Genomic DNA, 71,824 nt, shown 5'->3' with positions numbered 1-71,824 from the left:
ATCGCAAAAAGCTTGACAAAAAAACAAAAAAGAAAAAAAAGAAAAAAAAGTATACCCACTGGGGTTCGAACCCGGAAGTTCTGCGTGAGAAGCGGACACTCTACCACTGAGCTCCTGCCGGCTCGGCTATTTCTACTCTTACAATTCGTGTTATACACCAACTCATGTTTACAAACAAACCGGAGCGCCCCTAGCGGACGTCACCGGCGCCGCGCATGCGCCGTGGATGGTGGGCAAGAAGCCCGCCGTCGCCCATAAACAAACCATTGAATTGCGTTGTTGTCGGCGTCGGTGGGAGTCCCCGTGCTCTTTTTCGCGTTGGAATTGTTGATTCTACGTCCTCCTAACAACGTCTGACTACTTGAGCGGCTTCAGCAAAACTATCGAGGCAAAACTTTGCGTGAATAATGTGACTTGCGGCGATTCATTTCACGTGAACGCCGCAGAATGGGCGCTAAAGCCTGACTCCCACGTCGAGATTCTGCTTGCTATTTTCAGTCGCGACGTCGCTCGGACTGCAAAAGCGTGGACCGTAGCTGAGATGGTGGACATCGATACTGAAAACCTCAAGTAGAATCGGGCATTACAAGTCAGTGATGGCCACTGGTAACAATGATCAACAACTTCTTGTATCTGTTTACACTTAGCCGACTTACCCCAACCAACCTTCAAAAGTGTTTTGAGGCCTGCACTTAGTTCTTATAGCAATTACCGGGTCAATGTTTGGTTTACGAGTCGCTGTCGTTTGAACGAACTGACGACAAAAAGCAGCCAAGTTTCAAAGAGCAGACGACAGTTGGAACGCACGCGCAATGGAGTACGGGCAAGAAGCACCGCGTCCCGCATCAACAAACCATTCGAATGTCACGTTGTCGGCGTCTGTGCGAGTCTGCATACTCTTTTTCGCGTTGGAGTTGTCGATTCTACGTGCTCATCGCAATGTCTTACCACTTTAATCGCCTGAGCGAAATCATCAAGGCTCGTTACGCTGCTAAACTTTGCATAAATAATTTGACGTGCGGTGATGTATTTGCTTGACCGCCGCAGAGTGGACGTACAAAACCCTGATGAGACTCTTTTAGCTATTTTCGGTCGCGACGACCCTCGTGCTGCAAAAGTGTAGAAGGTAGCAGCGATGATCGACGTCGATACTGAAAATCGGAAGCGGGAACAGACAAAGCGTAACAAGTAGGTGATGGCCACCGGTACCAATGATCAACATCTTGTATCTACTGCTTACACCGAGCCTACTTAAGTCTTTTGAGGCCTGCAATTACTTCTTATTGCAATCACCGGGTCAAAGTTTGGTCTACGGGCCGCTTTTGTTTGAACGAGCAGACGACAAAAAGCAGACAACTTTGAAAGAGCAGACGAAAGTTCGAACGATCAGGCGGCCGTGTGAATTTGAAGACGCACTGAATCCGTGGGTGGTCCGGACAACTTGGGGGTTTTCTCTCGGTCATGTTGGAACAAAGCAAATACATCTGGCGACTACATATTGTGGCCCGCACACGCAATCGTAGTTCGACAGCGTCAGGTTGGCCCTTTTCACGGCTGCTATCGACGTTCTCGGACGAACGGAGAGTACAAAAACACATGAAAACTGATCTTCAAACCTTCCCAGACTCTCTTTGTAAAGCCCCCATCGCAGCATTTTGACGAGAAGGCAGGTTTTTTGTCTCGTTTCTTCCAAAGGAACACAGGAATGCATGTCTGGCACGGCGACTTCTGCCCACCGCCCCAGACCGGAAGTGCGTCCGGCGCGCCACCACCGCGGCGTGACGTAGGAGAGTTGAGTTGGTGTATACGAGAAACAACATGCCAGTTCGGCGTTCGCGACAATTTTTCTTCGTAGGTTTGTCATGACGGTTGCCGGCAAAATACCCACTTCCCATTAACAATCATACAATCAGCAGAATCTAAAAAGTGCACAAGAGCCGCTAACATGCCGCTGACATGCCGCTGACATGCCGCCGACCGCCTGATTTTGCAATGACAAGCCAGTGGCCCGAGCTTCCCCGACCTTGCGAACCAAGGGGGCTGCGACGACAGCGTCATCACGCTCGCACGAACGGACGGGGCCGCCTTTCCGAAGCACCGCTAACGCAGAGCTTGTCAACTGAGCCGTTACTACTAACCCTATGCCCATTGTGTTCCAATCACTTTGCAAAACAAAACACCGAGTAGAAAATGGACTTACTCCTTGATCAGCGTATTCATGGCCTCTTGTCTCTGGACGCCGCCGCGTCCTATCTTGGGTGGCTTGAAATGTGCACAAACCGATAACAAAGCTTCTAAAATCGTCGAACCTTGAACGCCTTGAACCGCTTGAAGTTGAACTAGGCCTGATGAGTCCACCATCAGCCAGCTGCACCGGCCATTGCACCGGCATCAGCGCGAAACGATCGAGTGGATGGGTGAATAATAAAATTATAAGTTATCTTTTTGCAATGGGAGGTCGTTCGCGCCACCTGGCGGACAACTATCACCGCGCAGGGAATCTAGTCAGATTTTCGGGGATTAGGACGAACATTAATATATTTTAATTAAAGCACCCGTCACTTCTCTTTTATGCAAGAGAGTCGCCAGTTTTCGTGTTCACCCTACGCAGTCGGTGTACAGGGTCGTGGGCATAGGTCGTGGGTATGCATAAACAAGTAATGGCGGAACTGGCGGAACTTGCTGGGACGAGATCACTTCCGGTTCACCTGCTTCATCTGTATGTTTGCTCCACTGATCAGTGGTTTGCTCGGAGAACAGGCTAGAGCAGCGCGCTTTTTTATTTATTTTTTTTTTTTTTTTAGTTTTTCTTCTTGGAAAATCGGAAAAGGTATGTCGAAGACCAGACAATTGACCTTGGACCGGACCTAAGATAGATCGGTCTATGTTTCTGGACCTTACGGAGCCAAGAAGAAGCACCGCATCTCGTTTTATGTGGCCTCCGTAGCCAAAGTTACGTAACCCTATGTGACGGGTCAGTGGAAATCTGTGCACACGTGAGACATTCAACGAAGTTAGACGGCCACAAATTAACCGAGGCATCGGCATGTGATTGTTTTGTGTTTTTCGTGCACGGGAGAGCGTGTGTGAGAACCGCATCGCATCGTCAACTGCGCGGCGTCGCGGTGAGTGTTCGAGCTGGGCAAAGCGAGACTACGCTACGACTGTCGGACGTAGTTGAAGGAAGGTGCGCAGGATTGTGCAACTGGTGCTCGATCGTGCCGTGGAAGAAGAAGCGGTGCGTTTTCGACGACGTGTAGAGATATCGTGATTGGGACGAAGCCGTCGCACTGTGTATAGTACGATTGTGCCGTTCGTTCCCCTCAAAAAGCTAGCGGCGTGTTTTCGACGACGAGTGGAGGTCTCGTGTGATTGTGACAACGTCGGCCTACCACGGCGGGAAGTGTGATTCGTTCGATAAAGTTCTTTCGTTGTCTCGAAGAGTCGGATATGTGTTTTCCTCCATTTTTTCACCCAATATTTTTAACCATGGCTTAGTTAGGAGAGCTTTTTTTTGTTTGTTTGTTTGTTTTTTTGCTCTGCACGCGCTGCCATTAGCCCAATGTGCTTCTTTTGTAGCTATTTGACGACATCCTTACTGCTACCAGTCACCTTGAGGTTTCCTCAGGTGGAGAGAGACCCGACTTCTGACCGTGATTTCACCCAATATTTTGTGACTGTAGCTTATATAATTTGGTTTTTAAGTGATAGAACTTTTCTGTTATATTTGATATAGCAATACTGCCAGCCAGGTTTTGGTTATGAAATACATGCGCTTATTGTGTGTTTGTTTTCAGGTTTTCTGGTTTTATCTTGGCCAGAAATCTGTGGCTAAAGAAAAGCTGTTGTTATGAAGAATTTTGTAATTGGCAAAAGAATACCAGAGAAAGCTTTTTTTTCATATTCTGGTTCATTTTTGTTGTGTACAACAAGTCCAGAATTCACTGCTCCGTTAAAGGCACAGTCATTTTTTAATGTTTTCGCATTTTGTACATATAATTTGTGTTCAAATAATAAAATATAATTTTTATCCAAATGAAGTTTTCTGAGCCAATTTTATAGTATGGAACGTGCCACGGCCTGGATTCCTCAAGTGTTAATCCCTTCTCCCAGTCGTACCTGGCCTGGGCAAACATGTAGCCACCTACATGTGACCAGACTTAATATTTGCAGAACAAGCGGAAGTCATTGCTTACCAAGCCTGTGGCTTGTATACTGTATTGTAATGGGCAATGTAATGCCAGAGAGGATTGGTGGTCCTGAATAAAAGCAGCACTCCGCATACCCATGTTCTATGGGACACTTTTTTTCTTTTGTTGACCAATTTGAAACAAGCCAAATAGGGTGACCATCTTTCGGATTGGTGGCCTGGGATAAAAGGAGCGGTCAGTACCCAGTCTTCTACCAGACAGTTTTTTTTCATCATTGAATAAGTTGCCGCCAGTCAACACTGGTCGGACATGTGCTGAGGTTGTTTTTAGGACTTGTGGCCGGGGATAAAAAGTGTGGTCAGTAGCCAGGCTTCTACTGAACACTTTTTTGTCTACGTTGACCAAGTTGCTGCCGGTCAACATTGGCCGGAAAGGTGCTGAGGACATTTTTAGGACTGGTGGCCGGGGATGAAAAGAGTAGTGAGTCCCAGGCCTCTACCGGACACTTTTTTGTCTTCGTTGACCAGGTTGCTGCCAGTCAACATTGATCAGACAGATGCTGAGGATGTTTTTAGGACTGGTGGCCGGGGATGAAAAGAGTAGTGAGTCCCAGGCTTCTACCGGACACTTTTTTGTCTTCGTTGACCAGGTTGCTGCCAGTCAACATTGACCGAACAGGTGCTGAGGATGTTTTTAGGACTGGTTGCCGGGGATGAAAAGAGTAGTGAGTCCCAGGCTTCTACCGGACACTTTTTTGTCTTCGTTGACCAGGTTGCTGCCAGTCAACATTGACCGGACAGGTGCTGAGGATATTTTTAGGACTGGTGGCCGAGGATGAAAAGAGTAGTGAGTCCCAGGCTTCTACCGGACACTTTTTTGTCTTCGTTGACCAGGTTGCTGCCAGTCAACATTGACCGGACAGGTGCTGGGGATATTTTTAGGACTGGTGGCCGGGGATGAAAAGAGTGATCAGTACTCTGCCTTCTACCGGGCACTTTTTTGTCTTCATTGACCAAGTTCATGCCGGTGAACATTGGCCGGATGAGTGCTGGTCACCTTTTTGAGGCGGGTGACCAGGGAGGAAACAAAGACTTGGTGGCCAAGCCCTTCCCGAACATAATTTGGTGATTGGTTGCCAATGGAAAAACTAAGACTCTGTGGCCGGGGACTTAATAGTGATCTTTTGGGGACCTTTGGCCAGCTGCTTTCCAGTGGCCGGGCTGGCCAGGCAGGTGCCGAGCAAAAATCAGGCATTGGCCAGTGTCGGGCCAAAATTTTGTGCTGCCTGGGCAGGCGCAAAACATCCCCGACGAAACTGGTGATTGTCTCGTTTGGTCAGTGTGTCCTCATTCGAAGAAGATCCTCGGCCTTCTCTCGTTGATATTGGTTGGCGCATGTCCGTCTCAGTGCATCGTTGCAGGCGTTTCACGAGATCAAGGAAGTCTCGCGGTTCTCGAACCAGTGCCTGGCCGTCCCTTCGAGCGCAAAGTAAAGACTCTGCAGGCGCTGTTCGTCCGTCCATCGGTTGTACTGGGCCACTCGCTCGTACTGGTGTAGCCAGTCCTAGATGTCTTCATAAGGCCCACCGTGGAATGACGCGGGCGAACGGGCAGCGACAGGAAGGGCAACAACGGGTAGAGTCGTTATCGTCGCGGTCTTCTTCTTTGGTTTCTGCGGCAGGGGTCCGAGTTCCGGGGCTAGGCCTTGGTTGCGTCGACTTGACCGGGCCTTGGTCTGGTCTTCTGCGAAGGGTAGCCTCCCGGGGCTGAGCACGTCACTTAGCCGGCGTGTTTTCGGAGGGGTACGGTCCACGGGCATAGAATTCAAATACCCCGCACCTCCACCCAAACGTCACGAATGACAAGTGATGAGGCGATAATAACTGGGAAAACTAAACGTTTAGTGGGGCGAAGTTGTGCCCAAAAATAAAGAAAAAAGAACAGAATAAAGCAGAGGGTCTCGAGCGTCGAAGTCGGCGTGACAGCAGAATCGAAAGCTGGGGCCAAACTGACTCCGCTCGCCATGCGGAGTCTCTTATGTAACCTCGTGGATTTCTGGATCATGCGGCGTAGAACGTTCGGTGCGTAGAACTTTCGGAACTCGGTTAGACGAGAATGTTAGACGAGAATGTTTATTTATTTTTATTTACATAAACATATTTATTCATATACCCTTAAAGGCCCTCGTGAGAGCATTGCATAAAGGGGGGGGGGGGGGCGCTGCATGGATAAGTTTATACGATAATTACACAAACAAGGTAAAATAAATATACAAACATTAACACGAGTTCACATAAACGCCCACACACAAAAAAAAACATTAGGTACAATAAACACATTTCAAGATTAAACCTTGCTGTTTAATGAAATAATCTCGATAATTCCGTTTTGACTGCGTGAGAGTTTTCAATTGTTACGATGGCATCAGGCAGGTTGTTCCAGTCGACAATTGTCTGGGGAAAGAAAGAGTGGATGAATGCGTTCGTGCTACCAGATATGCGGGCGATTGTCCTAGAATTTGCTTGTCGGGTCGATGATCGGAGGGGAGAACGCAGTAGGGCGTCGCGAAGCGTAAGATGATAATAGTAAATTTTGTGAAGGGATGAAGGCGTGCAATTTTACGGCGGACTTGTAATGGTGGGAGGTTCAGTTGAGTTTTTAGAGCAGATACGCTGGTGGTGCGGTCATAGTCCGAGAAGATAAATCTTGCTGCCCGGTTCTGAACTGATTCCAGATTGTTAATGAGGTAGATCTGACGAGGGTTTCAAACCGATGCCGCATATTCTAGTTGTGACCTTATGTATGTGTTATATGCCATTTCCTTTATATGAGATGGAGAGGCTTTCAGGTTGCGTCTAATGTAACCCAGAGTCCGGATGCTTTAGCTGTAATGTTTTCAATGTGGTCAGACCAGGTAAGGTTAGCTGTCATTGTTCACCGAGGTATGTATAGGAATCTACAGCCTTAATCGGATCTATTGAGTATGAAAATATTGATCATGATTTCTTACGAGTGAAGCGAATTAATTTACATTTTGATTTATTCAATGGCATAAGCCAGTTACTACACCATGTGCTAGCTTTGTTTAAATCGCTTTGTAGCACATAGTGGTCATTCTTATTAACAATTGTATGGTAAAGTACACAGTCGTCGGCAAAAAGCCGAATGGTGGAAACGACAGATACAGGGAGATCATTAATAAAAATTAAGAAAAGTAAAGGTCCAAGCACTGATCCCTGGGGAACTCCTGATGTCAGTGGTTTCGTGTTAGACTCATGATTGTTAACGGATGTAAATTGCGAGCGTGAAGAAAGGAATTCTCGAATCCAAGACAGAACCAGTGGGTCAATATTAAGGCATGAGAGTTTGGCGATGAGGCGATTGTGAGGGAAACTATCAAATGCTTTTGCAAAATCCAGAAATACGGCGATACAGCAATAGGCTCTAAATCCAAATTACTTAAAAGGGGAAAGTTGTTTTCTGTTTCAACAGTAAAAACAGACGAAAAATACTCATTCAGTGTACTCGAAACATCAGCTTCAGAGACAGGACTTCCATTTTCATCCATCAGGTGGACAGACCGATCATTGTTTTGGGGGGATATGATTTTCCAGAACTTTTTGGGGTTATCTCGTAACATCGATAGAAGGTCTTCAAAGAAAAACTTTTTTTTTATGAACGAAGAGCACTTTTATATGTTTTCAGACAAACATTATAGGCATCCCATGCAGAATCTGTGTTTTTCCGCTTTGCGTTATATATAGCACCCGACAATATGTATATATATATATATAGCACCCGACAAATTGCTCGAGGCTCGGGAAAAAGCGTAAGCTTTGTATGGAAGTTGCTGAAGGAGCACAACTTCTATCCCTACCATGTGTCCCTTCATCAAGACCTCGCGGATTTCGACTGTCACAAGCGGCTGGACTTCTGCAACTGGGCCTTAATCCAGACAGAAGAGGACGAGGACTTCCTTCACAAGGTAATCTGGACCGATGAGGCGAAGTTCTGCCGGGACGGTAACACCAACTTGCACATTGCCCATTACTGGTCGGACGAGAACCCCCATTGGTTAAGGCAGCATAATCACCAGGTCAAGTGGTTCGTCAACGTGTGGTGTGGCATTTTGGGTAACAGACTGATCGAACCCAAATTTCTTTGATGGAAACCTCAACATAAACGACTGCAGACAAATATCTTAGACGCAGCCTTGGACAACTTTGCCTGCGACCTGCCGCTCGCCGTCCTTCAGCAAACATGGTTTCATCATGACGGCGCACCTCCACACTTTTTGGCTCGCGTTAGAACGTGGCTTGACGAGAGCTTTCGAGGTCGGTGGATTGGACGCTCGGGACCTATGCTCTGGCCTCCGAGATCCCCCGACTTACCACCACTGGACTTCCTTCTCTGAGGGTACGTTAAAGACAGGTTTACTCCACAGAACCCATTAATCTGGCTGACCTTAAGCGAAGGATAGTCTTCGCATGTGCCAGCATTCCACCAAATACAAGTCGCAGCGCTGTGAGCTCTGTTAAAAAGAGGATCATGCTGTGCATCGTATTTTATTTCAATGTTGCTTTCCGTCCAGTTATGTTCAGGGCATTTACTAATTGTATCGATTATCGTGCCTGGCTGACGCATTAATCAGTCTCACGATACGATACGATGTGAGTTTATTTTTCCCCACAGATACATATGGTGAATGGGAGGCCGGAGAAAAAAGCTGCAGAAATGCAGCTTGACTAAGCACCGGTCCCCCCATTCAGCAGCTACGACAGAGCACAGGGAGATCTATTTACAAAGTGTGTGAGTATGACATACAATGGACAACATGCAAGGCCAGATTAACAGTTCAAGGATAGTGCTTTCGGACATATGTACAACATCAATATCTCTATCAAAGTAGCTACTCAATAAAACGGGCAAAGTGTAACTTATTCTATGTTTACCATAACTGGTCCTACACTTCGGAATCTGCCAAGGCTGGTGATGTCTATATGAATAAAAGCCTGATTTTTCTTTTAAATCAGAAAGTTTAAGAACAATATCTGAGCGCCCAAATGCCGCATACTTATACGCCATGGTTAATCGATAATCACAGACCTGTTGTATATTTGAGTTTTGTATGATTTAAACAATGACTGTGTTGGATGTATGTAGGGGACATTTGCAATTTTTCTAATCACTTTTTCTGCAGTAAATGTAGTGTGTTTAAATTCGAGAAAAATGTGTTTCCCCAGACTAGATTACAATAACACAGATGAGAGACAAATAATGAATTATATAGAACCCTCTTTACAGTTGTTGGAAAAATATGTCTGTGTTTATTAATAATTCTCACGATTTTTCCCAGTTTAGCGCAGAGATATTTAACATGATTAGACCAAAGCATGTTTTCCGAAAAAAACAATTCCAAGCGTTTTAATACTGCTTAAAAATTCAATATTTAAAGAACCAAAATTAAGAGGATCGTAAAGTTCATTAATCGGACCTCGAGGGCGGAACATCACGGCTTTTGTTTTGGAAACATTAATATGCAAACAGTTTATTTCTGCCCAAGTTTTTAACTTTAAAAGAAACGCATTAGCTTTATCCCTCAGGCCCGCTTCGCATATGTCTGAAAAAACTGTACTTGTATCATCCGCATAGATGATACAAAGAGCGCATCTCGACCCCGGCGCGGTGCCGCCGGGGCCGAGAACGTTACTGCTGAACGTTACTGCCATTCCCTGAACGTTACTGCCATCCCATTCCCATTCCATTCCGGGGTCGCGAAAATGCGGAATGATTCCGGGAATCATTTCAACTCCAGAGTGGCAACTTCGCAACACTGCTGCCCACCACGACCAACTTTATTACTTCCGACCACTCCACCCGCGAAGGCCACAGCGCGCGCCTTCGCTACATTCTATTTCGCGCATCCGCCGAGAGATGGCGATCCGTCTCAGCTGTTCTTGGTGCGCCTCGGAGCATTGTTCGGAGCCTCGAGAAGGGTTCGTTCTTGCTTCTTTCCGAGCTTGTTACACGTGGTTTGTCTCGTTCTTTGTTTCGGGCTAAGTTATTTTCTACGCTTGCTGCAGATGAATTCGCGTGTCGGTGGTCAGATATTGAAGAATGTAAGACGGGCTCACAGGAGAAGAGTTAGAATGTTCTACTGCAGGGTGTTTCAGATTAGATCGAAGAACCACGTCCGTTGACCATTTTTAATTTCGGTGAAAAAATATATATATTGCTGGCTCTAGGCCCAGAAAAATAAAACCAATCCTTGTTTTCGGCAAAAAATGTTTTGCCTTTGAGAAAACAATTTGTAAGCGCCCTCTCAGTCACGTTCCGTTTTGCGTATCGCGCGATGTTGACATTTCGGGCGGCTTCCCCCAAAGAACTGTTCTGGCTACGGGTCTAGAAATATTCACTGACAAATTAGGCATAGGAAGGATTGACAAAAAGTATTAATCACCGAATATTGGGGTGTTTGTTTCGAAAAAACGAATCGCAAACACGGCACATTGCGAGATAACGCTCTGGGTTAAAGATTTTTTTTCTTCCGTATCTATAAAAGCTAAGCTCTTCAATCTTTGCCAGTGTATTGCCCTGTATATAGTTCATCTTTGCATGAAATATTGTTATCCTGGTTAGCGGGAGCAATTTACGAGAATTGCTCACACAGAACTAAAAATGCCTTATTTTGAAAATCATTTTAAAAAAATGAAAGCCGCTTACAACTCCCTGTAACGCCGAATTAGAGCGCAGCTCTTGAGGAGGAGGAGGGAAGGGCACGGGGGGGGGGGGGTAAACTAACCAGGGGGGGGGGTCACGTGACCTTGGGGGTCACGTGACCCCCAATGCCGATGATGTCATCACTGACGTCACTGATGACGTCATCCGTGACGATGACGATGCGGGTACCGATGACGTCATTAGTGACGTCACTGATGGCTTCACCAGTGATGATGACGATGACGATGCGAATGTCGGTGACGTCATCAGTGACGTCGCTGATGACGTCATCAGTGATGATGACGATGACGATGCGGATGCCGGTGACGACATCAGTGACGTCACTGATGACGTCATCAGTGATGATGACGATGACGATGCGGATGCCGGTGACGTCGTCAGTGATGATGACGATGACGATGTGGATGCCGGTGACGTCATCAGTGATGATGACGATGACAATGTGGATGCCGGTGACGTCATCAGTGATGATGACGATGACGATGTGGATGCCGGTGACATCAGTGATGATGACGATGACGATGGGGATGCCGGTGACGTCATCAGTGATGATGACGATGACGATGCGGATGCCGGTGACGTCATCAGTGATGATGACGATGACGATGTGGATGCCGGTGACGTCATCAGTGATGATGACGATGACGATGTGGATGCTGGTGACGTCATCAGTGATGATGACGATGACGATGTGGATGCCGGTGACGTCATCAGTGACGATGACGTCATCGGGGGGTCACGCGACATCGGCGGGGGTCACGTGACCTCGGGGGGTCACGTGACCTCGAGGAGGGGGTCACGTGACCTTGAGGAGGGGGTCACGTGACCTCAGGGAAGTCACGTGACCTCGGGGGGGTCACGTGACCCCCCACGAGGTCACGTGACCCCGGTGGGGGGGCTCGCGCGGTGCATTATGGGACATTTCCCATGATGCACCGCGCGGTTACGCCGACGGCGACGCCGACGGCGACGGCGACGGCGACGCCGCTCAAGCCGGAAACGGGCCCCTAAGAGCTGCGCTCTAAAAAGTGAAAGCCGCTTACAACTCCCTGTGACGCCGAATTAGAGCGCAGCTCTTGAGGAGGAGGAGGGAAGGGCGCTGGGGGGGGGGGGTTAGACTAACCAGGGGGGGGGGTCACGTGACCTTGGGGGTCACGTGACCCCCAATGCCGATGATGTCATCACTGACGTCACTGATGATGTCATCAGTGACGATGACGATGCGGGTACCGATGACGTCATTAGTGACGTCACTGATGACTTCACCAGTGATGATGACGATGACGATTCGAATGTCGGTGACGTCATCAGTGACGTCGCTGACGACGTCATCAGTGATGATGACGATGACAATGCGGATGCCGGTGACGACATCAGTGACGTCACTGATGACGTCATCAGTGATGATGACGATGACGATGCGGATGCCGGTGACGTCGTCAGTGATGATGACGATGACGATGTGGATGCCGGTGACGTCATCAGTGATGATGACGATGACAATGTGGATGCCGGTGACGTCATCAGTGATGATGACGATGACGATGCGGATGTCGGTAACGTCACCGGCATCCACATCGTCATCGTCATCATCACTGATGACGTCACCGGCATCCACATCGTCGTCGTCATCATCACTGATGACGTCACCGGCATCCACATCGTCATCGTCATCATCACTGATGACGTCACCGGCATCCGCATCGTCATCGTCATCATCACTGATGACGTCACCGGCATCCACATCGTCATCGTCATCATCACTGATGACGTCACCGGCATCCACATCGTCATCGTCACTGATGACGTCATCATCACTGATGACGTCACCGGCATCCACATCGTCATCGTCATCATCACTGATGACGTCACCGGCATCCACATCGTCATCGTCATCATCACTGATGACGTCATCAGTGATGATGACGATGACGATGCAAATGCCGGTGACGTCATCAGTGTCGATGACGTCATCGGGGGGTCACGCGACATCGGCGGGGGTCACGTGACCTCGGAGGGGGTCACGTGCCCCCCCACGAAGTCACGTGACCCCAGGCGGGGCTCGCGCGGTGCATTATGGGACATTTCCCATGATGCACCGCGCGGTTACGCCGACGCCGACGCCGACGGCGACGGCGACGCCAACGGCGACGGCGACGCCGACGGCGACGCCGACGCCGCTCAAGCCGGAAACGGGCCCCTAAGAGCTGCGCTCTAAAAAAGGCCATCATTAATATTCTTTAAACTCCATGAAATTAACATTTATAATATGTACTAACAGAGTCTGCAAAAACATGATGCAATATTCGTGCGGCTTTTAAGTTATAAAGGGAGAAACATGGCCAACTTCACGCTAGCGCGGTTGCCATAAATGTGACGTGCCCATACCCGTTCTTCACAATTCTATTATTATGAAAAAAGTGTATAAATGCTACGGAGTGGTCAGGAAAAGATAAATTCACAGCAAAGAGGTGAACGGTAGTCTTGAAGAGAAAATTCGTAATATATTTTCATAGAACCGACCCGAAAATGCCCATGGGCCGGAGCGATCGAGGTGCGCCACCCTGTAACATGCTTCACTGTGCCTGCTTCAACAGCCGGCGTATAGCGTCTCCGTCTACGCGACGTAAATGAAGCAACCGGAGCGAATTTGCAAACAGATCAGCCTACAACCTTGGCAGTAACATGATATACGAGGTAGGGCGCGGCACAACCTGAGCCTGTGAGGCGCCAATAGACTACTTCCATAAATCCCTGCATGAAACACGGCGCGCATTGCACTCTGGGAACTAGTTGGTCAGAGAGAAGCGTGGCATGGTCTTGGTTTCGATGGACACGTCGACAAGAGGTTATACACAGAGCGTGGATTATAAACAGCGGTGATCTCTTGTTTTCTGGTCCCGAGAGCGTCATTTGTGGTCTCTACACTGACATAAATGGCCAGACCTTGAAGGTTTTGCACAAGCCCGAAACGTATAGCTTGTCTTAAAGCATGCTTGTTGTATTTGTGTACTCGAGCCTTCTGTTAGCGTTTCGAGGTATGTCGACCAGCCAGTGCTGGGAATCTCGACGCTGCGAAGCTCGGGGATCTTGCTTGTGTACGAATGAAAAAGCTGTACACACCAGTAAGTGTGCATACATTCAGCTCGCGTCTTTACATTAGTGTTGTTGATCAAAAAGTTTTTTTTTTCGTGCGTCCAAAGAAGAAATATAACTTTTTGCAATTACTGTTTTTTTCTAATACGCCTGAGTACGCGAGGTAAAACTCGGAGTCGCCATTGAAAAGCTCCGTTTGTACACACTTCTCATCTCTTATCTGTACTGCCCCGCAGCGCTGCACAAAGTGAAGTTCCCACCCGCTTGCTTTCCAGTAATATTCAACATCCCGTATGCGCATAAAGTTCTCCTGCAATCATATTGGCACATTCGCACATACAAACCGTTTTAAGAAAGCAAAAGTCGATCACTTTTGTGAAGAATGTCGCACCGTTCGCCGGAAGTGCGCCAGATGGGCATGAACCCCTATGCGGTGCGCCAAACGAACGAAATTATTCAAAGCGCATTTGACGGTTGTGCATGCGCTGTCAAACTTTCATGACCCTGACGACACCATTGAAGTGTCACGCAAGCTTGCTAATGGATCGGTGGTGGGCGTGAGCTGCCCTAGTGCCATTCCCGACTACAACGCGTCGATGGGCGGCGTGGAAAGACTTCACCAGCGACGCACCAGCTGCCAGGCTGACCGACGTTCAAAGAAGTGGTGGCTTCGGATATTTTATTTCTTGTTGAATGCAGCTGTAGTGAACGCATTCCTACCGTTAACAGCTTTCCGGGACACTAAGGACATGTGGTTTCGTTTGGTTCTGGGGCGTGAACTCAACAAAGGAAACATATTCAGACAACGGCAAGACGTCGGAGCATTCCGAAACAACCAGAGAGGGAAACCGGGTGGTCAAAAGATGGCGGGAGTCCCAAAAGAAGTGCGGTTCCTGGGTAATGACCATTACCCACAGCGAAGCTCATCAGGAAAAAGATGCCGCTTGTGTTCTTCAAGCAAGAAGGAAGCACGCGCAAACAACGAGCTTGAAAAAATGTCGCGTGCCTCTCTGAATGGAGTGTTTTGCTCCCTTCCACAAGCAGAAGTAATGGAAGTGAAGTAATGAGCTCTCAGATGTTCGGGAAATGAGGCGAAATCAATATTCCCCCAATAAATAATTTTCACATTCAACTGAAAATTGTCGTGGGTCATTTTGATCCCACATTTTCAAAGCAGTCAAAAATCAATGGGACATATTTGACCCACATTTTTTAGGGCCCCTGGTCACGTTACGTAGTTTGCTTTGTCCAAGAAATATTCTTAAATTCTCCCTGTTTCATAGGTTTCACTTGTATCAAAATTTCAGGGAAAAGTTGTTGCGCCTTACAAAGGGTTAAATAATTGTCGTAGAATAGCTTGTGTGCAGATCCCATCTAGAACCTCCCTCGCAGGTGTCATCACAACGCTGGAGCTCGCTCTACAGTAATCTCCGAATCCGAATTCTCGATTGGGATGCTTGTGTTGTCCTTGAAGTGGAGGTTGCCTTTGATCTCCTCAATGCGCTTAAGAATCATTACTGAAGACACGTTCGGAATGTTAAACTCCTTTGTCTAATAATACCTAGATCCAGGCGGTTGCGCGATCGACATGTGGAAAAGTATGCCAATAAATTGGTCCCACTCTTCCTCTGACAAACCCAAAGGACTGTCCAGTGATTTTTGGCCACTAGAGATTTTATTGTTCTTGGATCAACTCAGTGAGGAAACTTGTGCAGTTGAAGTTGAAGAACTCGTACGGTGTGTCCATGTTCACTATGCTGTGCGTTAAGTCCTCCTATTACTTTAAGTCCACAGATGTTGTCGAATACTCAAAGTTTTCCAAACTACAGCCCCTTCGTTCAACTCTCTCGCCTCCCAAAGGCGCTGAAACACCTTGTATTGCCTTCATAGATGACGTTGATACGAATGAAGGACAGTAGTGTTATATGTACACGATTGATCCGGAAGTAAGTAAGATACACGAGTGAGCCGGAAGTTGTTGTTTTTTATTTTTTGTTTTTTTTTGTTATTGTGTTTTGTTTTTAAGACGCGCGCAGACACGTTTCAACCCGTTGTTGGAGGTAGTTCTCTGGACATTTTCCAATTCCTTTGAAACCCGCAGGTAGCTCCCAACACCTTTGAAACCCGCGGGCTAGCTAAGCCTGTCGTGTGTGTTGAAGCAGTCGAAAGTAAGACTGCAGCTAATTTGAGAACTACCCCCCAAAACAGGTTGAAACGTGTCTGCGCCCGTCTCAAAAACAAAACACGATGCAAAAATAAAAAAAAAATGTTGCGAGAGGCGCGCGGTCTATCTCGAGAGAGTGACCTTGAAGCGGTTTGACTGGTTTTTGCTGCTTTCCAGCCACTGTCTCGTTTTAGTTGCTTAATGGCAGTGTCGTCGTCGGACGTGCGCATCCTCTCAATAATTGGTTAGAGGAAAATCTGCGTTAAACATCGCGACTTCACCGTTTACTGCGCTTGCAAGGCATATGACTCCCCGGGCGTACTCAAGCTTTGTGACTCTATAAAAATGCTTCGCACTCGAACTGCCCGACTCACGCATCATTTTTTTTTCTTTCCTGATCTTCGCGCTACAAGGTGAACAGTCTAAAAGCCTCGCGTTATCATTGCTAATAGACATTTTGTTTCAGCATTTGGTCATCGAGAGGGAGAAAAATCACCTCGGTCCGCCACCACACCCTTCTTGCACAGCAAGGTGAGCAGTCTAAAAGCCTAGCGTTCTCATCGCTAATTGGATTTTTTGTTTGTTTCTGTATGTCTGAAAAGGTCACCGATACCTAGACGACCCGGATCATCTAGCCCCCTCGGCACCCAATCGTCGGATATCTACGAATATTGTCTGGCCATCTCATCCCCATCATAATCTCTTGTCACCTATGCTCTCCCGACGACCGACATCAGTATTCCAGTGCAGACTCGCTACAAGTTTACTTAGCCTTGGTTCACAATGTGACTCCCTCGCCATGCATTCCCTTTTATGAAAGAGTGTGCGCTTTTCGCAATTATGCGGCTCAGTACGAGTTACACTTACACGAAAGAGACACAGAGGCGTACGACGTGGCCACTTTTTTCAGGCATCGTGCAAAGCACATGTCAAACCTGCTCAGACATTTTGGTCTGCGTCTGCGTTTCTTGAAACACTCACTGTCGAGCTTGGGCGTCTCCTTCCTGAGGACGACATTGATGTAACTGTGCTCTTTTTTCATAGTCAGGTCCAAACAGCATTTGTGGACGATAATATCAGTAGTTCGATTCAGCGAGTTTGCACTGAAATAGCTTTCCGGTTGGAGCATTATCAGGAACAAGGCTCGGGATTCTTTCTTGTCGGGATCAAGGTTTGTACATTTAGTTTGGGCCGATTCCTTCCCCCGACCGTTGGTTGCGGACATTTCTCTCTGCCGAAGGAACTTGCCTCAAAGCAATGCCTCGTCAGTGTCACTGAGCGACTTCACGAACCTGAACGGGACATGTGCTTTGCGTTTGCGGCGCTCGCCGTTTTTCGTCCTGTAAACGGGTTTTACAGAGGAGGAGCATCCTCGTATCGTGAACATATGTGCAAATGGGTTTGGATTTGGGCTAGTTGGTTGAACATGTTTAGGGGTTAAAAGCGCTAAAAGCGACGGACGAGTAGAAGAGGCACACACCACAAGCGCTCTGTGGTGTGTGTCTCTTGTACTCGTCCGTCGTTTTTAGCGCTTTTAACCCCTAAATATGTGAAAATATGTGTTTCCGAAAACCTTCCCTGCAACCTTCCCCCAAGACGTGGGGGTCTTTGAGAGAAGCAATTGTGCCTCAGTGAACGCGTTCGGTTATGAAAGCGAGAAAAACTTTGTTTACCCATTGAAGGTAGTTGATGACGAGTTGGAGCAGCATGTCGATCTTCTTGTTGAGAACCATTTTGTGGCCGTTACAAACTTTGCGAGACTTTTTTTGAATACCAAAAGTCTACGCTTTCGTTTTAAGAGGTGTCTGACCGGTTTTCAGAGGCGAGAAACCCTGTCTGACCATCTCTCAATGTGCAGGGACAAGAAGTCGGGTAAAACCGCCTTCCCAAACAACGGTGACGAACTGTACTTTCGGAGCACGCATGTCATGGAAGAGTTCCCCTTTTATTGTGTTTACGACTTTGAAGCAATTCTGGAACCGACTCAGTCGACGGGCAATGTTTACGACAATCACGTCCCCAGCTCTTTTTGTCTTCTCGTCATCCACTCGAAGGATTCGTCCACTGTTGAAGAATGCCTCTATCGTGGACCCGATTGTGTAGTAAAATTCATTTTGATTCTCAACTTTCTAGCGAAGGAAATACCCCAGTTGATTAGGTCGAGTGAAGTGCCTCTTGAAATGACTCAAGAAAACGAGGCTTCCCACGCGGACTCTTCCCGCTGTGGCATTTGCAACGAAAGCTTTAGCAAAAAAAATGAAGACTCGCGATCACGACCACATGACGGGAAAGTATAGGCGGACGCTTTGCTCCTAGTGTTACCTAAATCATCGAATCAACAAACATACCGTTCCACTCATAGCGCATAACCATTCCTACGACCTCAGCTTCTGTTTAGGCAAGCTTAATTTGTTCGAGTCCAAGGATATTAACGTACTCGGAAGCTCGTGCCAGAATTTCAAATTGTTAGAGATAGGCACCTTCGCTTTATTGACAGCCTCGCATTTCTTAATGCAATCCTGGAGACGCTCGTACAAAATCTCCACTCTAAGGGAACAGAGCATTTTGTTGCCTTCGTCAGTCTTTTCCCGAGCACGTCGACCTCCTTCACCGCCAAGGAGTGTTTTGTTATAATTTTATTACAAGCTGTGAGAGTTACGAGGGGCAGAGCCTCCCGACACAAGAGGCCTTTTTTAACAATTGACTGGGAGCGGGGTGTATGAAGGAGACTACGAACATGCACAGGTCGTTTCCGGTACCTTTGGTTTGAAGAACCTTGGAGAATACAGCGACCTTTACCTAATGACTTACTACCTCCTACTTGCCGATGTTTTTCAAAACTTTAGACGATGGACGCTGGAGACGTACGAAATTGAGGCTCTACATTTCGTATCGTTACCGTCCCTAAGCTTGTCGTGTGCGTTGAAGCAGTCGAAAGTAAGAGTGCAGCTAATTGACGATCCTGACACATATCTCATCATAGAACAGGGTATTCGCGGAGGGATTACCCAATGCACGACCCGCCATGCTGTCGCAAATGTTCCGGGAACGGATACGTCTAAACCGAAGCACGAACCGTCTCAGATTTTGGACTTGGACGTTAACGGTTTGTATGAAGCGACAATGAGAGAAGCCCTGCCAGCTCGGACTTTGAGTGGATGACGAAAGACGAGATTGCCTGCCTGAACATTGATGACGTTCCAGATGACGCTCCGACGGGCAACATTCTGGAGGTAGACCTCAGATATCCTCATGACTTGCACGATACTCACTCTGACTTTCCCTTGGCCCCAGTGAAACAAAGCTTTCCTTACGAGTGGTTATCCGACTATCAAAAACGTCTGATTGACAAGTTTGAAATGCCCAAAGAGGAATCCACTAAGAAGCTGTTGCTCACACTTCACGACAAAACGAAATACGTTTTGCACTACCGGATTTTAAAACTGTAGACCCAGTTAGGACTACAGGTCACCAAAATTCACCGAGTCCTCAAATTCTCACAGCGAGCGTTCTTGACGGAGTGTATTGATTTTAACCACCAGCTGAGAAAGCAAGCAACCAACTCCTTCCAGAAGAATCTTTCCAAACTGTTCATGAACAGTATATATGGCAAAACAATCAAGAATGCACGTAAACATGGACACATTAAACTCTGCGTTAAAGAGGACGACATACTGAAAATGCTTCAGAAGCCAAACCTGACGCAGTTTGGAGCACTTAGCTCGCAGGTCGTAATTTTCCAGTTTGCTGCGAGAGTGATCAAACTCAAGCAACCACTCTAAGCAAGGTTCTCAATTCTTGAGATATCAAAATAGTGATGTCCGATTTCTTTTATAATCAACTTCGTCATGCGATCCCCTCAGCGAGGGCTCTTTACTGCGACACGAATTCCTTCTTCCTACACCTTCACGGATCAGATGTATACGACAAACTGCCCCAACTCCGAGACGCATGCTTGGATACATCTGGATATCCAGAGAGTCACAAGCTCTTCTCAGCCGAAAACAAAATGAGGCTCGGTGTGTTACAAAATAAATATCCGACTACCCACTTACTGGCTTTTTGTTGCTTAAAACCAAAGCTATACAGCTTCAACACAAGCAGCAACATGTGTTGAGTAAGAGCCAAGGGAGTAAAGAAATGTGCGTCCCGCAAGTTGACCTACGAGCTGTAAAAGCACGCTCTAGAGACGAAAACTATGCACAGAGTGACGCACCACTTGATTGCTCGAAAACTTAACGAGAACAAAAGCATCTCGGTCGAAAAGATTGCTCTGAGTCCGTTTGACAACAAGCGATACATTTGCAGCGACGGGATTACGACGTTTCCTTTTGGCCATAAGAGCGTTTTCGGAAGCGAGCGATCTGTCTCCTTATCCAAGTCCTGAACTTGTAAATGTTTTGGACTGTAGCGCAATTGCTCGTGTGCTCACCGGTGTGTCTTGAAACTTCTTGTGTACATTTTTGTATAATCCGCTAGTGTACGGAAGCGATCCAATCTGTATTTTTATCTCACGCCCTGACCTTGTTAATATTTCTGAAATGTATCGCGCACGTTGCTCTGGTATTCCACAACTTTTTTTTTTGCCTCACTGCTTGTGTTGTACATTTTTGTGTAAACTGTTTGCAGTGGTTTCTTTGTTGCGTAGAGTGAAAAAAAATATTCAACGCCGTATCTGTATTTGTATATGTGCGTATTTTTAGAGCGAATAAAAAAAAATCAAACACCATATCTGTCTCGTCTTTAGCGCGTATGGATGCGACCACGCTCCGGTCCATTTTCCACAATGCTCCGTTCAGCAGACAGCTGAAATTACCTAGAGATGACGTGAGCGCGAGAGTTGTCGACATCTACGAAGCTGACGCTGACATTATCGAGAGATGTCGCGCGATAGTGCTAAAAGTTCACGCCAGCTAAGGGATTAAGGTGCGCGCCATCTACAAACGTAATCGACAACTCATGCATTGCGTGCACGCAAAAATAGGGATGAGCACACCTTAGGAACACGCGCAACTTACCTTACCAGCAACAGAAGCCCCAAGGTCACACCCACGCCGCAAGATGTCGCTCATGCCCTAACAACAAAGACGCTTAGCAAAAAAGACGCGCGCCATCTGTGAACCGAGGTGTCAACTCATGCGCCTAAAGTCCGGATTCAAACTGTGCACGCGCGAAATCAAGAATATGAAATGCGATCTTCACTTAGCATGCAGAACTCGTGCTTCAATCCCGACTCTCTGAGTTCGAAGCCAGCTCGGAGGAAGAATATTTTGGTAAGACATTACCGCGCAGCGATTCAAATATCACGTGACGCTGATCACATGCTCCACAGGGAAAAGATATCCCTAGCAAAAATAACGGTTTGAAATCAGTCCGGAAAGTGAAATCCGGACTAAGATCAAACCGGAGTCACACCGGAGAGGTGGCTTCCGGTTCGCACAAACCATGAATTTTCATATCCGGTTCAAAGTCAAATTGGAGGAATTCCGGAGAGGCGAATTCCGGTTCGCTCATACCGTGATTTTCCTAATCCGGTTCAAAGTCAAAGTGGAGGAATTCCGGACACGCAAATTCCGGTTCGCTCTAACCGTGAATTTCCTAATCCGGTTCAAAGTCAAATTGGAGGAATTCCGGACAGACAGATTCCAGTTCGCACAAACCGTGATTTTCCCAATCCGCTTCAAAGTTAAATTGAAGGAATTCCAGACAGTCAAATTCCGGTTCACACAAACCGTGATTTTCCTAAATGGTTCGATCAGACCGTGATTTTTGGAGTCCGGTTCAAATTACAATTGAAGGAATTCCAGACACACAATATGCGGTTCGAACAAACCATTTTTTGTCAAATTCGGTTAAAAAACAAATTGGACAAAAGTCTAGCCCGAAAATATCCGCTTTGCACAAACCATACTTTGCCATATCTTGTTCCAGAGAAAATCGGATCAGCCGCCTGATGCCGAAGACTTTCAAGCGTATGGTTGAAATATCAAGTTGCAAACAATCCATCCCGATACCGTACGTACGGGCTGCTGCGTCGATCAAAGCTCAGACCGCAGAAGACAGCCGGCTGATATGCGGTGCCAAAAAGGAGACATCACGGCGATTTTTGTGCCAGTCATTGCCATCTGATTCCATCTAGCATTTTTATGTATTCTGCAATACTTGTTCATTATTATGCTTGAACTACGTTTTGTTATTTATTATTTTTTAAGTAATTGCTTGATAACTGTCAAATAACCTTTTTTATATAATTTTCTCTACATAAAAACAAACAAAAACAAGAACTAATTCGATGCCACAGCTAGATGTACACACAATCGGGAAGTGTCATTTCAGTATCTTTGACAGCTTTTCTGCGGTCTCCTTGTTTATGCCTGCATGCTGAACATTCTATTATGGTGCACATGCAGGCAATTTTATGGGCTTTTATCAATTTAGGTACGCAAAGCAGGGATTTAAACCGTAACCGAAACCGAAAACCATTTAGGAACGAAAATTTTCAGTAACCGTAACAGAAACAAAATTGTTATTTGAAATTAAAAAAAAAAAACACGTAGCCGTAAGCGTAACCGTAAAGTATTTACCGGTAACTGGTTTTAACCAATATTAGCCGAAAAATAAAAAATAAAAACAATTTCTCATGTATGACTTGGAGGACGGATCTTGAAATATTGTGGCAATTTGACAGAGTTACTTTCAGCGAGTGGTGCATCTGGTAATACGATTTCCGTTCAATCTAACTTTAGGATTAAGGATACTTGGTTGGAATCATTAGTCGTGCTTATAATAAAAAAAGTCTATCTCTAAATTTATGACGCTCCTACATCGCTACATGTATCAGTACGTGTCGCCTTCAGTGTAATAACTAATAAGTTAGAATTCTCAGATGTCCATCCAATTCGGTTCTATCAAAACCACCAATGTTCCTGACATGCAGTAGCCAATATGAAGAAACGAGGTAAATTGACTGTCATGCAGAGCTGGCGGAAAAGAAAACATAGTATTCATTTAGTCTGAAACGTCGCTAGTAACGATTTTGAGACAACACAGAAAGAAAAAAACAATGTGACCGGTTTGACATTGGCGTTAAGTGTATGTTTCATATTAACCGTGATCAAGAGTTTATCTGAACAGAAAACAATCACAAAAATTAAAAATTATTTTGTGAAGTGAAAGTTAATATATCCTTTGATGGCCAGTATTTACATGGAAGTTCAGTGACTGGCCGGCATCGGCGCTTTGGTGTTCAAGCTGGCGAGCCCCGTCATGGAAGATCCGTTTACTGACCGGCATCGTTTTTTGTTTTTTTTTTCGTCCTTTTCACTATGAAGTCAAGTCATTGAGATTCTGACAAACTGTGGCAATTCATGGATAGCGGGTGGAAATGTTTGCGTTGATCAATCCTTCCTAAATGACTGCCGAGGCTAGGGTATTTTATCCCAGCATGGCAAGGCTGACGTGTTTTATCGCGAAAACGCAAGAAAAAACAATACGGTGAAGAAAATTAGCTGCAGAGGATTTGAGAATGTGACCGCCTACGCCACGAAAAATAAATTTTACAACGCTGAACATCACTTTTTTCAGGAAGCTAGTTTAATTTGATGTACTATACTTAGGGTCCGGTGGTATACGCAGGCGTTTGGCCCTGATAAAAACTAAAAACGGTATAACGGAGCCTAAAAATGAAAAAAAAAAAAAAAAAAAGTGGCATGATTGAGCACGCGCTTTGAGTTACAAAAACAATAATAAACATTATTTTCCAGAGACTACAAAAGTAAGAGATGTGTTTATTGCTTATGACGCTACGAGAGTGCGAAAATATGCTATTTCAGACAGGAATCAACTGCTTTCTGTGGTAGTTACGATTATCTAACAGAAATATTTCGAACGTTTCCATAGCCAAACGATATCTGTTGCTTTGATAAATTATGTTATACGACATACCGCTCCAGAGGATCGCGAATATAAAAACTTATTTCTTTAACGCAAAAAAGCGAGAAACACCACTGCATTGTGGATGTTCACACTGCCGGGTTTGTGAATGTGACCCCTTGACGCTACGAAAAATAATTGTTACAACGTCGAACGATGCCGTTTCTGAAAGATAGTTTAATTATCCGTGCTGCACTTGAACCTCAGGAATAAAAACGTGTCTAGGCCTAATAAAAAAAGTAAAACTGCGGAGCGCAACCTGTATAAATAAAACCTGGCGGCACGCGGGGGATAGCACTGATCTACGAGAACAAATTAAATACTACTTTCCGGAAGTCAGAATATTAAGAGATGTGCTTAATTAATACGTAGCGCGCTATGAGCTCAGCTAAATTACCGCCTTAAAATGATGGTATTTTTGATTCGACAGCGGGTGAAGATGGCCGCTTTCAGACAAACTTCAGCTGCATTACTGTGGCAGTTTTACCACTTACACATTTTCCCATTTTGCTCGCAATATGCTCATTATTATTACATTTCTTTCTTCTTTGAAAGGGCTTGTACTGTTTGCCTACGGTTATGAATTATCCCGGCAAAACAAGAGGGCCACGGTTTGTGCTTTGCAACAATTCAAACTTAGGCTCGCACTTTTTGTTTTCACCTTGTCCGTGATTATTACCCTAAAGAACGGTGCCGACGACTGCAAAAATATAGAAAATATTTAAAATAATAAAATCTAATACAGAAAGGTGAGAAAAAAAAATATTAAAAAATATAAAAACTAATACAAGAAGGTGAGAAACAATATTTTAAATAATAAAAACTAATGCAAAAAGGCGAGAAAAAAAATATTTAAAGTAATAAAAACTAATACAAAAGGTAAAAAAAAGATTTAAAATAATGAAAACCAATACAAAAAAAAACATAAGAAAAGAGTGTTTTCCGGGATTCGAACGAACGTCCGCACGCTCTGCAAGATAGCGCGTTAGCAAGCTCGGCTAAAGTTGCCCGGTTATCCAAGGGTGTTTTCTGGAAAGATCCATGTCTACTGAAGTCGTTTCGAACCGTTGTACTTACTTTCGTATTTAATATTTTCTACATATACAGGACTTATTCATAATATTATGGCAATAACGACGTCTGCAATAATTTATTATTGCTGTGTCTTATATGAGGTTTGTAATGCGGTTTGCTTATCCTTTTATTTTAAACGTTTTGAAGATACGAAAACAATCTCATCGAATCAACAGCCTATGTTTCGCACGGTTTGCCGGCCGTATCGGCCGTGTGCGTTTGAATGCCTGCGTTCGCGACCGGATAACGGTTAAATTTCCCGATTAGTCGTGATGCGTGGAGTTTGCCTTAGTTTCAAACGTGTCCGAAAAAGACGGAAGCGACTGTGAGAAGTGGAACTTCGTCAAATCGGCTCAACAGCGAAGATCATGGTACGGAAACCGAAGTAAGTTTGTTTCTTTGTTCGTTAGGGCTAGCTTATTTCCTGCGTTCAGAAAGCTTGTTATTGTCTGTAGATCGCTTGCTTTTACCAGTATTATTAATTGTGCGTGAATGGTGTTATGCGAGGCTGTTTTTCTTCTTTTTTCCCCGATGCAGAGACTACTCGCTCAAGGTTCATCAGTAGCGGCGGAACTCTTTGGGAGACGGGGGGTGCGGGGGTGGGGGTCAAAGCGGATGGGGGAGGATTGCCTCCCTAAAGGCCGGGTCCATATCACAAGAGCGAATGACATTTTAGCGAACGGCGACATTTGAGCGAATGATCGTTTTAGCGAATAACGGGGGCGCGCGTTAACCCATCCGTCGCGCTGCGCTTTACGCCGCTTCGCGGCGACAGTCTGCGGCAACTCATTACAAAAATATAAACTCACTTGGCCCACCCGAAAACGCCGCTTCGCGGCGTCCGGCTATTCGCTAAAGTGTCGTTCGATGAAACGTGGGCGTTCGCTAAAACGTCATTCGATCAAGTGAGTGCCTCCCGCCGAGACGACGCCATTGCATGCGGAGAGCTGGACCCGACAAAAAGCTTTCTGTGTAAGTCCTTTGTGTTTTTACTCTTTTTGTTATTTGTGTGTTCGTTGTTTCACTTTTTCTTATGATTTAGTCCGGGTTTTTGTTACTTATGTGTTCATTATTTATTAATTTTTTTCTTTATTAAGTTTTAGTTAAAAATATGATGCCCTCGTCATTTTCCAGGGGAGGCACTCACTTGATCGAATGACGTTTTAGCGAACGCCCACGTTTCATCGAACGACACTTTAGCGAATAGTCGGACGCCGCGAAGCGGCGTTTTCGGGTGGGCCAAGTGAGTTCATATTTTTGTAATGAGTTGCCGTAGACTGTCGCCGCGAAGCGGCGTAAAGCGCAGCGCGACGGATGGGTTAACGCGCGCCCCCGTTATTCGCTAAAACGACCATTCGCTCAAATGTCGCCGTTCGCTAAAATGTCATTCGCTCTTGTGATATGGACCCATTTTCCAGTCCGGGAAACGGTGGTGACCTCGTCGTGTTCAAGGAGCAGTAATGAACTTTTCATCTTGTATTGCTTCCGGCGAGCCGAGCCGAGCCGAGCGTGCAAAACGTTCGAAACATCAGCTCCGTGGGAGCGTCTACAACGGCCCTTGCCGGCCGCGGATTTTCTGATTCTGCATCTACTGATGAGTACCAGGTTGTACTGCCACCACTACCGCGTGGTGCACTAGCACTGAACACTGAACTTCTGCACTGTGATGTCAAGAGCCGCCCGTACATGATTGAAGACTTAAAACGTTAGCTGGAACGCCTGAACGTCCTCCGAGAAGTTGCTTCAATAGGAGCATACCAGATGAATCACGTCTGGATCGTCACTCTGAGATCATCAGCTGCCACGCTCAAGTTAGTCACTCCAAAGGAGCTCGAAATCAAGGACCGGCGATGCCTAGCCATTGATCCGAGCAACGCTGAAGTTAGTCAAGATCCATTGGATCCCTTTTCACGTGTCGAACGACGCAGTATGCGAGGCGTTGGAGCCTTTCGGTAAAGTTTCAGAAGTAACCCGGGACACCTGGATGGCCGAAGGTTTCCAGGGCATCGAGTCTGCGACAAGGCTTGTGCGCATCACCCTCCCTGAGGGGTCAACGATCGACAGCCTACCGCACCAGTTACGGCTCTTTGGAGCGAACTGTTTGATTGTGGTCCTTGGAGGCGCACCGTTATGCTTGCGCTGTAAGCGCACTGAACACATACGACGAGACTGCCGTGCGCCGCGTTGTTCAGAGTGTTATTGCTTCGAACATGAGGCAGAAGTCTGCGTGAGGATCTACGCCACAGCTGTCGGACGTCAAGAAACGGATCCGGTAAATGAAATGACCATGGACGCTGACGAGGCGGAGAGCACTGCTCCTGCAGTCCTGAGCCCTGTATGCAACGACCGCGATTTTCGCCCTGAAGAACAAGACCGAAAACCTGAGGCCAGATTCACGAAGAGCTTCTTAGTTTACGACAACTTAGCTAAGAAGTTCGTAAGTTAAGAACATCGTAAGAAGAGGAGAAATCGGTATTCACGAACGCGTTCTTAAGTGAGAGGAGGAAAGCGACGTTGTCGTACGGAAAAACTAAAACTTACCGGTGCTGTTGCTATGGCGACGGCGTCTTCGGCAGCACGAACAACCAATCGGAGAGCTCGGCATTTGTTCGGAGCCGTTCGGAGCACGTGGATTTTTCATAACAAACACAGGCGGCCTTTCTGCCACCGCTTGTCTGGGGTTCGTATCCGTCCAGTGATATGTCGACGCTAACACGATTTAAACTCGCCCGAATGCCGAGGCCGGGATGCGTAACCACCCCCATTGACTGCTACGAACTCGATCGCTACCAAGTCAACACAACTGTCATCGTTGGTAAAAGACGGCCCGCAGTCGTTCGCAAAGCGACGTAGATGGGAACAAATTGCCGGGGCGTTTTTTGCGGCCTCGGAAATGCAGGAGCGAGCCGACGTTAAAAAAGATACGTTTGAACTACGACAGTGTCAGCAAGAGCCACGTAAATGCCTGTTCACACTACGGAGCGGACGCGCGCGTTTGATCGAAGTACTGGATTTGCGCTGTTGGACCGCGAATTGATAAGCGCTTCGGGACCGATCCTTTACAATTGCAACTCGATGCTGACGTGACACTCGGCGAAGAAAGGTTGGACCGGCATTGCGACCCACGAACTGTTACAGCGATCGACAGTGAGGTGCAGTCGTGTCAGAATAAAATGGAATGCTAATAACAAAGTGTACATACCATGTTGCGAAGGTAATCCATACGGCGTTTATGTGAGCTTGATATCACACAAAACAGAGATAGAATCGATGAGAGCCCCTTTTCGACGACAGCGTTCGTCACCGTTGCCTCGGAAAACAAGGGGATGGCAAGAGGAAGAGATTGACCTCTTAATCTAGAATTGAGATCAGCGATCAAACTATAATACGGGAAGGGTTCACAAGGGTCGCGCGGGCATATTCCATTCAGCACGCCAGCCGGTCGTGGGCAGACGGTCTTCGAAAGGACCGTCAGATCATCGCTGCGCCGAGTCGGAGTGCCTGCTAGGCCTATCTGTCGATCGGTCGGAGTCCGTACTCGTGGCCCTTGAAGTTTTTCCCGGGTGTCCGTGGATCCAGCGTTCTTGTTCGTTCGTCGTGGTCTGTTTCAAGTACTTTTTACTTGTTTCTTGCTGCTTGAAGTCGGGACGTGTGAGAAGCGTACGTAGAAAAATAAACATCCGTTGGTTGCCGCGACCAACTGAGCGACGCTGTCGGCCATGCTGATTTGATCGTAAGAAGTGCGTAAGACAACTTCGGAGCTGTCGTAGGGATTTCGTCGTAACCTGCGCAAAACTTACGAAAATTTCGTTTCGTGAATACAGATTTGCTCTTAAGTTTTGTCTTACGCACATTTTTGGCGTAAGATCGTTTCGTGAATCTGGCCTCTGGTGAATATGAGAATCCATCTGTCACAACAAACGAGAATAAAATCGCAAGCTTGTCAGTGCCTGAAATTGAAGAAAATAGCAATTTGGAGGACCATTCGATAACAAAGGAGGCCCCGGAAGTCGTCGAAACGCCTGACGCGAGCCAGACTAGCAAGCGATCCCTGGAAAGATCCTCCGAGATCCCGGAAACCGAGAATGAAGTCACCGAAAAGGAGGTTCCGTGGGAAAAGTATACTACAAAAAAAAAAGGTCGTTATAACGCGCGTCGTACCGGACAGAACTCGCAGTAATGATGCAAGGTGAAAGACTGGATTGATCTACAGATGGTACTCTGCAACTATCAACTCAGGCAAATATAATTGTGGAAAGGAAAGGAAATATTAGTATCCTTGGAATCCCACATATGCACAACCTTTCCTCTTAGAAATGTTTGAGATGCCTGAACCTTGTCGATTTGCGTCTTTGAATGTCCGGGGATTGAATTCCAGCCGAAAACAGTACCAGTTACAGCGGTTGCTAGCTAAAGGACAGTTGGCTATTTTGGCACTTCAACAGACGAAAATGTCTGAAGACGAACAGGTTGAGCGAGCATTGCAGCCATTTCTTTTGAGGTACGAGGTTTGTGTCAGCCATGCCGTTGGTGTGTCCGGAGGGTGCTTTCTCTTTCTAAAAAAAGACCTTAAAGATTTCTAACTTGTCAGTAATTTCTCATGATCAGAGTCGTTCCCTTATTTGTGATTTTACTACGTCAGAACTGTCTCGGCGAGTTATTTGTATCTACGCTCCAAACAAGGTGAAAGAACGAGACCTTTGCTTTAGTTATCTTCGCCCATACTTAGACTGTGACCGCATGGTTGTCTTCTTTGGAGATTTCAATTCTGTCTGCAACGCTTCAGATAGGTCGACGCAAAGAAATGTCAATGACAGTAGCGCGAATCTGTGAAGCGAGATAATAGATGAGTACGATACGATAGATGCAGCGGGAATTAATGCAAAAGGAAGACAACTACAGTACACGCATTTCCAGGCATCCACACATTCGCGTCTTGATAGAATTTACGTGTCATTTGATTTAATAAGTAATTTTCAAAAGTACGAAGTGAAGTCTCTTCATTTCACCGACCATTGCTTGGTAACTGCTACATTTGGGAGCAGAGCCCCTAAAACAAATAATTTTACTTGGGAACTCTGGAAGCTCAAAGCCAAGCTTCTAAAAGTTGAGCAGTTTGTTTCCAGCGTAAATGCACTATCTGAAGAATATACTGTAGCAAATGACCTCTCTTTACAGACAAGATGGTTGTACTTTAAAGAGGAACTTAAGCAAGTGGCAGTTGAACGATCAAGCAGTATAGAACTTAAAGCAACTGCTAGAAAGAGGCAACTGAATCGAGACTCACGCATACTTCACGAAACGGAAAGTGAGAACCCCGGCCGGCCATGGGTTAAAGGCCATCCAGTTCGTGAAGTCGGAGATTGAACTTTTGCAGAGAGAACGCTACAAAGCCGCGGTTGTACGTTCTCGAAATAACAAATTTATTTTAGGGGACCAACCTACCAAACGATCTTTGGCTTCCGAAAAAAAGTATGCCCTAGCAAATGATATTTATAATATTCAATTGAACGATCAGATCAAGACTGATTCCAGCAGCATTGAAAAGGCCTTTGTTCATTACTATACCGAGCTTTTTGGGAAAAAGATACCACATAGTGGCTCGATGGGCCTGATTAATTTGCTGATGCATGTTCCCCAATTGCAGAACGATATAACGGAATGGCTTTAAGAACCAATCACGCTAGGAGAAATACAAAACGGTGTTGACGAGCTACCCAGTCACAAGGCGCCAGGACCTCATGGAATTACGTCGGAAGTCTACAAAACATTCAAAACCGTAGTTGTACTGTACTGTTTGACGTATTACGCGAGGCATACGCCGTGGAAGAGCTTCCTCCATTCCTTTTAAAAACACACACCATCCGAACTGCCAAGTGAGAAGACCCTGTAGAACTACGCTGTGTTACCAACTATCGGCCGATCACATTATGTAATAGGGATTACAAGATATTCACGAAAATTCTAACGAAAAGGCTTCAACATGTAACTGTTCAAATTGTCGGGGAACACCAAACGTGTGGCATATTTTATTATTCATTCATACTGCTCGCCTTTTTCAAGGTTTTCGCAGAAGTGGTACAACATAAATTCAAATATACAATGCTCGGTTACATAAAATCAACACCGTTGGCAGTGCCCCACAGCACGGCAGCACTAAATACAAGCATGAATTCACACCAAACTAAATACAAGCAAAAGATAAACGTGAAAATGCAGTTATTTCAAGATTAGAACACGATCGGAATCACACATATGAAGGAACAGCAAGGCAAACGTGCAAAAAGGTTTTGACAGAATCATATCTACTAGGTTCGCGACAAAAACCGTGACAACGAACCCCGTCGACCACGCTGGCCAGCAATGACTCGCAAGACAAAGAAAAAAAGGAAAGAAACAAACAAAGAAAGCACGCAGCAAGGTTTAAAACAAGATCGTCTATTTAATTTGTAATAGAAATTGTAATAAAGAAACGCTCTCGACCACGTCAGCTGGCAAGGACTTCCACTCGCGGATAGTGCGTGGAAAAAACGAATGAAGGAGTGCATTGTTTTTAGCAGAAATTTCTTTGATTGGCAGTCGATGTGATCTCCTTGTGGCCCGTGGTTGCAAGAAAGAAATATAATTGCTTTTGTTCATTTTTAGGCTGTCGTTCGCAATAAGGTATAAAACTTTTAATCTGTCCTTCCGGCGTCTTGGTTCCAGCCATTCAAGGTTAGCACCTGCTAAGAGCTGGCTTGGTGATACTGACCAGCTGTAGTTGTTGTAAATTAATCTAATTGCCTTTCTTTGTATTTTCTCCAGCTTCGTTATGTTTACCTCCGTGTGTGGATCCCATACCACGGCAGCGTATTCAAGAATAGGCCGTACGTAAGTTTTGTAGGCAATCAATTTTGCTGATACGCTAGAGTGACCCAGGGACCGTCTTAGATAGCCTAGCTTTTGGTACGCGCGATTTACAATGTAGTCGATGTGGCTGTTCCACCGCATATCGGATGATATGATGACTCCCAAGTATTTAAAAGATTTCACTTTCGGAAACGGTGCGCCATCTATCTTGTAGGGAAATTGTGAAATGTTTTTCTTTTTTCGCTTGATGGTCATACTTACGGACTTTGTTGCGTTGAATGTCATCTGCCACGTTTTGCACCACTGATTAATTTTTTCAGGGGAATTTTCAATAACGAGATGATCTTTAGGAGTACTAACTTCTTTATAAAGGATGCAGTCGTCTGCAAAGGGATTAATCTGGACTGGAATGTCGTTTAGGACATCATTAATAAATACGAGAAACATTAGGGGCCCGAGAACAGATCCCTGCGGTACCCCAGAGTCAACAGAAACGGAATCAGAGAATGTACCATCAATTACAGCGACTTGGCGACGGGACGATAGATAGTCACTAATCCAGTTCGTGATCGCGTGGTTTCTTAAAATTTATTTTAGTTTTATTAATAGCTTAGGGTGCGAAACTTTATCGAAGGCTTTTGAAAAATCCAGGAGGACTACGTCCACTTGACCACGCCGGTTTAAAACTTCTGAAAAGTAGTGTGTAGTTTCCACCAACTGTGTAGAAGTAGAGAGGGCTCTGCGGAAGCCATGTTGCCTGGGATGAAGCAAGTTATTTGATATTAAAAGGAAGAACAATCCAGTCAAATATTCATATTGCAAGAAGTGTTTTGGGATGTTGCTCAGATGAAATGGAACAGGTTGCCATGCTACAGATAGATCTCGAAAATGCATTTGATAGAGTTAATCACAACTTTCTTTGGCTGGTGTTGACACACGACGGGGTGAGAAAAGTTAATTTGATGGAGTCAGAATGGCCTATAGAGGATGCTCATCGAAGCTTATTGTAAACCATAATCTCACTACACGTATCCCAATGTTGCCTTCTGTCCGACAAGGATGCCCACTCTCACCATTATTATTTGCCCTTTATCTGGAACCTTTTTTATTTCAGCCTCATTAAAAGTGAGAACGTCCGAGGTTATAAGTTAAACTCTGTAGAAATTAAAGTCCTTGCGTACGCTGATAACGTTACTATATTTTGTTGTGACAAAAAAAGTGTAACTGAAGGAGTTGCTTTAACCAAGATCTTTTGCAAAGAAAGTGGAGCTGCAGTGAACTGGAGAAAATGCACTGGGTGTTGGCATGGTCCATGGGCGACGAAGCCCTTAGAATATGAAGGCATCGAGTGGAGTAAGGAACCTTGTAAAATATCTCGGAGCACCACTTCATCAATTTCGCAACAGCTCGTCTTACTGGTCTGATGTTACTAGCGATTTGAAAAAACGTGTGTCCCCATGGCCTTCTCGTGATATGTCCAGTTTTGCAAGACATTTTTCTGATTGCGAAGATTATGTATGTGCTGCAAATACTACATTGTACCCGCATAAATGTTAAAAAAATTCACAGGGTGTGTGCTTTGTTTATTTGGAAGTTCGGATCAGAGCCGATGAGACGAGATAACCTTTTTGACGCCTTTCACTTGGTGGCATCGGCTTACCACACCTCTCTGTTAGACAACTTGTGTCACGGTTTTTCTTTCTACGTGATCGCCACCTTGGTGGCTCCGAGGCGAGAGCGTCGGCCTACGGATCCCTATGTGGTGGGTTCGAATACCGGCCGAGGTGCCCGCAATCTGACGGAGGCTTATTGCGGAGAAGACGCCGTGTAACCGAGCTTTCGGTTGCACGTCAAAAGATCCCCAGGTGGTCGAAATTAATCCTCAGTCCTCCGCTGGGGCGTGCCAGATGCCCGCCGTTGGTTTGGCACATAAACCCCCAAATTTGACTTTCTATGTGATCAGGAACAACCATTTGTGCGTACAATGATACAAACAAAATTACCATGTCACTTTCCATCATTTCTGGTCTCATCCGTTAATTTGGAACCTATGGCAACCGTAGGTTTTCTAAAAGAAGTAATCGATTCGTTTTACTTTTTATCCGCACGGCTTTCACGAGAATACCTCTCCGGTGTAATCAAAAAGGAACTTACAAGAGCATTTTTGGACACACTTTTCCCGGTCCCGCTTTATAGGGCGCTCTTTAGTGCTTGTCCGGGTCAAGATGTGCTACGTTGAGTTACAAACATGGATATTCCACCTGCAGTGAAAACTTTCTTTTTTAAGCTACACACTAATACGTTGCCCGTGCAGGTATGGATGCAACAAAAAAGGAATGTTTGTTCCGTGATCAGTCGACTGCTTGCTGTGTAAAAAACCAGAGAGTATAGAACAGGTTTTCATTAACTGTTGGGATGCTATTTTTTGGGGGACATCTTAAAGGGGCGGTGCAACAATTTGCGGACTTTGGCTAATTAATTGCGGGAAGTGATCCCGGCCACATATGAAACAAAGGACCGAAAACTATTCTTTCCTGCTTGCCATAGTTTTCATTAAAAAAAATAAAAGAAATTGGTATCTCTGGCACCCCTCAACTCAACATTGAAGCGGCACCAGCTTCGCCTGTGACGTCACTCGGAGTGGCGCTGGTTTCCGGTTGGGTTCTTCTGGCTTCCGTTTCCCCAGCGCTCGCCGGCTCGCCGCTCTCCCGCTCTCCCGTCGATTCCCGAACAACATGGCGGCATGGGTGGACGGTCTGAGCGACGTCGAGCGCAAGATGCTTGCGTATAGTAAGTCAGTTGGACTTGTGCCGTACGCGAGCACGCCTCCAAAACGGCATAGGGAACAGCAATTCTCTTCCGAGGACTCGACAGCTCCGCCTGACCCAAGTCCCGACCCAGACGGGTGGCGGCTCTCGTCGACAGCATGGTAAGAAGTGCGCGTCACATTCCTCAAATTCGCTAGGCTATTTTGAGCTAGCATTTGCCTAACGTCTATTTCGTTCCAATTACAGGTGCTCCTGTAAGCGGTGCAGCGTCATGCCCACGTCGAGGGAGTGCCTCTGCTGCCGGGAATGTCCGCCTGCGGTTGCGACTCAGCCGGAGGGGTGCGTTACCGAGCATAAGGACTTTGCCCTAATCTGCCTCCAACCTGCTGTGCTGAGGATAGCTTACTGGGCTCTGGACGAAGCAGGTCTGCAACCGGCGCCGGGCGAACAGACGTGCGTATTTGGCCTGTAATTGCTTTGAAGACAGCTGTTGCTGGCCGCCATGCTAGCTTCGCTCTACACCGCTGGTATGCACACACGATCGCAGGTTTTGAGCCCACTTCATACAGCTGAAGGACTGGAATCTTCCTGACGCCAATCCATAGCTAAACAACTGCAGGTTCGGTGTCTGCAGTAATTATGTCGCGCAAAGTACTGACATTACGAATATCTGTAAACAAGCATGCTATCTGTAGTTTTCGCTAACATCCAAGTTACCCTCTTGGAACAGCTGACGCCTGCCTTTTTTCCCCTTTTGAGGTTCTTAGTCGGTGTGGTCACCAGTGCAGGATCGAATGGTTGCAGCAACACATTCACGAAGACCACTATTATGTTCTTCCAAAATTAATACTTGAACTTGAACCATTTGAGATATCAGAACTTTTTTTATATTCTCTAAATATAGCAGTGGCCCATTTATCTTGTAGGAATTGCAAAACCTGGGGGGCAAACAAAAAATTGTGAGCATGTGAATAGCACCATTTCATAGTGTAGGGTGTTTAGTAATAAAAACTAACCGTAGTTTTGCATTACCAAAAAGCTCTGCATCACCGAAGGTAGATTTTCCAGCATGTAGCATTTTGCACATAGTGCCAATTTCGAGCTTTTACAATTTTACCAAAATTTTTAACAATGAAAATTTTACCTGCCGGTAAAATTTTCAGCAATTCAGATTTATCAATAAACTCATAATTTCGATGTGCCAATCACTCCCTCTCCCCCCCCCCCCCCCCCAGACACACACAAAAGTATTTGACAATTAATGGTTTGATCAGCGCGTAAAGTCAGTGGTCCTGCGAAAATGCCAACCCACTTATGTTTCAAATTTCGGTCAGGACAACAGGTCATTGTACTTTCGGGTCACAACAAAAGTCACTGTTTATGTTTCCAGTTTTGGGTCATATTACTTCCACTTTAGAGGGAAGGAGAGGTTGTGGTTTCGTAACGGTGAAAGCTATGGACCATAGAAATTGCATAAAGCGGGGAAGAGGGACACTTGAAACTTGTCTATTACTTCCTTTACTACTCTACCTCCCACAGTAGGTTGATAGAATAGTATTGTCAGTAGTAATGGCACTAATCAGGGGTGTGACATCTGTGCCAATTGCACCATTTTGATACAAACCGAATTTTCTGCGCTTAGTTGCGCCAAAAACGCAAAATCTGTCGAAATTGCGCCACACTGTGCCAAAGTAAATAAAAATACTTTTAAAAAAATGTCTGCGGCGACGCTAGATTTAGCTGGAAACGAGAGCTTGGTTGGCAACATCCAATTTCGTCATAGAAAAGTACACAGCACATGTACAAGGTGGTGCAAGCAGCCGCCGGATTCGAAGATTTCAGCTGTAGTACCGTTCTCCACCTCTGATACGTGGTCGTTTTCCGATTTTCCTACTATTTTCCGCTGTCATTTGTGCCTGCATGCTACCGGTGCGCTGTCACGCGGTCTTGCTGTCTAACCGCGAGCACAGGCTATCAAGATTAGCAAGTATTTCTTTTGTTTTGAGAGTAGACCTTTTCTTAAAAGTGCTATTAAGCACCTCCATTGAGTAATTGTTCATTTGTGTCCGTAATCTTCTCGTCAAACGGACGGTGCCGTCGCCGTGAGTACTTTCGGTCGTGCTTCCAGTGCGTGAACAATCGAATGAATCGGTCACACACTTGTATTTATCGTACATGTGCTGCTCATAGATTTTCTACCGTCTGGTTCTAGTAAACTGTGCTTCCCTGTTCATGCTCTCGAATCACCGCTTTAAAAGGTTTTAAACTACAATTGCGCTTTGGCACCAGTTCGTATAAGCTTGAGGTACACCTGGTGCCCACCTAGCTTTGCAGCAAGCCGGGGTTTTTGTCCTCATCTATGTGCATTTGACTCGCATTTGCCTTTTCCGTTTTTTTTTTTGATATATTTTATTTTTCTGTGTATCGACGATTATGACTTACTGGAACCAGGGTAGAAAAAAAATGACGATTAAAAAAGAAAAATCAAATTTATCTGATTTGAATCAGATTTTTGATGATTTAAATTGCTAATAAGCTGCTCTAACATTTTCTGCTCTTAATCTGCTCCAAACTGTAGGCTTTTCTGCTCCGAAGTTGCTCCAAGATGCATAAACTGCTACTCCAGAACGAGAATTTTGTGCTCCTAAGCTGCTCCAAAATCCAGATTTTTCTGCTCCAGAAATTGCTCCAAAACCTGCTTCACCTGTCTCACCCCTGACCAATGCCAAATACAACTGAAGAAAATACTAACACAGTCGCCTTTCTTTTTTTTTATCCAGTATACGTTTACACTTGGATATTTCTATTTATTTTTAAGAAGAAACACTGCGTAATCACACACTGAATTCCGGAGGATGGGGAATCAAACAGAAATAACCTCCGAAAAACACCCTCCAAATTTGAAGAAAAATAAAATCCGAAAACACGGAACCCTATTTATGATCATGCATGTGACAGTGACATTACTAATATTTGGTTCTTGTTAATTTCACAGACTTCGCCTTGTGGCGTACAAGCAGTTTACGCGCTGGATGTGGAAACGGCTGGGGCGCAACGACAGAAGAGTTCTGCCAGCCTGCGTGGTTTCAAGAATTCGCGAAGAATTTGCTTCAGACTCATACACCGGGTACCTGGACGCTGAATAAAGATGTTTGAAACTCTACTACAGCTGAGCACCTTTTACACCTTACAATTCTCTTGCATGCATACTGTAACTCAAGCCACTCCAAGAGCAAATCCTGTTATTGAAGCAGCTTGATGAATAAAAATATACTGATGTTTAGCGATCAAAGCCATTTTGTTTCTGTGCTCCGCAAAATAATGTGCCTTTCCTAGTGCTGAGAGCTTCCTGCATAAACCCTACAAAATGTAGCTGCCCACCCTATGCTCCTCTCAATTACATTTGATGAGTGATGCTTAATATGCTTGATGATTGATGCTAGCACCCCTCTCACCAATTCATGCTTTATTTCACCCTATATATCGGATGAGCGTCCAACATGCAGTATGGTGTTGGACGCTCATTCAATATCCAACAAACAAAAGTGGTGGATGTGCAAAAGGTGATATGATAGGCACCTAACACAGTTGAGACTTCCAAAGGGCATATTGCTCAGAACCCAACGAGGCTTTGGAAAAATGAAAACTCGCACAGAGTATGGCTCTCTATTACATTCAGGAAAATGCAGGAAGTTCTGCACATCAAGATGGGATGGTCATCGAGTCAACCAGACATTCCTGGTTCCATTCCCAGATTTCACGGAAGACATAAAGATTGTGCTTGACTCCTTTTCACAAAATTTCGAGATATGTGTTATGATCTCTCTATCAGTTTCATTGGTGAAAACGCCCTGCCAGCAGCTAGACTTGTTTTACTTCGGGGAAGCGCCCTGCCAACAGCAGGACTCCTTTTACTTCGGTTCTTGATGTTATGTCTGCTCCTGGAGAAATACCGACGCTCCGGTACAGCGCGGGAACGGACATAGAGCTGTCGCACGGTGCACCCTGCGGGAGCTTGGAACGTCGGGTATCCTTAGCTGAGCCGCCGTGACTTCCTCACACGAGCCATCTCAAGCATACATATTCCTTATACCAATAAATAAGTTCTCATTTAGGAAACCCCGACTCGGGTCATTCCTCTAGCACGAGGCTGCAAGCCCCCGACACGGGCAACGAGAAGTTGGATCGAAGAATGGATGTAGTTTTGAGGTCGAGGCCATGGCTATTGGGGCATTGCAAGGTGTTGTCGAGCAATTTTAGGGCAAGGACTGAGCATTGTAATTCAAACAACTCTGTTTTTACTTCTTGGCAAGCGACGCCAAAAATCAACAAAAGGAGCACGCGCTCCACCTCACACTGTGTGGCTCAACCATCGAAACGGCTTGTGCGTCAGTTGCACCGAAGGCCTTGGATGAAGTCAGCTTCGGTGACTTAGCGACACTCCTACAGAAGCACTTCCATCCAAGACCACCTGAGCTTTACAGCCGGTATGTCTTCCAAGGACGCAACCGATTGCCAAATAAGACTCAGCAGCTGCGTCACAGCGTTCAAACGACTGACAGCTGACTGCAATTTCGAAGGGCTAACAACGACGACTGCAGCATCGGTGTTGACACAAGAAGCCAGAACGTTAATTTCACAAACGAACCCCACTATGCTGCCACAAGGTGTCATGCTTTGGGACAGATTAGTCTGCGACATCTGTGACGAACACATCCAACAAAGACCGTTCACTGAAAAAGAGTCAACTTTTCAATGTGATCTGGAAATCTCTCTCTCAGCAGTGGTGTGATCGGCAGTCCGACCCACTTCAGTTCAGGCAACCATGAAGGACATTCACGGGCTGCTTCATTTCGTGCTTGCGCCGACCGAGTCAAGTGTGTGCGCATGTGCGTGTTGTGCAAAGCAGCAGCGTGTGCCTGACGATAGGAAAGTTCGCAGCTTAGGGACAGCCAACCTTGACGGACGCTAGATGAAGGCCACCGAGAATCACGTCACCAAGATGGGATGGTCATACAGAGTCAAATAGCCATGTGAAAAATTCCACACCTAGCAACTCGCCGGCATGACCTCAACAAGGGGCAAAGAGCCCGGGTGTTACAAAAGACGCGGCCCAGCAAAACATCAAGAAAAGCGTCGAGGCCAACTGATGTCAACAGCAGCCTTGAAAGAAGGAGAACGGAGGGGGAATTCCCCGTGCATAGCGGCCTCGGCTGGCGTAGATTGCCGAGCGCACGTGTCGACTTGGGGGAGGTCGAAGGGAAAGCGGCGCCTTTGTACCTTGCTACTGCTAGCGTCAGCTGCCGGATGAATGTTATGCAAGAAGCTGCTTTCAGAAGGAGCAGCAGCCTCGCCGCTGAATTTCATCAATACACGATGTTACTATGAACCCTCCTCTCCCGCGGTGAACTCTTTCTCCTGCCGGCTGCTCTGTCTTATGAACAAGTGCCGCAGGGCGGAGAGGGAAGAGGGAGTGATCTCTACGAAGGGAAGAAGCCATTCGTTGTCCACATGTTCTCCAGGCTTGGCACTCGCTTCCTGAATATGATATAATCATTGGACTTCGTGGTAGCGGCATTCATCTGGTGGTGGAGAGATGAGTCACCGCGACGCTCTCCAAACTGCAGGAGGCGGAGCAGGGACTCTGGTGAAGACGTTGACGGGGCACTGCCGTGGAAGAGCTACGTCTTTGTTTCATCACGGCGCCATCAACTTCGTGGAAGAGCGCCGTCGAGATGAGAAGGGAGTCTAGGCGTCGGACAAGAAGCCGAGTCTTCATTCAGCTAGACAACAGCGATTGGGTGAGACAGTGGGTGCGCCAAGAGCTGCATTTTCAAGGCCGAAACGTCGGGAAGCAACTGGGAGATTTTGTGCAGTGATACAAAGAAACTCTGTGGTAGAACTCGACAGGGGGCGTCAAGTTGGACTCCGTCAAGCTACCAGGTGTAAGTATTGTATATAAAGCTTTCTTCGTTTTCAGTTTCCCAAAGTCTCTGCCATGTTCCTTCGGGTGGCCTATAGGGTTAGGCTTCACCCCACACCGATTGCTACAAGCAGAAAGTGCATCCACTGCAGAAAGTACAGTGCAGAAAGAGTAATAGTGACAACTGGCACGAGGTTTCAACCTGCAAGGTCAAGACAGCCAAATGCTGATACCGCTTCAAGAAGGGCTACATTGAAAAGGCAGGCGGAAAGAGAACAACAAAGAATTGCATCCCAATGCCAAGCAAGGCACGCACAGTGTTAACATACCTCTTTTGGACACGTCGATCATGGAGTCCCCCTACAAATTGCACGTAGCAAATGGACGATAGGTGTGTCTTAAATTGTGGGGGAGTCCCTCTACAATTCGAAGTCTACACCGGTGCAGCCTGCTCTTTGATTAGCGAAGTGGAATACAACCGAATGCGGCCAAAACATTCCCCGGAGTTGTCAAAAAAACCAGGTCGAGAGAAGATCTATGTGTTCTAGGCTCTGTGCAAGTTTGCGTCTGAACTTGACGACGAAACTGCTGCTGTCGTAACTGTCAACACCACCAAGGGACTGTTCAAGGTGAAACAGCTTCCGTTTGGAACTTACGTTGCACTGGCCATCTTCCAGCGCATGATGGCTACCACACTGGCCGGAATCCCTGGGGTGAGTGTTTACCTTGAAGACATCATTGCCAGCGGGAAAGATGCCCTTGAGCATGCAAAACGTCTAAACCAGGTTCTAACAAGGCTGAGCAAGGCATCTCTGTGCCTCAAGGAAGAAAAGTGCCGCTTTGGCATACAGCCGGTTGAGTTTCTAAGACTCAGAATTGATGCTAATGGTCACACACCACTGAAAAGGTGCAAGCTATCCTTCAGGCACCCAAACTAACCAACAAGACAGCTCTTCCAGCTTTCCTCGAGCTTCTCGCATTCTACGACCGTTTCTTGGAAACTAGAGCGACTGTTGCCGCAGAGCTGTACAAGCTCGCCCGTTACGATGAGACAAAGCCACTTGTTCTGTCGGCAGATGTGTCACTGTATGGAATCAATGCCACGCTTGCCCAGGAAAATGAAGTTGGCAGAGAGGCTCCCATAGCTTTCGCAATGCTAGCCCTGGGGCCTGCAAAAAAGGTTACTTTCAGCTCGACAGTTGCTTGACCGTAATTTTCGACGTAAGTCATTTTCATCAGTACATTGCTGGCCGACAAGTGCCCGTTATAACAGATCACCAGCCTCTTCTCTTCACCCAGCAGGCTGCCGCTTCTGGCACAGGTCTACGAGCCCTGTTCCCCGGCAGACATTCTCATGTTAGCCTACACACCAAGATTCAAACTGTCGCCACGTCAACTCGCAGAAATGACCTGACACAATCCAGTATTGTCGCGGGAGTTAGCAGTTGTTTCATGGGGACAACTACATAAACTGCCAAAGCAACAGTTCTCACGGTATTGCAAACTCGGAACAGAGCTTTCTGTGCAAGAAAACAGTCTCATCAAAGGCTCCAGAGTGGTCATTCTCACAAAGGCCAGGAAGGAAGTGCTCGACCTGGCACGTACAGGTCACAGAGGAGTAGTAGCCATGAAGGCACGTGCATGAGGTTATTTTCCGTGGCCCGGTGTCGACAGTGACGTTGAAAGACTTGCTAAAAGCTATGTAACTTGTCGGCAGCTCTAGAAGGCACCACCCAAGGTGCCCTTCCCCGACTGGAACCGCGCGACGAAACTTTGGCACACAATTCTCGCCGACTTCGCCAGCCCCATGGAAGGAAAGATGCTACCACTTGTTGTCGACGCGTACAGCAAATGGTTAGAAGTATGCAGCATGCTCAACGTACAGTCAGTCACACTCAATGAGGAATTGGGGAACCTTTTCGCATCCCTGAAATGATTGTGACGTAGGACCGTCCTTTGTTTCGTCATATGTCAAAGCCTTCCTCAAAAGAAATGGGGTCACATATATTACAAGTGCCCCGTACTATCCCGTTAAAAATGGACAAGCAGAAAGAATGGTTTTGGAAACGAAGCTGGCATTGGCGAAAAACCAGACCGCCACGTTTTCATGCTGGTTGGTAAGATTCCTGCTAAACAGCACACAACAGTCTCCACCTCGACAGGCAAGACAGCAGTCGCGCTCATACGCCTACAGCCCCATGAGACTGAAAGAATGGCGTCCGACTGCCGTGCAGAGAAGTCATTGAGAGGAGTTGCCGTAGCGCAATCCATTCTCGCCTGCAACTTCAAGGGAAACCCTGCTTGGATGGAGAGAACAAGAACTAAGAGATTAGGACACGGGTCTTGGATGATAAAGTGCAAGAACGGAGCGGTTCGTCAAAAACTGGATCACATTAAACCCGGTACACAGAAGTACCAGACAGAGAAACCTTCATCAGCGCCTTGTCCCGTCCTTTTTTTTTTCTACTTGTCCTTTGCACTCTTGTCTCCTATAATTGAGAACCCTTGTGGGGAACAATGAGCCTCACGGCACGCGGAAGGGCGGCGCCGAGAGCGGGGAAGAAGAAGAAAGGAGAGGCTCGTGGTCGGTGCGAGGCTGAGGTTCGAAGGACGGTGGGCCAACAGGATAGACGGTGCTGAGGAGCCTACAAAGAGCCGGACTTCACGAGCCAAGCAAGCACCCGGACCTCAGCGAGCCCAGGAAAGACCCGGACAACACCGAGCACATGAGTATCAATTAAACCTTGCTTAATGATAGCGCTCCCTCGTATGACTTCCTTGGGGCGAATGGAACTCGGCCTGATCGGGCGATATTGATAGGCGACCCACATAAATGGCGCTTCCAACGTGGGGCCCGATCAGTCTGCCGTTGTTTCTTTTCGCTCCCAGGGAGTCCCACGAATCGCGATTTCTAAATTTAGGTTTGTTGTGTTTCCCCATTTGAATTTTTGTTACTCCGCTGGACATCAGTGTTTAACGTTCTGCCGCCATGTCCAGGTTACGGAATAAGGCCGCCCATCCCGAGGCCTCAACTCAGTCAGTGGCGGATATTGACTCGGACGTGGGAGAAGGCACGAGTGGGGAAGCGAGCGTTGCGGCAGCGCTAGAACCCCCAATTCCGGCGGTGAACACAGGAGACGTTAGCGAACTAATGCACGCCATGACGGCGATGTTCGCGACGTTTTCTAGACAGATGGGTTTGGCCCCAGGGGTGGTGAATCCCGCGCCTACGCCCGTGCCTCGCCCGCGGTTGAGCGTGCCGACGCCGACCTATTCGGGCTACTCCGACGCAGCATCGGTTCACGATTTCTTGCAGGACCTAGACGCGTACATTGCCGCGTTGGGCGCGTCGGATGAAACGGCCCTGATACAGATCGTCCCAATCGCGTTGACGGATGACGCAGCGCGTTGGAGGCGAATGCAGAGGCCGTTCCTTTCGATGGCAGATTTCCGGACACGATTCAGAGAGGAATTTCTGCCTCCCGACTATGCGATGCGGATCAGAGATGAGCTAGCCAGCCGTACTCAGCATCCGGACGAGAGCCTCGTAGAATACATCCGCGCTCTCCAGGAGCTCTACTCCAGAGCCGACCCTACAGCGTCAGATGCGGAGAAGGTAGCTAGGGCGATCCGCTAGTGTCACCCTAGATTTAAACCCTACTTGCGCGGACGTGATTTCGCTGATCTGGAAGCACTTGCCAGAGAGGCGCGCATCGTTCAGGCGAGCTTGCTCGCCGAGTTGACGTATCGCCCCCCTCCACGCGCAGAGGAATCTCTGGAGCCGGGTTGCGCCTGGACAGGACGAGGCGCGGGAGCTTGCGACGACTCACGTACGCCGTACGTGGCCGTTACAGGACATAGGAGTGGCGAAACTGCTGTGCCCCGCGCCTTAGATCCCTTCGCTTTTGAACAGAGGCGCAGAGCAGCTAACGCGGGCTCTTCCAGGGCGCATCCCCCTAGGGGAGGCGGCGCAGCCGACCACCGCGGAGTCGCGAATCATTACGAGGGTAGCGGGAACTACAATGACCCCCGGCGCGACACTGCTTCGCGTGATGGTAGCGGCGGACGCTCAGCACACAATGGCAGGAGACAGGTCAGGTGCTATAAACGCAATCAGCTTGGGCATATCAAGCGTCAGTACACATGGACGGCAGCTCTCCCCCCATGGGTCTCAGGGAAACGGGAGAGGCCGGCGCCACTAATTGGACTTCCCGACTCGCGGTTGCCGGCCGCTGCCGAGGCCCCTCATCAGTCTGCCAAGGGGGCTGGAGTTGCGGTCAGCGACAGGTCGGCGTTTGCCCCGTCGGCATGTCGGACTCAGGGTTTGACATCTGAGAAGGGGCCGTACGTGCGCGTCGAGATCGGTGGTAACATTTACTACGCACTAATTCGGCGTCGGTGCTTTGTTATTGCAAGAACATGACGGACACCTGCGCCCGGTGGCATTCGCCAGCCGAACCCTTACACTGCCAGAACGCAATTACAGCGTGACGGAGAAGGAGGGGCTGACCGTCATGTTTGCTCTAAAGAAATTCGACCTGTATTTAGACGGGACCACCTTCGTCATTCAGACAGACCACGCCGCTCTCACCTGGATTCAAAGGTTCAGAGAGCCGGCGGGGAGGTTAGCTCGGTGGGCACTCACTTTGCAGCGATACTCCTATACTGTCGAGTACCGAAAGGGCTCCACCAACAAGGTTGCAGACGCACTTTCTCGGGCGCCCCATGATAGTGGTTGGAAGGAGGAGACGCAGCCAGGGGATTGCGAGAGACGAGCTTCCTGCGCGGCCGCTCATAAGCGAGACAGCGGGAAGGGATCGATGCAACAGGAGCTCGTCGCAGTGTTAGGAGGCCGCACGAGGGAACAGAGGATCGTGGCTTGGGGTGAAGTGGTGAGCAAGGAAGAGCTTGTCGAGGCCCAAAAGGCAGATGGTTTTTGTCAGCGGGTGTTGGGGAAAATTGCGGAAATGGCAAGCAACACCGGGAACGCTGGCGGTCAATTTAACGAACATATTGATTCATACCTGCTGGGTCAAGACGGCTTATTGCTCCGCTACATTCCAACAATCGACGACGAGGAGGGGAACGACTCTCCGTTCAGGGTGGTGATTCCTAGAAGGCTACGGAGGCGGTTTATCGGATACTTCCACGACTCGGCTTTGGCTGGTCATGGCAGCGGCAGCAAGACTTTTCAAAAGTTATGTCGCGTCGCGACCTGGCCGGGGATGAGACAGGACACACTCCGATACGCCCGTAGCTGCCCAGCCTGCCAGAAAGCGAAGCCGCGAGGGGGAAAGCCCCCAGGCCTGATGCAGCCTGTAGTGAGTCACTACCCGTGGGAGATGGTTGCTTGCGACATCATCGGCCCACTTCCAAAAAGTCCCCGTGGGAACCAGTATTTATTGGTAATAACCGATCATTTCTCGAAATGGGTGGAGTTACACCCGCTGAGGAAGCTGGTCTCGGAGCGCATCTGGGAGAAGTTGTTGGAAACTTTCATGCGCTTCGGTACACCCACGTGTCTCATCAGCGATAATGCTAGCTATTTTACCAGCAGAGTGTTCACTGACTCCTGCTTGGCGCTAAACATAAAGCACAAAAGGACGACACCATACCACCCTCGGACTAATATCACTGAGAGAGTGACCCGAAACTTGAAGAGCATGCTGATCACACTAACGGAGAGACACAGGGACTGGGGCGAACGCATTGTCGAGATGGGTTTTGCAATCCGGACGACCGCGAACAGTGCGCGAACCCGTCGGTGAGAGATCTGATAGGGGCTCTGCGCGGCGCTATCATCTGCGGCCTAGAACTTGATCTAATCTCTGCAAGATGTTAATAGAGCTTGTTCTGTCCAGAAATGCCCCCCCGGAGGGACCAGAATGGGCGGCGCCATCCAGGAGGGCGACCTTCCACTTCCCGGGGTACCGGCGGAACCAGCCAGACCAGCCGACCGGGTGGCCAACCCGCTCGGCAGGAGACCGGCCACACCAGCCGACAGGGTGGTCAACCCCGTTGGCGGGAGGACGGCCAGACCAACCGACAGGGTGGTCAACCCGGTTGGCGAAGAACAAGGGGGACCAACCAACAGGGTGCTCAACCCGGTTGGCAGAGGCGGGGTGATCAACCCTGGCCTCGATCACATCAACAGAGGCAGGGCGGCGGAGATGCGGAGCACCGGAGAGCCTCGAGTGACCAGGCGGGCAGACGAGACTCCACCCCACGAGGAGAAGCGATTTCGACGGCGGCTGGAGAACCAGCCCGGCGCAAGCCACCTCGCCACACCGTGGCCACCTGGACGGCCCAGGACGGCCAAGAGGCCGTCCACTTCGTGTCCAGGGTGCGATGGAGGAACCAGCCCCGTCCAAACCCTTCCCAGCTGCCCGCCCAGATCCCGCAGCCCTTCCGAGGGCATACGCTGCCCCGTTTTTCGCTACCCGACGATCACCCAGACGCCTGCTGGCTGTGCCAAGTCCCGGTGGTCCACCAGGACACACACGAGGCCAGCCGCCGACACACTGACCTCCTGAAAAACATGGGCCGCCCCGCCGGCGTCGCAGCAGCAGTACAACTGCTTCGCCGGGATCGGCCAGACCTTCTAGCTCCGGCGGCTCTCGGCTTCAGCCAAGCTACTGGAAGCCGGAGTCCTGCCCCCGACCAACTGCTCGTTGACGGGTTCGTCGCCGAAAACCCGGCGCTCGGCCCCTTCCCCAAGCACACACCGGCCCCACCAGTGCCGGCCCTCCGTTCGACAACTGCGGCCCCATCCGCGTCCACCAACACCAGCGACGCGGAGATGAATGAGCTGGAGGAGTACTTGGCCAACAATCCAGCGACCCCTTATGCTACCAACGGGCCAGATTCTTTCGTCGACGGAGCCGCCGCCGAAGACCCGGCACTCGGCCTCTTCCTCGAACACGCACCAGTCCCACCGGTGCCGGCACCCCGTTCAACGGCTGCGGCACCATCCGCGTCCACCACCACCAGCGACGCGGAGATGGGCGAGCTGGAAGAGTGCTTGCGGACGGTCCATCGACTTAGGATGCTTCGGAACCCCCGGAGTTGGAGGCTTGAGGGGAGGGGAGTGTGGGGAACAATGAGCCTCACGGCACGCGGAAGGGCGGCGCCGAGAGCGGGGAAGAAGAAGAAAGGAGAGGCTCGTGGTCGGTGCGAGGCTGAGGTTCGAAGGACGGTGGGCCAACAGGATAGACGGTGCTGAGGAGCCTACAAAGAGCCGGACTTCACGAGCCAAGCAAGCACCCGGACCTCAGCGAGCCCAGGAAAGACCCGGACAACACCGAGCACATGAGTATCAATTAAACCTTGCTTAATGATAGCGCTCCCTCGTATGACTTCCTTGGGGCGAATGGAACTCGGCCTGATCGGGCGATATTGATAGGCGACCCACACCCTTCATCCGGTGACATGAGCAGGGAACCGGTACCAAGCCAACAACACACTATACTGGCTCTCCATGTTCTACAGCCACCACCGGATACCCTTGCCTCGTACAGGAAAGGTCGACAAACTACGCCCTAATCTCAAGGAAGCGCATCCACATGTTCAGACTCGAGAGTCGCAGCGCCTTCCAAAGAAGGAGAAAACAAGACAGCTGCGATAACAACTGCGGTGTCAAGATCCCAACGAGAAGGGTGCCCACCGGGGCTTTACGTGACTCCATGTATGGAGGAAGGAATGTTATGTCTGCTCCTGGGGGGGGGGGGGGGGTGGGGAAAGACTGATGCTCATGCACCTCACAGGAATGCACATAGAGCTGTCGTCTCACAAACCCTGCACCCTGTCGGAGCTCGAAAGATTGGGCATCCCGAGCCTTACGGGGACTGCGTCTGGTGGGGGAGAAGTGCACCCGGTGGTCTTCTTGCGAACCGGCTGACCCTCGCTGCCACCAGGTCTTCCTTCGGTGGCCTGTCGGTGCTCTGGTTCAGGCAGGGCGGGTCTGGCTTCTCCGCATCGAGCTCAAAGGCTTGTCTCAGAGACCCCATCTCCTCACAGACCACCACAGCCTGAGCCAGGAGCTTGGTGACGTAGCCTGCAGAATCAAATTTTAACATTAAGCATTTTTCCAATGGTAGCACTTAGATAACAATGTTACAATGCAAAAAAGGCAGGACCAAGAAACAGTGTTCGCGCTTAGGGTAATTTGTGTTCAGAATATTCTTTACAATGATAAACCGTAACAGGCATCAGTATTTTTTTTGTTTGCATGCCCTGATGTCTGCAAAAAGAAGTTTGGAAGGCTGACATCTCTTTCCCTCCTCAGCTATCCATTTTTTTTTCTTCAAAGAATAATCAGAGTTATCAATTAAAAAATAATAAAATAAATGTGTATCATTTGTGCATAGATAACTAATTTAGTCTTCCTAAGAACAACAAAAAGATTCCAACCCACAAAAATGGTGAAGTTGAAAAAACGAAAAAAAAAAACAACCATGAAACCAATACAGAAGTGAAAATTGTACATCACAGAAAATGCACGAGTATGCCTCAGTAAGACAAATGCATGAACGAGAAAAGGAATATCTGGTTCTCAGCTGGCTGTCATGGTTCATCTAATAAAACATTAATTTAGATACTCTCACAGTAAATACCGTACTCATGTATAAGCCATCCTCGTGCGTAACCCGCACCCCCCCCCCCCCCCCTTTGTGATGAAAAAATTTAAGAACAAATTATAAATATCCCGCACCCGTGCGGAATAAAAAAAAAGTGGTTTATACATGAGTATATACTACATCAAAATGATTAGTGCGCTAAATATTATTTACAAAGTGTACATATTAGCTAGTCACTTGGTACGGAAATTGATCTGATAATGTTGCCATTAACTTGTAAGCATCACAGGTAGAAATGTTTTTTTTAGATTACCATATGTGGCCTTCGTTTTCTCGGGATGAGCAGCATGGTGCCCTTTCCTGGCTTTCGGGGACTTCAGCTTCCACTGCTTCTGACCGGCTTGGGTGGTGGCCTGCTCCCGGTTGCCATTTTCGTTATAGTGGAGCGCAGCTATGCGGGTCCTGCATTAGAAAATGTGATCCAACAAGGTATGGAGCAGATCCCAAAAGTGGTGTGTGCCTGCTCGCTGCCTTTGTCAGCACTTCACAACCTGTGCATATTTAGGTTTACCCCAGCAGTGAGGATTGCTAGTCCTATGGGAATCTTTGTTCCGCCAGCTTTCTGTAGCATTGAATAATTTTATACTCTGTTCTATCTGCTAACAGCTACAGTTGTGAACTGGCAGTATGTTATAGCATAGAAGACACCAAAATATAATGTCAAATAGTGAGAGTTTAGTGATCCTTATGGGTCACTTCACAACAAAAGAAAATGGAGTTTTAGAAATTTTATTTTAAAATGGTAAGCAGTGCACCAAAATGCATGTCACACACATAGATGGAACTTCCATTTTTGCTATGGAGCAACACCTCGGAATTCTTTTCTGGATAATTCATTCATTTACATACCTGGCAAGAATGCCTTTTGGGCGAAATGCAGCCCACTTTGGTGCAAAACCATTCAGCACGCTATGGAAAGATTCCAAAGCGTACGTCTGGGTGTGTGGAGACAGTTGGCGTAGGTCCTTGAGCAAGGACTTGCTCGTCACCACGTCAACGAACCGGGCATGCGCAGGCGTGTCTAGAACAAAAAGAAAAAACACGACCAAGGTTTGCTGTGGAAAAATTTAGTTGATTCAGGTTTTGTATGTTCACCTAAAAATCTTTGTAAATATTATCGTATTATACTTCTTAAAGGCCATCTCCTTTGCCATTTACACTCTGTAGAACACTGAGAGATATGTGAAACACTTATTCACCTGGCACCAGCCATTCGCCTTCTTCGATGGGGTTGTGGAAGCATGTGGTGTAGATGCCAGGGTGGTCTGTGTGGATGTTGACCACGTGCCTGGTCATGCTGCACCAGGCATCCACGAGAAGTTCAGCGTTGCCCTGGCTAGCTGCGGCACACCAATACAAGTGGTTCACTGCTGGTTGGGCCCAGTCAGCAATCGACCCGCAGTCCTGGCTCTTGCCTGCAGCATTGAGGTTCTTCTTGACGCCTGCAAATTGACGAGTGCACAAAATCAGCTGTAGTCTGTCTTTTTCCAATATCCGGTCTACAAGAAAACATTCACCACCTTACACAGAACGCATATTCACGCTCTTTGTGAGAGATGCCTCAGATCATTGGACTTGAATTTAAGTTTATTATTTCATTTCGACTTTCATTACCAACTGCCATGCCAGAACAGGGACAAGCAATATGAGAGAAAAGGGCACAGGTGAAGATTGGTATCGCTGCATAGTTTTTACCCTATTCTGAACACAATCTGTTCGTAAAGCAAGCCTTAAATGACGATATAAACAATAATTACAATTCTAAATGTAAAGTAAATATGAATATAGTAGTGCTTTCTCTCAAATTTAAAACCACTTCAGCTTTTCTTTTGTAAAGCCCTACAATGAAAAAAATATATATCATCACAACAAAATGTAAATGCCTATAGTTATTCTAGACAAACAGTAGTCGCCGACATACCAAGGACACCCTGTTAGAAAGGTCTCTTGTGTTTTACATTCACACTTGCTGACAAACTTGTCTTTCTGTCAACAAGCGAAACGTTGCTCGAATCGAGTCAAGCGGAACATTGCTCGAGCCTAGCTTTCGCCAATTTGGCAAGCAGCGTAGACTGGCGAAGTTGAAGAGGATCATAACATGTGATATTTACTTTTTGAAACGTGCCATACGTCGAAGTAGTGCAGGATGGCCGGTTCTTTTTCCCGCATGTGTTTCCCGATGGAACAGTGCCCGTCGGTGGCCAGGGACTGCACAGTGAGCTGGTTGTCCCTTGTGAAAGCAAGGGACCGCACAAGACCTTCCTTTTCCATGTGCCCGCTGCAGCGCACCGCTTCGCACTGCAAAGTTTCCGTAAAGTGGCGCAAGTAGTTTTTCAGTTTCTGCAATGATTATCACATATATTTTACATATTCAAGTATTCTGCCGCCTCACATTTTCTGAACTATTTGCTTTCTAAATAAAATACCTTCTGACATCTAGCTTTGGACAGATATCTCATTTCACAGCTTGGCTCCAATTTTAGACCATTGTCATGTTAGTAAGACAGTGGATCAGATAGACCTGCTAAATTTCCTTCTGATATTTATAGACCTACACGCTGTTTACAAACAAGCCTGTGTTGGCCGACACCAGGTGTGGGCACAGTGTGTATGCAGAAACAAAATTTGCGTGAAGTAAAGCGTTTGCACATGCGCAGTGCCGTCGACAGCGCCACCGCAGCTGCGTGATGTCAGGGCTGCGTGTTGGTCTATAGCCAAAGGTGTAGAAATTGATTCAAAGGACAGGATAGGTGTGCAGGAGACTGCAGGATGACCATAATACCAGACATGAAATTGTAACTATTTCAGATAAACCCGGACTACAGACCCCAGCGAGCATTTTTTATAATCACAGTGATTGATCAAAAGCCATGGAGCTCTGTTTCTTCCACAAGAGCACTGAATGATATTGCTCGGCCGCAAAATGTGTCAGTATAAATAACTAGGTGTAGCTGAAGGCTTCAATATGCATCTGATTACGAAGCTACTGTAAGGAGGTGGTAGTAATCATTCCTCACCTCTCCAACCTGAATTTGCTCAAAGTGCAGGATCTTGTTGACAGAGGGCACGTGCAGGGAATACGTTAGGTATTTGGCACTAAAGCCAAGAGAGTCACACCTCCCATCACCAGCGAGGTCGAGGGGCTGGTCACGGAGCTCTTCCATCAGCTTCTCTTGCTCGTCTCTCCACACCTGTGAAAATTGATACTAAAATGTGCGATAATGACATAAAAAGTGCAGTGAAACACTGCATCGGGAGAAAAAAACATGTGAGATAATGAAAGAAGTGGCATCATATTCACCTCTTCAACAGCTGGGACCAAAATTGCTCGCTGGTAGTTGAAGTAGGTCTTTTTTGAGAAGACCTGGATGTTCATCAACTGGAACAGGCGCAGCGTTCTGGTTGGGGAGGCACCCGTGAAGAGCACGAGAGATGTGAGGAGCAGGTTCCCCGCCCCCCTGCCGTTGATGTACGGTTGGCTGTCCCAGCGGTTCGTGTGCCCTGCAGGGCAAGAGGTCCGTACCACGAGCAGAGTGCCAACCCCCTTCATGGAGACGTCGCAAGGGCTGTAGCAAGTCTTGCATACAGAAAACAGCTGTTCGAGGCAACTCTCGAATTCCAAGAACTTCCGCTCCTGGTACCCAGGTTCTGCACTTGTGAAGGTGTCCTTCCTGTAAAAGTTGTGAATATTTAGTGTTTGACACTCATTTCTGTGCTCAGCTTATCAACAAAAAACAGAACATTCTTGCCTTACATTGACACTGCATATTTTTTTTTGGTGTCTATATATAGGAAAAGTTTATGTCTACTTATGATTGTTAATCTTATTTGTAAAAAAATTTGCATCTCAGCTATATACACCAACTCATGTTTACAAACAAACCGGAGCGCCCCTAGCGGACGCCACCGGCGCCGCGCATGCGCGATGGGGGTGTGGGCAAAAAGCACGCCGTCGCCCATAAACAAACCATTGAAATGCGATGTCGTCGGCGTCGGTGTGAGTCCCCCTGCCCTTTTTCGCGTTCGAATTGTTTGGTGTATGTCTTCCTGGCGATGTCTGACTATCTTGAGCGGCGTCAGCGAAATTACCGAGGCTCGTTACACCGTAAAACTTCGCGTGAATAATGTGACATGTGGCGATTCATTCCGCGTGGACGCCGCAGATTGTACGCTAAAGCCTGATTCGCATGATGAGATTTCGCTCAAAATTTTCAGTCGCGACGCCGCTCGGGCTGCAAAAGCGTGAACCGCAGCTGAGATGGTCGACGACGACACTGAAAATCGCAAACAGAATCGGACCAACTGAATTAGGCATAACAAGTCGGTGTTGGTCACTGGTAACAATGACCAACATCTCCTTGTATCTACTGTTTACATCGAGCCTGCTTACCAACCTTCAAATTTAAGTCTTTTGAGGCCTTCACTCACTTCTTATCACAAGTACCGGGCCAACATTTGGTCTACGGACCGGCGTCATCTAAGAGAGCAGACGACAAGCAGAAACGTTTGAAAGAGCAGACGACAATTCAAACAATCAGGCGGCCGTTTGAACTTCAAGACGCACTGAACGTAGTCCACGGGGGGTCCGCACAACTTGACGGTTTTCTGGCGTTCATGTTGGAACAAAACAAATAAATCTGATGAACACAAGTATCCGTGAATTCAACCCAAAATGCTTCCCGCCCAAGCAATCGTTGTCCGACGACGTCTGCTTTTCCCTTTTCACGGCACACATCCAGATTCTCGGACAAACTGAGCACGTGAAAACTGACCTTCAAACCTTTCTCGACACTTTTGGTACGGCCCCAGTCGCGGCGTTTTGACGAGAAGGCAGGTTTTTGTCTGGTTCCTTTCAAAACAACTCAGGAATACACGTCTGGCATGGGGACTTCTGCCCACAGCCCCAGACCGGAAGTGCGACCGACGCGCCACCACCGCGCCGTGACGTCACAGAGTTGAGTTGGTGTATGCTGTAAGTAGATGCTTTGAACAGTGATTATCGGTGAAAACTAATTGCTTGGGGTTGTGTGAATGAATGGACACAAAAAAACACATACTATAAGGGCTGGAATTTTTTCTCGGCTCACAATACTAGAACGAGTTTTAAATTTAATTTACAATTTGTGGGCACCCTTATAAATTATTATGCTTCATGCTAACCATAATGCGGCAATGCTAGAAACTGGCAGTGTACTCTGTGTAATTACCCGTAGCGTTTTACTTTCTTTTTATATTGCTACCCTTCTCTGTGTGACAAAAACAATATAAGCATTCACCACAACGAAGGCGATTGGCTTTTTCTTTTTAACAAGGGTCATCCTATAACCACCAGTGGTTTCAAAAATGATCATACCACTTGAATCTGAACAGAACAAATAGATATTGACTATCGTAGTGGCTGACTGACTGACCAAACTCTTATGTCCCTGCCCTTCAATGTCAGTGACTTCACTCACTCCAGAAAGACAGGGTATCCGACAATTGTCTAAATAAGAACGGCTCTGACAAAAATAGTCCTCAATTGGAGCAAATAGTTTCAGAAATCTCTGCTTGTCAGTTTAGACAGATTTTGTGCCTCCGACCACGGCGGATGCATGTTCATTTCAGTTGCGGCACACTTCCCAAATTTTCTTTTGCTGTGGCCCAATTTTAGATGTTTTATTTTGTAGCTACTGTAGTTTTCAAATGATAAATTAAAGGGACACTGACACACCCCAACAAATTTTATTTATGTTTTGCCAGGCGATCGATTATGGTGTCAGAAGACTACCGAATCAATATTTTGGTACGGCGTCACATATATTTTTAATAAAGTAAAAAAAAAAACAGCTCAAAACCGAAACCAAACTAGGGAGGAAGAATAGCTATAGAGGAGGAGAAATTTAAAAGGAGTCACAAGGCTGTGCCACTTTTTTTTTTTTTCAATCGACGCATTTGTTGTTTTTTATAAGTCACAAAAAATAGATATCATATTTTTTGTCTATTTTTAGTATTTAGTGTGTGCTTTCGATGACCAACGACTTTGATTATCTTTTGTGGTTGTGTCTAAACTATAGAAAACGGCACATCACATTGGAAAAGAGAGTGAGCACGACTCAAACCGGCCAGTTCTCGATAGGCAGTTTTCGGTCGGAAGAAAATCGAATTTCGAGAATTTCGAACAAATTGTGTTCGGGGTAGTTGGGGTCTAATGTGCCATCGACCAATAAAAACCTTCCCAGGCATAAATACCCTGTCAATGTCCCTTTAAGCACTTCCATGTTCCTATAATGTCTGTTTCAAGCGAAGGAAAAACCATAATCTTACCCAACACAGCTTTCTTTGATGAACGGCTCGTACATGGGATCCTTGTCCTCGTCATCGTCCTCCTCCTCCTCCTCCTCCTCGTCGCTGTCATCGTCATCTGAAGCGCTGGGGAGTGGGATCGATGTGCTGGCACTGATGGCTGTGTCACCGCTACCATCAGTCTGGACCCAGTCACTGGTCACACCTATTGCGAAGAAGTTTGCCTGTGTGCCTGAAGAAAGGGCACAGGTATCAATATCTAACTCCTTATTCCGCCTGGGTTTGCGTAAGCTCCTGTTTCTGCTGAATGCACTCCGGCGCAAGCTCCATTTCTCAGCAAACGATGAACTTGAACAATATCTCCTGTTTGATCTGACAGCAAACAACACTTCAGTATGAAATAGAAGTTAAATACACAAAAGGTGAAGAAAACCCGGGGCTGCACATGCACACTTCGAATGTGCCGTTATATTTTGGGCTGTCATCTTGCATGAGTGAAGCTATACGCACGACGCCGTGCGCCTTGACTGGAAATGGAAAGTCTAAAAGCTACGTCGCTGCTCCTATGGTTCCCCCCCCCCCCCCCCCGCCCTTGATGTAATTACCTTGCGAAAAACAAGTTGGATGGTATTTGTAAAAAGCATGGTGGAGGCTTGAAATCAATGCGCTCTAAAACCAACACTGCCAACACCGTCCAATTTGAAGTTATCACATTAGTCTTATTTCCGTCGATGAGAAAACCTTTGCTGATGTCATAGACAGCTTTCGGCCAATCGTGGCAGGCCGACCGCTGCGACGCTTTCGATCGCTCACGATTTCATTGTCATCCTATCGATAAAGCGCACAATATCATGGCATATGGAACTAATCATGCACATATTTTAATCGTTTTAATCTCTAATCATGCACATATTTTAATCGTTTTAATCTATTTATTTATTGTATTATTTATTTATTGATACTGCAATCCCTGAAAGGGATTTTAGCAGGTGGGTATACACTTGATTGTCAAGACATGCAGGCATACAAAAGAGCAAACAAGTTGCAGAAACAAAAGAACAAATATTTTTCAGAGGGACAAAACTAATTTAGAAGGGATTCAAATAAAGACAATGATGGCTGCATAACGACACTCTCAGAAAGGCTATTCCAATCAGCTACTGTTCGCGGAAAAAAGAGTACTTGAAGCAATTATTATGCGATCGAAAAGGAGTTATTGTTAGCGCATGCCTCTGTCGAGTAGCGTAGCCTGATGAGAAGTTTATCAAATGAGACAGATCTATCCTATAATGTCCATTTATTAATTGGTACAAAAATTTTAGTCGAGAATGCTGATTTCTGAGAGATAACGACTTTAAGTTAGCTCTGGTTAAAAGTTCAGTTATAGAGGTACGTCCAAAGCTATTGTAAATGTAGCGAACTGCCTTCTTCTGCACACGATCCAGCTTGTTAATGTTTAGTTTGGTGAAGGGATCCCAAATGATGGCCGCGTAATCTAATGTAGGCAACACTATGGCTTTGTAGGTTAGAAGACGCAAGGAAGGGGTAGAAAGTCTTAGAGTCCTTCTAAGAAAATAACTTTCGAAGAGCATTTGATGTTACGTAATCAAGCTGTTTTGTCTAAGTAAGATTATGAGTGATCCATAGTCCAAGGTATTTATATTGTGTTACTTCAGATAGAAGAATATTATTAGTATTGTAAACAAATTTCAAAGGATTTCTTTTGTCAGTAATTCTCATAAAAACAGTTTTTTCATAGTTAACAGTCATTTGCCACTGCGTACACCATTCCGTGATTTTTTGAAAAGCTCTATTCAACAAAAGCTGATCGGAAGTACTAGCTATTTCTGAGTAAATTATACAATCATCAGCGTATAACCTGATTTTTACCGGAACATCGTCAACTATATCATTAATAAACAACAAGAAAAGTAGAGGTCCGAGCACAGAGCCCTGGGGAACGCCAGAGTCAACCTCTACCACGTGACGTCAAGCAGACTAATGAAGGCTGCTCCAGTTTCATGCCCCGAGTGGGCTAACGCGTCTGAGCTCGGAGTGGAGCGAAAGCTTGCGCTGGGAACCTCCTGGATCGATACCCGCCGTTTCGATCTGGATGAGTTTCTTACCGGCACGCGTTCGCGTGATCACTACTGCGTGATGTACGTTAAAAGCCCCAGGCTAGCGGCTGTACTGCACTGGCTAAATTTCTCATCTACAGCTAAGAGACCGATTACCCGTTGAGACGCATCTCCATAAAGGCTGTATAAACATACAGAGCAAACCAATTTTATGCCTGCCGACGGTCTGCTTTCCCCGCCGAGGGTCTGTTCCCACGGAAGCGTTTCTCACGGCAGGCGGCTGAGGCGGCCTCGGGATCTCAGCAGACGTCTGAACAGCTGCGTCGTGTGTGGTTGCTCGGGGACCGCAACGGCAGCAGTCCTCGCAAGGCTCACGAGGTGCGTCGCCCTCGAAGCAGTGCAGGTCATCAACCGGCTCATCACCCTGGAAAACCGAAACTTCTGATAAAACCTCTGCTGTAAATACCGTTCACGAAAAAAAAAAAGCGCCGCTTACCAAAGTTCTGCGACGTTTCAGCGTTGTTTCGTTCGCTGGGGGGATGGTAGGCTTCGTCGCGGGGGGCAGTCGAAGAGTAGGAACTGCGTCCGGCTTCAGGAGGGCTCTCGGCATCGTCTGCCCGGCATCACGAAGGATACTTCTTATACAACGGTAGTCCCGATTCTCGTCGAAGTGATCGGAGCATACGCGCACGTCTGTCTTCCCAGGGTCTCTTCCGATCCTCCGACACCACTCACTCCTGAGTGGTTCCTCGAGCGGGAGGCGATGATATGTGAGACTTTTGCCTCGGATCCGTAGACTTTTCAAGTCACGGTTCGGGCACAGCAGAGCACAACACGCAGTCGGCATCGCCGGCGGCCGCGGCGGGCAGTCGAAGTCGAAGTCGAGGTCGAGAAACCAGGAACGATAACAACACCACGATACCCGGACCACGACGAACGGACTCCGTCGAGCGAGGGAAAGACAAAACGTCCGGGTGTCCGGGTTGCTCGTGTAGCCGCCGTAGGCGCCTCGGGCGTCGACGGATGACGGCGACGGCAGGTTTTGTTGACTTTTGGCTTTTGAAGCGTTTATGCATGCCTAAACAACAAGATTTTTAAAACTTAACCTTAAATCAAGCTTACAATTGCCTAACACTATCACTTACAAAAACCACTCCGAGTGACGTCACACCACAGGTTCCATTTGCGGCCACCATGTGGCCGCAGGTTGGGAAAAAAAGCGCTCTTTATTTTGCGATTACGCAGCGAAATAGAGGTATTTTGGGATATGGTGGCACTTTTTCTCTTACTTATGCCGAAGTAAACAATATAAAAAATACAAGCTGCAAATTCGTTCAGTGTTAAAATCATTGCACCGCCCCTTTAAAGCGGACTTTGAAAAAAGATTTGCCTATCACACCATACTTTATTCGTTTCCTTCCTATCGACAAACAAGATTTGATTCCATACGACCTTTTTATGGTCATCGGGCTTTTTAGTATTTGGAAATCACGCAAGGCAGTGAGACATGCAGACATTAACCCTCAGCCTGTAAATGTGTATTTCAGTGAAATTATCACCCAGATTAAGAGCATCTATGCTCCCGCAGAGCGGGCCCCAGAGTGGGCGCCAATACTGGATAACATCATCCAGATGAAGAAATTGTAACAGATATTTATGCTTTAACCATTTACAACTACTGTTAAGCATGATTAGGAAAAAACAATATAGAACTCCATTTGAAACGTTCCCGATGTCTTTATCTGATAGCTAGCGACTTGCGTATGCGGAAATATCAATACCGGTGACAATGTAGCATGTTCCATGCATCCGAAAAAAAGTGGGTGTCTTTTGTGTAAAAGTGAAATACGTGTAACCAATGAGTAAAATGAATGACTTTATTGTAACTGTTCAAACTGAAATTAAAGGATATAAAGACAAAAACAATGAGCTCGTAGCTTAGGCGGTAGAGTGTCGGACTCCCGTGCGCAAGGTGCCGTGGTCGATTCCCAGCGGCCGCAGAACCTTTTTTAGCGAATAAAATGCATTTACCGCGCAGTGATTCAAATGTCACGTGTCCTTCGTCGTCATGTGACCGTCCCGCGCTATGACATCATCATCTTGTGACGTCACCCTCTGGCGAATGACTCAACTGAATTCGCACCCTCTGGGAACACTCATGATTGTCGGGTCCCGGAATTGGGGGCCGAGGAATTGGCTATGGGAGGGGAATGTGACGTTAAGGTCACGCGGGAGGATGATACAGGATGGAACGAAGTGCCGAGTGTCGTCCCTACCTCTGACATCATCATCACTTGACTCTGCCAAATGACTGACAGGTCCCGACATTTGGGGACCGGTCCGTGGGAGGGGCAACCCGACCTCTGACGTCATCATCCAGTGACTGTGCCGAATGATTGACAGGTTCCCAAAGTTGGGGTCAGAGGACCGTGGGAGGGCCATGGGGGTGGGAACGGGGCGTGGGGAAGTGACGTCATGGTCACGCGGGAGGATGACACAGGATGGAACCAAGACACGTGCCGAGTACGTGCGCTGAATTTGTTTACCTCCGTGTACGTGACCAGAATTTGTTTACTTCCGGCTCAATCGTGTATCATATAACACTGCTAAGGACAAAACGACGAGTTGTCATCGGAGTTTATGTCCTTCGGCATGGCTTCCGTGTCTGAATCTAGCACACAACCAGCGGGGACATCTGCGAAAAAAGAGAACAGATGAAGCAAATAACATAATTGACTTCCCAGACAGAACTTCGTTAAAGTTCTGTCTCGTGTTCGTCACGTCTTTTTTTTTTTCAACCTTATAACGAGTACAAACGAACTGAGACATCCAACAAACTTCAAACCAAATCATTTCGATAAAAAGAGCACTAGACTACATACACTCAGGATCGTCATCACCACTCAGTGCCGAATCTTCTTTTTCGCTTGGCATGCGCCGAACGCGTACGCTCTGTCGCTTATAGAAAACACTAGAACCCATGTGAGAGAAGAAAACAAAACTGCTATAAAATCTAGGTTTTACAGATACTACCAAATAAAACAGCATGTTAGACGCGGAAACCGATTACGGTGCCATGTTATTGAACGGTCACGAACCCTAATTCGCCCGCTTCCCCTACATTCATAAAACAATCAATCGTTTGCAGGGCTGTACTGAAATTATCGTTGTTCTACCCAAGATCAAACATAATTTCTTAAAGCAACAATTACGAAGACGTGTGGAACTAATAAATCACGAAATACACTTACGAAGACACGGGAAACCCCGCCGACAAGGCCGCTCAACAAAAAACAGCCTACTGCTGCCTTCTGGTGGATAAGGTTTGAACTACCAAACACTGAGCATGGCCTTCGAGATCCCGAAGCGCGCGCGCGCGAAGGCTTCTCTGACTGTCCTATTAGAGTCGCTCCCCAGCAGTACGAGCGTAATTCCGCTAACTCCGCCACTCGCCGCGAGGTGGCGACATCCTCCTCGTCATCACGCTAGGGAGGCTCCATCGCACACAGCCGTATATTGAGAGAGTTTGGCCTTTCGTTGGGAAGTATAGGGGCAAACGAGGAGGCGCCATCAGCCGAGAGCGGACTGGGCACTGATCTCACTTAGGGATGCCGTGAGCATTTTTCGAACGGAGGGTTTGATGATCGAAGCAAGCGGTCGAAACGTTTGAAAGATTTCGAATTTTCGAACCTTCATATCGAATTTTTGAACTTGTTAAACTAAGAAAATCAACTCTTTTCGAAATTTCGAACTTATTACGCTGCAAAATTCGATGCTTGACGAACTTTCGAACTTGATACACTAAAAATCGATGATTTTCGAACTTTCGAACTTCGCGCACTATAAAGTTAGAAGCTTTTCGAACTTTCGAACTTCCTGCGCTAAGAAATTCGATAACTTTTGAACTTTCTAACTTACTAATCAAAAGATTTCGAAAATTGTCGAACTTTCGATTCCTGAAAAGTCAAAAGTTCGCCGAACTTCGAAAGACGGGCGGTCGGTTCCATTTCGGTTCAAGCAGCGAGGTATATTCGTAATTTTGTTTTTCGCATTTTTACATGCGGTGCCGCATTCCTTGCGAAAGACAATGCCGTTTATTTCAATCATCTGGCATGCTTGGTTTTAAAGGAGCGAGGAAGGACGACGATTTTTTGATAATTGTCGTTTGTGCCATATTTGAAGCGCGCTCTCGCCGAAGCTATTTATGATAGAGATCTTAAACTTTTTAAGAATGATCTATGTATAGCCTAGGTAAGTGTCTTCTTAAGATATGATTATTGTTGTTCAAGCCGAGTTTCGAAGAAATGTCCAAGCATGTACGGGCAATTATGCCCTAAACTTTGTAATTTTTTTCGTCTAAATTGTTTGAGGCATGGCATTTATATTAACACCACTGTCAGTACATATCATTTCCATCTGTAGAATACAAAATAATATATTTATTGTTTTTTTTCACGTTGAGGAATAAATTAACTCATGGGGAAAGATTTTTTTCAAAATTGTTTAAGTTCAGCACGGTCATTCAAAAAAAGATTTTTTTTTTCACGTTTGTGGGACGTGTTTCTTTTAGCCTGCACACATTTTGGTAGGAGAAACCTGTTTCCTAGTTCTGGGCCTCTAAATATGCAAGAATACAACACTTCCGGCGGGTTCTTGATTTTTTTTTCTCTTTAGCTTTAATTTTAGCATTTATTGTATTGTTTATTTATTTATTATTTTTTACCAATGGCACAGTTATTTAGGTCAAAAAGACTTAGCTTTAAACTTCCGAACCACCGAGTAGTGCCTTTTGACAACAAATTTCCAACAATGACCATCTACGCGATCTCTTATGCAGAGGAAAGCGACAGTAGCTATACATATGCCTAAATAATTTCAGACTGAAATAAGCTGGACCATGCCCTCTTTCCCCGTATTGTTTTTTTTTTTAAATTCCGAAATATCTGGGGGGGAGGGGTCGGGGGCAGACTGGAGCCCCCCTTTCCCCTTTCTCCCCCCCCCCCTCCCCCCCGTTTTCCCTCTTCCAACGCCACTGGTATGGTAGAACGCTCCTCGACCTCAAGTTGTGTCGGCTTCTGTGCTTTTTGCTCGGCGTTTCGTCCGTCCCGGAAAATAAATCTCCGAAGCAATTACAAACAAAAAAAATGGTCAAGGTGCAAGCGAGCTGGTGCATGTTGATCATGATGATGCAAAATTCTGAGACTGGGAATGAAATTCGAAAGAAATAGTATAAGAAGAAAGAAAAAAGGGGACAGGACAACGTCTCAAACTCAGCTGAGTTGAGTTTGAGACGTTGTCCTGAGCTGAGTTTGAGACGTTGTCCTGTCCCCTTTTTTCTGTCTTCTTACACCTTTTCTTTCGAATTTCATTCCCAGTGTCAGGATTTTGCATCATGTACAAACTAAACTTTCTATACACCAGTGTCACTCGTGCGGCGTTCGATTGTATTACTACCAGCGTGCAAGGGGGTGGAGAGGCAGTTTGCCAGATCGCTTCAAGGTTTTTGTGAGCCTCAACGACCTGCCTGCCCCTGGCCGTTTCGAACTGGATGAGTATCGTTAAACAGTGCGTTCGTGGGATCACTACTTCGTGATGCACGTTAATGACCCCCCCAGGCTGGTGGTCACAATTACTGATCTATGGTCACACGTCACTCTGCATTGGCAAATATTCCAGCACATCCGGGTCGCTCGTCGTCTCATTTAATTGCCTGACCGACTTCGCGCAGTCTGAATATCACACCTGAACTTTTCTAAACCTGATTTTGTGAAAAAGAGTGAGGTGTGAAAACGCTATTTGAAACTGAAACTGTGGCGGAACATGAAAACCGGACTTCGAACTTTGCGCTCTTGGATTTAAAAAGAAATTCGAAACCTTCGAGGTTTTTTTTTTTGAATTTAGCCCTAAAAGGAAATTGAAACCGAACTTTTTGAACTTTATGTAAAAAGAAATTCGAAATCTTTGAATCCATCGAACTTTGTGTCTCTAAGAATTCGAAATGTTCGAATTTTTTGCATTCCAGATCCGAAGAAATTCGAAACATTCGATCTCTCGAATTTCAAGTTAGAAAAGTTCGAAATCTTCAAATTTCCCGAACCTCAAGTAAAAAAATATTCGAAATAATTGAACTCGAACTTTTAGAAACCGTGAAAGCTTCGACCTCTTGGACTTCGAAACTCCACGATTTTTTAAAGTTGCGAATTTTTCGATTTGAACCATCGCACGGTCGAAAATATTGAAATGTTTCGATTTCGAACCTCAGTTGGGTTCGAAAAATATCGAAACCTTTCGAATTCGACCCTAGGGTGGTTCGCGGCATAACTAATCTGAATGACAATTGCTGGATCGCGCATCAACGCACCGTGAGTGTGGCCACCGGACGGACATCTTGCATGCCGTTTTTTCTCGTTTTGCTAGCGTTTTGCTGCGGTTTTCCAGCGTGCTAAAGACACGTTTTCTACTTCGTCGTCATTCGCCGAAGACGTTCTCTAAGATCCCGTGTGAGGAGTGATACTTGCCATTGAGAACACGTGGACATTTTTACGAAAGTGCAATGCCGCAGGAAAGAGGCACAACTTGTCCAAAGCAAGTTTTGCCGGTGTTCAAGGCTCCCTTGGCAGGCCGAAGTGCCGTGTTTTGGTGCCTTTGCACGCTCCTCGCCTCGCCGCCTTGGGGTGGCGAAGCGAAGAGAGGAAGAAACGAGATATGTTGAAGTCACGCGCCTCATCGGCTTCGTTCAATCGCAACGTTTTCTTTTTCTTTTTTTTTTTTTTTTTTTAATACGGCCGTTTATTTGAGATATCGCCTTATGGGTGGTGTTGTACGGATTCTAACGTCCCGCCTACCCCTCCTCCATTCTACCCCTCCTCCATTGTTTTCTGAAATCCAAATTGCGGTTTACTATCCCTTTAAGCGCAGGGCTTGGCGGGATAGACAACCCACGATTACATCTAAGGTCACTGATGAAGAGTGGCGTGAAGAAAGACGATTAGCTCAACAGGCTGGAGAAAAACCATAACATCACAAAAGCAAAAGGGCGACACCGGAAGATATGACGTGTAAAACACAATTGACCAGCATGAATGTCCTGTGTTTCTTTTTTTGTTCAAATTGCGCATTATATTTTGCCTTACAAGAGCACTTGTCGTCCTTGTGTGTGAGAACAAGCAGTTCATATAATATCACATAGCCTTGTCACTATGTACACGCATATCAAATATGATTCCAATCGTTCCGCGCCAAAAACAAATGCAACGAAATAAATTTTAATGAAAAGACTGCACACATAGCAAATGAATCAAGAAAAAAAATTGAAATCGCTCAAACTTAAGCACGAGACTTTACATATTTTATATGCAACTGCTGCGAACTTCTCTCTACGCAGAAAAAAACATTCATATTCGAGCTGAACGCAGTGCCGAATTATTACTGTATACAACGCAATAAAAAGACTGATAAAAGACAAAATTTCAAAATAATTGAGATGCAAAACCCGTAACAAAACTGCTAGAGAACACATTATAACATCAAGGGAGATGCTGAAACAAAATAAAACTGTTAAAAAAAGAAATTAATATTAAAAATTTAAAGCCTCAAGTTAACTGCTAGAAAACAAAATTCAACAGTAACAGACATGTACGAGAAAATAGAACTGCTGGAAAGCACAATTCGTCATTCGTCATGACGACATAGAGGAGATGTAAGTGCCAGAAGGGATCGAGTCTAAAACTTTTCCGATCCTCCATGTGCCCGAGCGAATGCTCAGGAAAAAATTAATGTTTATAAACAATGTAACAAAAATAAAGATTAAAAAAAAAATTAAAAACATACGAAGGATAAATTAGACACCACAATTACCCATTGAACATCTACATTCATCTTAAACAGCTCTTTATCATAAACACTAGGCAAGAAAAATATAATGCAGTCGATGACGTGTACAAGTATGACTGGTACGTTTAGAATAAATCAAGTAGCATTCCTTCAGCCTGTTTGATGCTAGAAACAATGATATAATCCAAAATATGATGTGGAACAGCGCTCTGCAAGCGCACGCCACCAAACTCCAACTCTGTCCACAAATGTCTGTAAAAACAAGCCAAATTGTTTTTTTATTCTTAATTGCTTTGTAAAAAAAAATAAAAAGATAGCATTATTAACATTAAATTAAGAAAAGAGCATGTTTACGCGCTCATCTTACTACCTAAAAAAAAAAAAAAAAGAAATACTTGAGTTATAAATGATTTCATCGGTGGCGAGCGGTGCACGTTGTCGCGCCTCGACGTGGTCAAGGTCACGTGACCAGCGCTAGCCCATGCCAGCGGCCTCCTTTTGCCCGAAGCATTCATCGTGTGTGCTACACGTGCCTAGCTCCCCCTCCCCCCTGCTCCCAATGGCCTTTCTACAAATACCCGACCTGTGCCGAGCGTTTCTATTTTTTCTTTGTTTTTTTCGTAGTCGTACCCAGTTCAAGGAAAGGTAATGCTTGAAAGCGGTTGTGCCGTCTCCTATTTACACATCGACCGTTCTTTCTACCTCCGGTTCATGTTCGTACCTTCATATGTTAGAGCGTTCGTGGCGAGCGCAAGGAAGATTACAGCCACGTGACCCCAGACGACCAGTTTGAAACTGCCGGCGCTCGCTCCGCCGGCAGAGGTCATAGACGCCTTTCTTCAAGGTCCCCCGAAGGAGGAAGTCAGAGAAAGCTCGCCCGTAGCCACACAAAGACAATTTCCCACGCGAACGTTTCCTGGGGAGATTTCCCCAGCGTGCTCTGGCTTCTGGCACGACACAAGCTCACGACAAAATCAAATGTATTATCCGAAGTAAAACAAGACAAAGCGAAGACCCCAGAGAGAGCGGCTAAAGTGGAGCTTTCTGGGCGCTACGATTTCGCACGTAGAGCTGAGACCGTTCACTCGATGAGAAGACAGTAAGTCTGAAGCAGAGCTGGTGATAGTTAATATAATGATGTTTAAAACCCGAGACTGTAGTGAGGGAAGACATAAGAAACTTTGTAGTCGAAGAAAGACACAAAAGAATACGTGTTCTCCAGTGACATTTTCTTTGACCCCAAAGCTTTTATATTTTTTCCCTCACCAAAGCGTAGGGTTTTAGACATCAACATTAACCATTAACTACTGTACCCGGATACTTGTTGTTAGAGGGTGGGCGACCCTAAATAATATAGTTTTTCTGTTTATGGCAAATAATCTATAGTCCGTTGCATCCCAAGAACGAAGGGCGAGGGTAAGACAGGCCGGGGAGGGGGAAGCAGACGGAACCCTGGAGAAGAGAAGGTGAAACCTCCTTCTCTCTTTAGCGTTCCGTCTCCTTCCTCCTCCCAGGCCTGTCTTACCCTCGCCCTTCGTTCTTAGGTTGCAACTGACTATTAGCCCCAAGAGCGAACACAAGCGTCGCTGCGGTCGCCGCGCCCTGATTGGGTGAGGTGTACCGTGACGTCAGCGCGAGTACCCCGCTCCGCGATCTCGCATCGGGTCGCTTCCCAGCACCGGTTTCCTGGTTTGGCGTTGTGTGCCGCAAGCTCTTCGAGGAGCCGGACTTCGTTTACCCGATGTGCAAGACGTTGAGTTAGGCCGATATTAACGTGCTTCCGTACATTTTATAAGCCTGCTTATCCCTTTTACCTTTAAAATTGGGTTACAAATCCCGAAAACTATCGGCGGAGGCAATTACGCCGATGAACCTCCCCGTCCGTCCACACGACGCAAGGCAATCTTGAGAGGGGTCGGTGAAGCGGTGACGCAAGTGTTTCAGACGCTGGAATTCTGTTCCTTGCATGTTCATGATTTAGGACGATATTACATCCCGCTTTCAAGGCATCTGAAGCGGCCTTTATATCATGGGCCTTTAGGTAGTCGGCAAATTAGCTCGCGACCCCGACTCTGCGCTGCCACTCTGCATGCGCTGGTTTGCAGACGTTTTAAAGGCCCTGCGTCTGATGATCTTTGAAGTGCTCACGGAACAGGGTTGTTTTACATAAATGTAGCATCTTCCTGAATCAATTATATAGTTTATACGCGTATGCAGGCATATTTCTTAGAGGATTCACAATTACTGGAAATTAGTTTGTATAATAGCAGCAAAAACGGCCGAATGTCCCCCAGTTGCCTCTATGATATGTAGTAAACTGCCCAAAATATGCACAGCAATAGTGCCGTAATTTGGAATGTTTATACGTTTTCCTGACATTCTTTATTCCAGCCTTTCGTATTCAGAAAATACACCGTTTAGTCTGAATTGTCATTTCCATTTAAGAGTCACTGCCGCCGGTCCCCAAAAGCTTCCTCAGCCTCCAAACTCCCTGCAACTGGACTCTCTGACAACAGAGGAAAACAGGAGTAAAAGCAAGCATTCGAACGTCTGTCCAGTGGTAGATGCAGCACTGGTAGCAGAAAATGTGGAACCTGTGAAGGGCGACAGTCTGCGTGAGAAAAGCTTCTGGTACTTTAGCTTCAGGACAATTCGATTTAAGTAAAATCTTAATTTTAGGGCTTAATGGACTAATAACGAGCTAGGCACCATAACTTACGTTTGTTATATATTACTTGAGGATTCATATAAACAAGTCCACAGATATCACCCGTGTAGTCCATTGAAATACTATCCGAATCCAGCAAAGGTCAAGTGCGAGCAATGTATATAATAAATGTTCCTTGTTTGTTTTCTTACTTTGCCCCTGCACTTGGGCTGTCTTACTTGTGATTCTCTCCCCATGGCCGAGACTGTATTTAGCACGTTGCTCGAGCAGCATCAGCTTTTCTGCTTCGGCGATCTTGTTTAAAGACACAGATACAAAAAAAAAAAAATAGTATATATAATTTGCCGATTCATTCGGACCATCAGCAGCGTTTATTGTGCTAGATGTAAATCTGTAGTGATGCCCCTGCAATTGTGGCCATATTTCTTTATTTTCACATACCAGCTGTGGTTCATGCGTTGCCTGGCCTGTCAGCCATGATTAAAATGTTCGTTGAAGTTTCGCCTGTAGCTACAGGCCATACCTCAATCAAGGCATATTATACTTCCTACGAAAAACACGCCAAAAAAAAAATTAAATAGAAACGAGCGCGCCGACAGCTGGCGTCGTCACAGCCTCCACAGGGCGAGCGGGGTGAGTCGGGGAAAAATTCTCTCCTCGCCGTGACGTCACCCCGGTTCGCCGTAAGGGGGCGCCAGGCGAACTTCTCGGGGCTAATAGCGAGTTCGTTTCACACGCACTGGCACCGTTCGAGTTCTCTCCCAGAATGCATCGCACTCACAGAGTGTTGCACGGAAAACTGGACTCAAACGAACTCACCAAATGCACTGAGTGCAGAAGACTGATGTTGCCGCCATCTATGTTGTAGAAAAGGTACCGACTTCAAACCGAAACTAGCGCCTTTCTGTTCGGAGTGATGCGTGGGAATGCGAGAATGCAGTCGGCTAGCAACGTTTATCTACAAACGTTGGTCGCTGCAACCTGTAGTTTATAGTTGCGATGACTTCAAGCAGCTCGGCTGCCGTAGAGACAGTTAACGGCGTAAATTTCCGCGCCCAGTTTTATACAAAGCAGCTGGTTACGATCTTTCAATTCTTATAACCGTTTACACTGAAGAAAACTGATGATGCTGTCCGAGCAGAAGCTTGATCCGTTTGAGCATGGTATTATGCGTGAACCACTGAAAGGGTACGGCTTAAAACTAGCCTGTTGGAATATCCAGCAAAACTGGGACTTTTGATTTGGATCGTCATTATAGGTGGATCAGAAATTGGCCTCGGTGAGGGCGTCAAGAACGAGAGCTTTCTCGAACAAAATACGACGGGGCAAGTTAGCTGACGTAGGTAAATGTTAAACATGATGATGTTGCCCAATCCTCGGGTAAAGTTACCATCTTTAGCTTTCTCTGATGCTTATTGGGCAGACAGAGGTTTCTGCTGGGGGAATGTTGCCGACAAATGTTAAATTTTCCACCCGCACACGGATGATGATAGACATCTCGGGGGCCGCTGTTACGTTTGTTCTGAGCATTTCTTTACACACTGGTATATTTCAGCGTTTGTACGGCAACAGAGCGATTTAAAACCTGCAAATAAATCACGGGTTGTCAATTGCTTCCTTCGGGAAATAGCAGACGCTCACAATTCAAGTTCGCGTTTGATTTCGTGGCCCGCGGGACGCGATTTCTATCAGAAAATCTACTTTTTGTTCCGTTCGGTTCCGCGACACATCGTAGCAGACGAACCCTCGTCGCCTGCTCCCGCTCCTCGCCGGCCCCGCCGGAGCGAGGCATGACGGGATTGCATTTTGGCGCACTCCCGATTTTCTCGGTGCAGCGAGTGCATGCACGCGTGGGGTATCAGCGCTGAAACGAACTCGGAGAGTGCAACCACTCGTGGAGTGCCGGCTGAAACGAACCCGTTCCACGCTGCGAGTGGGCACGCGTGGGCACGAGTGCCGTGAAACGAACTCGCTATAATACACTCCGTGCGGGAACTATAGGGGGCGCTTTGAAAAACGCGCGCAGCGCCGCTAGCGGAGGAGCTGGCGTTCGACTGTGAGGCGCATCCAGCAGCCTGCGGCGCCTTTTCGCATGCCAAGCTGTGGCGGCGGAAGCGCGCACGGACGAAACTTGCTTTTTGAGCCGATAAGTTGAGGGTGACGTTGCATGAGTGCTGGGGCAGAAGGGAATTTAGCTGTTCTCCACTTCTTATATATTGAGTTTGAGTCGTAATTAGGGGTAATTTCTCTAGTTGCGGCCGAAAAAGGAGTTGGAGTAATTTTCCGAAAAACAAGACGGCCGCCACCTTAATTGCTCTGAGTGGGAAATTTATTTCGCTCGTCGCTGTAAATTTAGGACTGCTGCAACGATGATATTTGGAGGCGAGTAAGAGGTTCACTAAGTTTGTGCACGAAGAGAGCCAAGTTTCTTTAAGACAGCAGGTGTGAAAGTTATGTTTCTAACGAATAAAGAAATAAAGCTTTACGGGGTATCCAATATTTGACCCAAAATGTTGTTTTTTAGCGGGCTGTGCAAAGTGCAGATTTGGGCACACAGGTGCTTGGACTTCACAGTAACAAGACACAGCACTTATTATACAAAAAAAAAAAAAAGGTGGCGTAGGGAAACCAGGTGAAAATTTGGTTTGGGCGGCGTAACTCAATGGGAACCGGTTTTGATCATGAAAAGGCTGTCAAGAGAAGAGAATACCACTGGTCGGGGGAGGTGAAGACTTTAGAGGTACGAAGGGACTAGTGGACTGTACTTCCAATTGAAACAACTTTACGAAAGGAGGTTCCAAAGCCGAGAAAACAAAGTTGTCGGCCAACACACAATTTGGCCGCCAAGGGCTTTCGCGGTCAGCTGTTGTGTAATAACCTGTTGTGCGAGGTGCTGATTTTCGGCGCACAGGTACTTTGACATGACCGTCACTTGGCACAACACTTATTATTACAAAAAGAGTTGGCATAGCGAAACCAAGTGGAAATTTAGTTTGGGCGGCGTAACTAAATGGGAACTGGCTTTGACCGTCAAAGACTGTCAGATAATACCACTCATCGTGGGAGGTGCACACTTTACAGATAGGAAGGGACCAGTGGACGGTACTTCCAGTTGGAACAACTTTGCATTAAGTAGCTCTAAAGCCGAGAAAAAAAAATTGTTGTCTACAACACTCGGGGTGTCAGCGTTTCCACATCCAAAAGGAGGCTGGTCAAGAAGGAAAGCAGACCACATAAACTTCCATACTCAAACGTCGATTCTCCAGTGATTCCGAGTTTCATTGTTGTTTTCTTTAGATTTATATTTGTCACTTTTTTTACCTTTCGAAACTTTCTTCATGAAGTACAGATTGCGTGCCATACTTGTCCGGAAATATCATCGACCCGTACGATGGGGACGAAACTTCTGTGGAAGGCATTCCTCCAACAAAATTGGCACTGCATACCTGCGAGTGTGGGTTTGTCCCATCGGCGCTGACACATGTAGGCGTTACTGGTACGAAAGCAAACGCAGAGCGCAAAGCGGCAGTGTAGAATATGTCAGCCGTGCCGACACAGTGGCAGACATGATCGGGAGACCAAATTTCTCACGTCGTACGGCACGGCTCCATCGTTGTCGCTGTCCCA

General features: G+C 46.7%; 3 protein-coding genes and 1 pseudogene across 3 annotated transcripts; 2 read left to right on the top strand and 2 right to left on the bottom strand.

The window, feature by feature from the left end:
- The first annotated feature begins 18,953 nt into the window (after window positions 1-18,953).
- On the top strand, window positions 18,954-19,966 carry LOC121837322 (annotated as a pseudogene).
- Window positions 19,967-34,741: 14,775 nt separating this feature from the next.
- LOC121837321 lies at window positions 34,742-35,246 on the top strand. Its single transcript, XM_042292920.1, has 2 exons — window positions 34,742-34,935; window positions 35,021-35,246. The coding sequence occupies exons 1-2, from the start codon at window positions 34,742-34,744 to the stop codon at window positions 35,244-35,246; spliced, it is 420 nt and encodes a 139-aa protein (XP_042148854.1).
- Window positions 35,247-41,484: 6,238 nt separating this feature from the next.
- Window positions 41,485-50,957, bottom strand: LOC121837320. Its single transcript, XM_042292919.1, has 6 exons — window positions 50,948-50,957; window positions 50,533-50,832; window positions 50,219-50,354; window positions 49,587-49,735; window positions 48,537-48,750; window positions 41,485-41,866 (listed from the first exon to the last, which is right to left on the bottom strand). The coding sequence occupies exons 1-6, from the start codon at window positions 50,955-50,957 to the stop codon at window positions 41,854-41,856; spliced, it is 822 nt and encodes a 273-aa protein (XP_042148853.1). The 3' UTR covers window positions 41,485-41,853.
- A 467-nt stretch (window positions 50,958-51,424) lies between these two features.
- LOC121837319 lies at window positions 51,425-53,179 on the bottom strand. Its single transcript, XM_042292918.1, has 4 exons — window positions 53,088-53,179; window positions 52,635-53,004; window positions 52,351-52,524; window positions 51,425-51,631 (listed from the first exon to the last, which is right to left on the bottom strand). The coding sequence occupies exons 1-4, from the start codon at window positions 53,177-53,179 to the stop codon at window positions 51,425-51,427; spliced, it is 843 nt and encodes a 280-aa protein (XP_042148852.1).
- Between the last annotated feature and the right edge of the window lie 18,645 nt (window positions 53,180-71,824).

The sequence above is a fragment of the Ixodes scapularis genome, unplaced genomic scaffold (assembly GCF_016920785.2).
Source record: "Ixodes scapularis isolate PalLabHiFi unplaced genomic scaffold, ASM1692078v2 PGA_scaffold3__209_contigs__length_174095766, whole genome shotgun sequence".
Classification (NCBI taxonomy): Eukaryota; Metazoa; Arthropoda; class Arachnida; order Ixodida; family Ixodidae; genus Ixodes; species Ixodes scapularis.
The sequence above is the reverse complement of the archived record's forward strand: the minus strand, read 5'-3'. Positions and strand labels throughout refer to the sequence as shown.

Bases quoted from the DNA above. Each gene is read 5' to 3' on its own strand.
- LOC121837321 (XM_042292920.1), top strand. From the start codon at position 34,742: ATGGCGGCATGGGTGGACGGTCTGAGCGACGTCGAGCGCAAGATGCTT. The intron at 34,936-35,020 runs GTAAGAAGTGCG...TTCCAATTACAG, and splicing joins CGGCTCTCGTCGACAGCATG to GTGCTCCTGTAAGCGGTGCA.
- LOC121837319 (XM_042292918.1), bottom strand. From the start codon at position 53,179: ATGCAAATTTTTTTACAAATAAGATTAACAATCATAAGTAGACATAAA. The intron at 53,005-53,087 runs GTAAGGCAAGAA...CAACTTTTACAG, and splicing joins AAAAAATATGCAGTGTCAAT to GAAGGACACCTTCACAAGTG. The intron at 52,525-52,634 runs GTGAATATGATG...CAATTTTCACAG, and splicing joins TGGTCCCAGCTGTTGAAGAG to GTGTGGAGAGACGAGCAAGA.
- LOC121837320 (XM_042292919.1), bottom strand. The intron at 50,355-50,532 runs GTGAATAAGTGT...TTTTTGTTCTAG, and splicing joins AGGCGAATGGCTGGTGCCAG to ACACGCCTGCGCATGCCCGG. The intron at 48,751-49,586 runs GTAATCTAAAAA...TTGATTCTGCAG, and splicing joins GAAAACGAAGGCCACATATG to GCTACGTCACCAAGCTCCTG.